Below are 72089 nucleotides of genomic sequence, written 5' to 3' on the forward strand. Positions count from 1 at the left end.
AAGTGAAAATCTCAACTCCAACAAATCGTGAGGCAACATATCTGCAGAAAGTGAGGAGGAGGAGGGTAACAAAGGAAGAGAAGAAAGGCGCAAAATACGCAAGAGAAACTTGCGGTTCTATTTTTGCAGGATTCACCGATGTAGATGTCAGTATGTGTATCGGTACAAGCGTCGGTATACGCACCGGTATAGACATCGAATTGCACATCGGTGTGCACTGTTTACACGTCAAAAATCTGAATTTTTTTTGTAAAAAAAGACTTGATTTTCCTCCAGATTTATCTACACATATATCCGACGCCCGCCATTGTCGACGTCAATAATCTGACGTCAAAATTTAAGTGATCTCTTGTAGTGTGCTCAATCATTTATATCAATTAGTGCTAGATCACATTGTTCCCTTTCAAAGGCCCTTGGTGCTTTCACACGGTCATGCTCAATAAGTGAAAATTGTACAATTGCATGTCCATTGTATTTGTACAAAGTATGGCCACTAGCTACAAATTGCTTTCTCTAAGGATGTATAGCTTTAGTGTATAGATTGATGCCTCTCAAGTCATGTTCAACAATTAATAGTTTTGACAAGATTTAATGTTATCACGGTCTAAAATGTCGAAGAATGATAGGCACACCATGCTTAGGTTGCAAGGTGAGGATACAAATAGGAGCATGTCTATACGAAGGAGAGAGATGAAATGTGAATTGTGAAAGGAGCATGCAAAGAACAATCTTAGCCTCCATCATTGCAAATTTTTGTCCAACACAATTTCGAGGTCCAAAAGAGAAGGGCATAAAGGCCATTGGATTTTTGCAAGCTTTCGCTACTCCCTCTGAAAAACGCTCCGGCTTGAACTCATCAGCATCTTCTCCCCATATGGTCTTGTCATGGTGGATTGCAAGCACAGGTACCCACACCGATAACCCCTTTGGAATTTCAAGATCTCCAACCTTTATACTTGAGAAAGCCTCTCTTGCAAGAAGTGTGGCAGGCGTGTAAAGTCGTAGGGACTCCAATAGAATCATACCTAACTGCACATAAAAATACACTATGTTAGAAACTTTCTTGACCTCTATTAAAAACTTTGAGAAGCTTTGAGATACTCTTTCTTGAACCTGATAACACTCACCTGCTTCAAACAAAGTAGATATGTCCTCCCACTTACATCCCAAGTTATGTTTATACTCAATTTAGCTCGATGAAACACAAAACTATTTTAGAAACACATTAGGTCATAACTTATAGGACCACAGCCATGTACTAGTACATGAGAAGAACTCTTTATGTATTTACTGTTATATATACAATATCAAATATCTATGACATCCACTACTTTTTGTTTTCGAGCTTTCAAAAATAGTTCCAAAGAACAATAGAGTCAGGCAGGCATCGTTGTCTTGATGCTTTTGCCCCAAGTCTTAAGTAGTTTTCTAATATAGCTGATGATCTCCTTAAAAGACCCACAATTCATCAAGTTTCTCTTTTCATTTTGCAATATATAGTAAAATAGAACCCTTGGCCATATTTACAACCTTATGGTCAGAAGGCCAAGGGTTCACCTTAAAATATATAAGTGTAGCACGTGAGTTTGGTTGGAGGGGTTTTTATATTTCAAAGTGTTAAAAAATTGTATATACAAGAGGGAACGTGTAAAAGTGATTTTTTTATTTATTTTAAGTACAGGTTTATGGAATAAAAGGGTCCTTTAATTCATAGTGTGTAGAGGGGTTTTATGAATATCTTTTGTCAAAGAAAACTTTCAATCCCTAGAGAATTCCCAGTGTACCTAATTATGTCATTCTATACCAACTTAGAGCAGACAAGTTTCCAGGATTTAACGTCAAGCATGTTAGATGTTTCATACCTTGCTTTAATGGGTACATCTCTCTCTCTCTCTCTCTCTCTCTCTCTCTCTCTCTCTCTCTCTCTCTCTCTCTCTCTCTCTCTCTCTCTCTCTCTCTCTCTGGGGTCTAGGCTGTCTTCAAACAACTTATCCCTGATGAGCTTCCTAGGCAAAGCGAGACTGCAAAAGTTGTGCCCATCAAACAAAGCAGAGTTTCTGGAAATCCACAAAAAAGAAAGCATCCATACTCTGAGAAAACCAATACATATACAAGTCCAAGCCAGGGATGAAGTTTGGATTGCACCAAATAAAAGCATGAACTTTGTAACTTTAATCTTCCAATAAAAGATATATATATCATATAAACATCCCCACCAGGCAAGGCATGCAGTACAGGGCAATTCCGAAACACATGTTTAGTTGTTTCTAGCTGCAAACATCCTCTTCCTTGCTAAGTGCTCTCCAAGAGGGAGGCCCCCTGTCCAAATCCTCCAAAGGAAAACTTTATGCTTGAAAGCTAAGTAGACTTTCTCTCTCTCTCTCTCTCTCTCTCTCTCTCTCTCTCTCTCTCTCTCTCTCTCTCTCTCTCTCTCTCTCTCTCTCTCTCTCTCTCTCTCTCTCTCTCTCTCTGTGTGTGTGTCTGTGTGTGTGTGTGTGTGTGTGTGTGTGTGTGTGTGTGTGTGTGTGTGTGTGTGTGTGTGTGTGTGTGTGTGTGTGTGTGTGTGTGTGTGTGTGTGTGTGTGTGTGTGTGTGACAGTGCTTACCACTTTAAGCCTGCTAAGCATGTCGAAGTCGGGCATGTCGCCATGCTCGTGTAGGAAGAGCAGAGCCTCCTGGCGGGCACGATGCTGCCAAGTGGGGTTGGAGGCCAGGAGCATGAACGTCCATGTCAACAACAGCCACATCGTCTCGTGGCCGTGAAGAAGAAAGTCTTGCATTCGTCCATTAGCTGCCGAGAGGTATACATCCGGCCCAGCTGCTGACGCCGACGACGCTGGCCGCACAGTGGAGGCGCAGCTTCTAGCTTGGCCGCTTCCATCTCTGCCAGCATCAGCCCTAACAGGTCCTGCCCATAATAATCATTCTTCTGCTGCCCATCCTCATCATCAATATGTCCTGCCATGGCTTGCAGTGCTGCTGCCCGGCGACCCTCGATGATTTCCATGAACAGCGACTCCACCTCCTCCTTCAACTTCCGTATCCTACACATATAAAATATAGCATAGCATTCTCTATTCATCCAACCCACACACACACACACACAAAAACTTGTTTGAAAAAACGGTTCATGCGAAAGATCAAAATAGGACAATTAAAGAATTCAAACCCCGACGTATATATTACAAGAAGTTTTGGACAATTTCCCACATTGTGATTTATCTCAACATCATGAGCTTCTCTGAGGCTGAAGGTGTGAGGGAGGCGCCAGATACTTAGCTAGGTATGATTGGGGCAAGGGACCACCGGTCCAGTGTAGGGCCGGTGGTCCCCTACCCCCACTCGTACCTAACTAGGTATGCGGTCCTCGTCACTATATGGCACGGTTCTAGGGCAGAGGGGATCTAGGGCTCAAATTTGAAGGCGCGAGGAAGCTTTAATCTCCGCTATCGGATCATAAAGTGAACTAGGGGTGAACTGGGGATGGGTGAACTAGGGGTGGAACTAGGGGCGGATAAGCTAGGGGTGGGTGAACTAGGGGTGCTTAAACTAGGGTGTGATCATGTGTCATGCCAACATGGACATCGACGCGCGCTAGCGTGGTGATAGAGCATTCGTGTGACAACCAAGACGTTCGAGGTTCGACCCACACCCCGCGAGGCAGGTGAACTAGGGGTGAACTAGGTGGGTGAACTACACACAATACCCCGAATTTGAAAAAAATACATTTTCGGACCTCAAGGGTTGCTAAATATGGCAGGTATTCGGATAGATACACCTTAGTTAGAACTTAGTATAGCAATTTACGACATTAAAATCCGACTCGTATGGCCCGTTTTAGCCTAAAACCAAAATTTCCTAAGGTTGTGCGTGGAGGCACCGGGGTCGAGGCTGTGTGGGAACAGGTCTCAGGCCACTCAGAGCTTGCTTTAGTAGCTAGGGGGCGCCCTCTCTTCTTTTGGGAGTTGTGGGAGAGTTTCCATGCTTGAGAGTGATTGTGAGAGTCAGTTACACTAACTAACTGGAAACTTGGTAGGCATGTAACTGGACTTGCCATGCATAAGTGGAGTAGCTCTCAGATGCAAATAGCAAGCCAGGTCGATTTTCAGCATGGAGAGGCCTATTAAGAGTGTGCTCACACACACACACACACACTTGTACACACATCTTAGGGAGATGTTGCCGGCACACATAGTTTTTGGAGAAGAAGCAAAGGAGGGAAGTGCTACCCAATTTTCATCTTGAGAACTCCATTGGATAAGAAATTCGAGTAGATTTTTCAACCCCTAATCACGATAATATCGATTTAATTTATGTTTTGCTGCAAATCTCTCCATCATTCTCTTGATTCCTCAACTATGATGCTTAATCATAGCTATATTTCTTAATAGCTGCTCTCTAATTCTCCATATCATTATTCTATTACATAATCATCATCCAATAGTTAATTATGCAAGCCATCAATCTCTCCTAATCATAGATAAATGCATGATTAGTAAGAAGAAATCTCCCGCTAGTCAGCATAGTAATTAATTGTCAAGCCAGTAATGATGTGGATTTGGTCAATTTCATTCTATTACCACACAATATTGGAGTAACTAAGTTGGATTCAATTTATTCATAGATTAGGATGTAATTAAGGAATATTGATCCGTCATTAATCCACTAGGAAGGGAATATTCTCTCACCTATGCATATGATGATTTTACATTTCTCTACTTACTTTAGCAAGGTGATTAAGCATGTCTAATTCACCTCTCTAGTAATATAATTAGTAAAAATCTGAAATTCTTAATAACCTAAGCTAAGTATTTAAATTTTAGAGCCAGTTCCCATAGAACAAGTAAGGTGTTATCCCTAAAATTGCTATGTCTTAAAGAAAATCTAACCCCTCGTACAAGAGTGATTGTTCAGTGATTCTAATCTGTCATCTTGATTGTTATAGTACTCTCGGACATTAGTTCTTTTCTCCAAGTTGTCAATTAATTAGTGAGTATAAAATGACCCCGGTTAAGAGAACTCGCTTCGGTGGTACCCACGACCGCGAGGCGGGAAGAAGCAACGTGAATGGTAAAGGAAAAGCTCCCATGGACGACCAAGTACCGGCCATCTCACGGGCCATTGACGAGGAAGTGGGAGGTAGGTCACATTTTCATTCAAGTTGTTTAATTTAACATTAGTGCATATGATAAGTTAGGAAAGAGCATATCCCAACATGTAGGACAAATTCGACGAAAAACCTCGGCATTTTAATTCAATTGTATATTATAGGTCTAGGTACGAAAGAACGGGTTTGATGGATATACTGTTTGTGAATTAGGAAAAGAATGTCTAATAGGAAAAATTTAGCTCGGCATGTTCTATTTCCAATGTTGAACTAGTCCTGATCGCGTTGATAGTAGGCTCGAACTCAACTCACTTTGTGATGAGAGATTGTCCGCTAGATGAACCCTGAACACTTTGTTTGCTCCACTATAGATCTAGTGGCCACCAGGTTTACCATCAGATCCGCCGTTTGAGACGGCGGGGTGGGGACCTCACAATTATACTGCATATTCTAGTGGTATGGGACACTAGAATAGGTACTATATAGATGACGACATGCATAAATAACGTTGTTTGGTTTAATAATTTATTTTATTTTTATTATGAGATGTTTCTAACACAAAATACTAAATCACTATCTTTGACCAATTAGTTTGCAAATTCTTATCTTTGCAACTGGAGGATAGTGCTTCCAACAAAGAGGTATGTAATGGAATTGATATTTTTACTACTTATTGTAGCTGACATGTGGAAAAGACTTTACCAATCTAGGCCTATGTAAACGGATATATATTTCATATACATTCTATTATTCAAGTGCTCTTTTATAAGCTTTGGCATTTATGACCGGTCGGCCAGTTTGTACTCACTTTGACCATTCAAGAAGTCTTAAGTAAATACATGCAAGAGAGAAATGGTCACTCTTGCACCGGTTTGACATAAGTTTGTTATTGAAATCTAATTTGCGTTTTATCAAATCTTATGTGCGCTATTTGATGTCCAATTGCGTTATTTTCTTCGTTTGTTGAAGCTTTTGCTGCTAACACTAGCGGTTAGCCCTAAGGTATAACCTTCAACGATCTAAATACGAAGAAGTCGTCCTGTGCGGTTAAGCGATTAAAGACCATAAGCGGTTTTTCTTTAGGGCGAGCCCTAGTAAACTGTTTGAATATACAATTAAACTTACACGACTAGCCCTAAATCGCTAAGTGACCAAATAACAAAACTAGACGAGCCGTGTGTAGGATAAGCGGTCCGGCTAAACAATTTAGTACTTAAGCAACTAAGCGCTCTAATTATGCTACGTCTAACCTTTTCGATCTAATGCGAAACCAATCCTAAGCGATGAAACCACTTATACTTAAAAAGTTAGTGTTAAAGGACTAAACCTAATTAATCGAATAGCCTACGATTAAGTCTCAATTACAAAAATAGTAATTATAATTTTTTTAATTTCTAAATTTATTTATAAAAAAATAATAAAAATCATTATAAAAATAACATAAATCAAAATATATCTTTCTTTTAATGATAAAATATCGTTATCTTTTTTAGTTGATGATGATTTTTAATTAATATTATTTACAAAATAAACAAAAAATTTGAATTAAAAAATGTGTATGCGTCATATTATAGTGTGTTTATACTGCATAATGTGCATTTTTATTTACTTGCGTGTTTTTTTATGTCAATGTGTGTGTGTGTGTATTTGTGTATGCAACAAAAAAAGAATGTTTAAAGCACTCACATGCGGCTCTATAATTTGAGCAAGAAACAATTGGCAAAATGTTCTCAAACCTGCAAACACCACACACACACACACACACACTATGTTACACAAAACACAAAGTAAACAAATCCACAAGGAAACTTGAAAAGAACCTTACCTGTTGAATGGGGAGCAGCATACAAGTGAAAATCTCAACTCCACAAATCGTGAGGTAGCAGATCTACAGAAAGTGAGGAGGAGGAGGGTAAGAGAGGAAGAGAAGAAAGGCGCAAAATACGCAAGAGAAACTTGCGGTTCTATTTTTGCAGGATTCACCGATGTAGATGTCAGTATGTGTATCGATACAAGCGTCGGTATACGCACCGGTATAGACATCGACTTGCACATCGGTGTGCACTGTTTACACGTCAAAAATCTGAAATTAATTTAAGTGATCTCTTGTAGTGTGCTCAATCATTTATATCAATTAGTGCTAGATCAGATTGTTCCCTTTCAAAGGCCCTTGGTGCTTTCACACGGTCATGCTCAATAAGTGAAAATTGTATAATTGCATGTCCATTGTATTTGTACAAAGTATGGCCACTAGCTACAAATTGCTTTCTCTAAGAAGCTTTGAGATACTCTTTCTTGACCTGATAACACTCACCTGCTTCAAACAAAGTAGATATGTCCTCCAACTTACATCCCAATTATGTTTATACTCATTAGCTCGATGAAACACAAGACTATTTTAGAAACACATTAGGTCATAACTTATAGGACCACAGCCATGTACTAGTACATGAGAAGAACTCTTTATGTATTTACTGTTATATATACAATATCAAATATCTATGACATCCACTACTTTTTGTTTTCGAGCTTTCAAAAATAGTTCCAAAGAACAATAGAGTCAGGCAGCATCGTTGTCTTGATGCTTTTGCCCCAAGTCTTAAGTAGTTTTCTAATATAGCTGATGATCTCCTTAAAAAGACCCCAATTCATCAAGTTTCTCTTTTCATTTTACAATATATAGTAAAATAGAACCCTTGGCCATATTTACAACCTTATGGTCAGAAGGCCAAGGGTTCACCTTAAAATATATAAGTGTACCACGTGAGTTTGGTTGGAGGGGTTTTTATATTTCAAAGTGTTAAAAAATTGTATATACAAGAGGGAACGTGTAAAAGTGATTTTTTTATTTAATTTAAGTACAGGTTTATGGAATAAAAGCGGTCCTTTAATTCATAGTGTGTAGAGGGGTTTTATGAATATCTTTTGTCAAAGAAAACTTTCAATCCCTAGAGATTCCCAGTGTTACCTAATTATGTCATTCTATACCAACTTAGAGCAGACAAGTTTCCAGGATTTAACGTCAAGCATGTTAGATGTTTCATACCTTGCTTTAATGGGTACATCTCTCTCTCTCTCTCTCTCTCTCTCTCTCTCTCTCTCTCTCTCTCTCTCTCTCTCTCTCTCTCTCGGGGTCTAGGCTGTCTTCAAACAACTTATCCCTGATGAGCTTCCTAGGCAAAGCGAGACTGCAAAAGTTGTGCCATCAAACAAAGCAGAGTTTCTGGAAATCCACAAAAAAGAAAGCATCCATACTCTGAGAAAACCAATACATATACAAGTCCAAGCCAGGGATGAAGTTTGGATTGCACCAAATAAAAGCATGAACTTTGTAACTTTAATCTTCCAATAAAAGATATATATATCATATAAACATCCCACCAGGCAGGCATGCAGTACAGGGCAATTCCGAAACACGTGTTTAGTTGTTTCTAGCTGCAAACATCCTCTTCCTTGCTAAGTGCTCTCCAAGAGGGAGGCCCCCTGTCCAAATCCTCCAAAGGAAAACTTTATTCTTGAAAGCTAAGTAAACTCTCTCTTCTCTCTCTCTCTCTCTCTCTCTCTCTCTCTCTCTCTCTCTCTCTCTCTTCTCTCTCTCTCTCTCTCTCTCTCTCTGTGTGTGTGTGTGTGTGTGTGTGTGTGTGTTGTGTGTGTGTGTGTGTGTGGGTGTGTGTGTGTGTGTGTGTGTGTTTGTGTGTGTGTGTGTGTGACAGTGCTTACCACTTTAAGCCTGCTAAGCATGTCGAAGTCGGGCATGTCGCCATGCTCGTGTAGGAAGAGCAGAGCCTCCTAGCGGGCACGATGCTGCCAAGTGGGGTTGGAGGCCAGGAGCATGAACGTCCATGTCAGCAACAGCCACGTCGTCTCGTGGTCGGTGAAGAAGAAAGTCTTGCATTCGTCCATTAGCTGCCGAGAGGTATACATCCGGCCAGCTGCTGACGCCGACGACGCTGGCCGCACAGTGGAGGCGCAGCGCTTCTAGCTTGGCCGCTTCCATCTCTGCCAGCATCAGCCCTAACAGGTCCTGCCCATAATAATCATTCTTCTGCTGCCCATTCTCATCATCAAAGCGAGACTGCAAAAGTTGTGCCCATCAAACAAAGCAGAGTTTCTGGAAATCCACAAAAAAGAAAGCATCCATACTCTGAGAAAACCAATACATATACAAGTCCAAGCCAGGGATGAAGTTTGGATTGTACCAAATAAAAGCATGAACTTTGTAACTTTAATCTTCCAATAAAAGATATATATATCATATAAACATCCCCACCAGGCAAAGCATGCAGTACAGGGCAATTCCGAAACAGGTGTTTAGTTGTTTCTAGTTGCAGACATCCTCTTTCCTACTAAGTGCTCTCCAAGAGGGAGGCCCCCTGTCCAAATCCTCCAAAGGAAAAATTTATGCTTGAAAGCTAAAGCTCTCTAGACTCTCTCTCTCTCTCTCTCTCTCTCTCTCTCTCTCTCTCTCTCTCTCTCTCTCTCTCTCTCTCTCTCTCTCTCTCTCTCTCTTCTCTCCTCTCTCTCTCTGTGTGTGTGTGTGTGTGTGTGTGTGTGTGTGTGTGTGTGTGTGTGTGTGTGTGTGTGTGTGTGTGTGTGTGTGTGTGTGTGTGTGTGTGTGTGTGTGTGTGTGTGTGACAGTGCTTACCACTTTAAGCCTGCTAAGCATGTCGAAGTCGGGCATGTCGCCATGCTGGTGCAGGAAGAGCAGAGCCTCCTGGCGGGCACGATGCTGCCAAGTGGGGTTGGAGGCCAAGAGCATGAACGTCCATGTCAGCAACAGCCACGTCGTCTCGTGGCCGGTGAAGAAGAAAGTCTTGCATTCGTCCATTAGCTGCCGAGAGGTATACATCCGGCCCAGCTGCTGACGCCGACGACGCTGGCCGCGCAGTGGAGGCGCAGCTTCTAGCTTGGCCGCTTCCATCTCTGCCAGCATCAGCCCTAACAGGTCCTGCCCATAATAATCATTCTTCTGCTGCCCATCCTCATCATCAATATGTCCTGCCATGGCTTGCAGTGCTGCTGCCCGGCGACCCTCGATGATTTCCATGAACAGCGACTCCACCTCCTCCTTCAGCTTCCGTATCCTGCACATATAAAATATAGCATAGCATTCTCTATTCATCCAGCCCCACACACACACACACACACACACACACACACACACACAGAACTTGTTTGGAAAAACGGTTCATGCGAAAGATCAAAATAGGACAATTAAAGCATTCAAACCCCGACGTATATATTACAAGAAGTTTTGGACAATTTCCCACATTGTGATTTATCTTAACATCATGAGCTTCTCTGAGGCTGAAGGTGTGAGGGAGACGCCGGATACTTAGCTAGGTATGATTGGGGCAAGGGACCACTGGTCCAGTGTGGGGCGGTGGTCCCCTACCCCCACTCGTACCTAACTAGGTATGCGGTCCTCGTCACTATATGGCACGGTTCTAGGCCAGAGGGGATCTAGGGCTCAAATTTGAAGGCGCGAGGCAGCTTTAATCTCCGCCGTCTAATCATAAAGTGAACTAGGGGTGAACTGGGGATGGGTGAACTAGGGGTGAACTGAGGGTGAACTAGGGGCGGATAAGCTAGGGGTGGGTGAACTAGGGGTGCTTAAACTAGGGTGTGATCATGTGTCATGCCAACATGGACATCGACGCGCGCTAGCGTGGTGATAGAGCATTTGTGTGACAACCGAGACGTTCGAGGTTCGAACCACGCCCCGCGAGGCAAGTGAACTAGGGGTGAACTAGGCGGGAGTGAACTAGGAGTGAACTTGGGGCGCCATTTTTGCCCCGAGTTCACCCCTAGTTCACCCCCAGTTCACTGCGTGATCCGACGGCCGAGATTAAAGCCACCTCACGTCCTCAAACTTGGGCCCTAGATCCCCTCTGGCCTAGAACCGTGCCATATAGTGACGAGGGTATGTATGCGGTGCCTCTTGAGCAAAAGCTCATGATGTTATGCATTGTATGAAAAACAGTGAGAAAGACCGTTTTCCTACATGAGAAAATATTTAAATCTTCTTGTGATATAATTACGGAAGAACAACTCTCCTACTTCAGTTGTTTCCTAGCTCAGGGTATGACCAATTAGGGTATTAGGGGACAATGATTAGTTAAATGATGTATGACAACCTTCCCAAACCAAGGCACAAGAAGATTCATAAATTTTCATATGTAGGAGAACGGAGTCTTTTACAATGTTTTTCATACAATGCACAACGTCATGAGCTTCTACTCGAGAGGCACTGCATACCTAGCTAGGTACGATTGGGGGTAGGGAGGTCGGGGACCACGCCCCCCCCCCCCCACCCCCAAATAGGGCCAACGGTCCCCTGTCCCCAATCGTATTAAGCTAGGTATGCAATGCCTCGATCCCTCACCGAAGCTCATGATGTTGAGGTAAGTCACATTGTAGGAATTATTGCGAGAATTTGTCCAAAACTTCTCGTGAGGGTCACACGCCCCAAATCTCTAGTGCCATCGCCTAGACATTTACTGGCCATCATGGATGTAATTGAAGCTCACTAATTTATCTAGTTGTAGTTGAAACTTATTAATTGATCGCTCACAAAATACTACTAGGACGTTCTCAAATTTATTAGGAAGCAAAGACATAACATTTTTTTAGCTTCTAGTCCACAAACAGAAAAGGCTTATGTGAAGCTAAACTGAGTTTAATTGGAGTCAAGGCATCATGTACAACGTGTACAATGAGGGTGCCAAGTTGCAGAGTTCAATCTACATTAGAGACAAGACTACAATGTTTTACTAGATGCCTTTGCCTCTTTGTACAGAGGCATTTTCATGTTTGATTGTAGTCAGAAGCATCATGTGCAATGTTGAATGTGTAAGTTGCAGCATTCAATCCATATTGAAGCAGTGTTCGGGAAAAATGATTTCGGGAAAAATCATTTTTCCAAACATACAAATTTCCTTTCCTTGAGTTTGCCAAGATGAAGTTTTAGAAAATTAGTGGTATTTTTTGGGGTTTTACACTATTTTTCTCTATTTTGGGCCAGAATTTTTCCTTTTCCCCTTGCCATCAACCGGCATTATTGAAATTGAAAATGGCACGATATTAAGCTGAGACACATTTTTCCCGAACACTGCATCGAGGCATTATACAATGAGGATGTCAAGATCAATGCTTTTTTATGCTAGTTGGTGGACAATTAGTTTTTCAACCATGCACAAGCATAAAGCATGCAAAAAAATTTAACGGCATTAAATAGGTTAATACTCTGAGTTTGACAACTCTAAATTTAACGGCATTAAATAGGTTAATACTCTGAGTTTAATTGCCCGAGCACATGAGGCACCCTACCAACTAAATCTATCAAATCACATACATTAGACCTTGGCCATGAGAAAATCTTTGCTTGGGAATTTTATTCTAATGTATTTATTATTTTTACTATATTCATTCACATGTATTTACTATTTTTAGTGTGTTTACAACATTTCAAATCTGTGAAAACTTAAATCCACAAATTAATTATATATTAGTGCAAGTTTTTTATTTTGGTATAGAACATAACACAAATTAATAATTATGTGAGGATATCTTTACAAGTTTTAGGAAACAACCTAACCCCTAAGTGGGTTTGTGGTTATATTCAAACACTCTCCAAATTACATTACATTAAATGCAGTTATGAAAGCTATTGTGCATAAATGATTAATTTGCACAAAAATCAAAGACTTACATTCAAGCTAGCATGTTTATTGTCATGCCGTCAGCACTAAGTAACACCCACATTTATTAAGAGCGGTAAAGGGATCCACAATGGGGAAGTTCACGCACGAAAGCCAAGGTGATTGCAACCACACAAACTATTTAAATCTAAACTCGGACACGAATTAAACCTCAAAAACCTGGGTAGCCTGCGTTAACTCACAATATAACCTCATAAAAACGTGAGGGGTTACACAACGTGCACGCGGGTGAGTTGGTCAGCCTTGTGACACAAAACCCGATGCGGAGGTCATGGTTCAAATTTGGGTCGTGAAAGGGTAGTGGAGTTTCCATGCCGCCTTGATTTTTGCGCTCGCCAGGTTTAGTGTGCCTCGAGGTCGTCCTTCACTTTCCGCTTGTCGATCCCTTAACCCCTCCTAATAAATGCACGGTCCCACTTAGTGTCAAGGTTGTCCACTTGAGTCTTGAGCCAATTCAGTATACTAGGTGAGGAAACTACAATGATGTATCATGTATTGCAAGAACATACTAGGTCTACCCGAGCGTTCATTAATTAATTATACGCTCAATCCCTACTCCCACTCTTCTCAAACTAAAGCCACAGTTTCCGCCTCCGAATTTGCGTCGGTTCCCATGCACGACCTCTCCTGCTTCGCTAGTGCCATTCTTGTTCCCGTCCCAGATAGAATCCTAATTATCAACCTACTCTTAAGACTTTCTCACCCTAGTATCTGCAAAATTTAGTTAGGTTTTTCAAATTCTATAAAAACTTGGTAAGGTCCATGCACTCTAGCAATAGGTCCAAAAAGGGGCTTCTTTTACATCCCAATAGAGGGAAGCTGATCCCATGGCTTCCCTCTCGCATGCACACCCATACACGTGAACTTGGAAAGGGTGTCCATGGTGCTCGCTTCCTTATTTACTTGAAGGCAAATTGCATAGACATGACATTTGCTTCAAGTTAAAGAAGAAGATGATGCCCTGCTGTCACCATGCTTGCACTCAACTCAACAATCATCAATGTGGAGTCATGACGTTACAAGAGAGAGTGAGCAACCTCCTTCGCACCAATAGTATCGCCAATCCCTAAGGACTAAAGCATATGTGGACATTATCATATAAAAAAATTTAGTATCGAATGATACGAATACTCTTGTGCATCAAAGACATTCAAGACCAAAATTTTCTCTTGGATATGATCATACGGGACTAAAGCATATGTGGGCATTATCATACAAAAATTTAGTATCCAATGATACGAATACTCTTGTGCATCAAAGACATTCAAGACCATGAAAGACCAAAATTTTCTCTTAGATATGGTCATACTCCTATAGTATTAGAGAAGATAATTTGGTGATGTTCCATACAAACTATTTTAATAATAATAACTTTGGACATTAACCCGAATAGTCATGTGAATGAATTGTATATGGGAGTAGAATATCATAATGTTGGCTTGAAAGTTTTTGGTAGAATTCACAAACGCACTCTCTTTTTTACATGTGTCAAAGTATATGTTGTGTTACCAAGATTAGCATATATACATAATGTCTATAGAGAACCTATTGTTAAGTGAAACCGCAAGACCATACAAAGCTTCTATCCAAGTTCATCCCAAGAAAGTACTTGATAGCTATCCATAAATATTTTCTTCAACAAAGAAAATAACGTCCTGGAGGGGAGGTTTTATGTAATCATGTTAATGTATAATGTGAGTTTGAAAGGAGGGGCTTTGAAATGTAAAAAATTCAGGTAATTTAACAGAGATACATTAAAATAATGGGTTTTTATTCAATTTTGAAAAAAAAATCTAAAATAAAAAATCATTTTATTCATTCAAACATATTAAAGAGAGATTATTTTAATACCCCATGAACGCACATTATATAGGGGGTATTGAATGATGAACCTCCGGAGATGACGTCATAGCCACATTAGAGCTAGGTGTAGACATACCAAATGTAAGTATGCTTTTAAGGTGACTTTGATTCACCAAGGGATCTAGGAAAGGGTTGAGACAAAGGAGACAATGGAGATGGCTAGTTTAATTAAGCATTAGGTATGAAGGCTACCTTGTAAATTATCTCAACATAAAAATCACTCCTTAAATTAGCCTATATCACATATGTTCAAGAGATTATTAATACCTTTGAATCATGCTTAATTTACACGATGGGTGCACTCTTTCAAGAAACCTTACCCAATTTGATACATACACAAATAAAATAGATACAATCCTTTCCCATTAACCCACTTGATTTAGTACAAATTTGTGGAAATGATACCCTGATATTAAAGCTCTACATGATGAAAAACAACTATATCTTATAGAGTCTTCCTCTTTCAGAAAGATTACAATGAAGTCATAGCTTGATAATTTAAGGCTTACCCAAAGATAACTTTTAAGGTATATTCTATCTTCAAAATTTAATTAATAAATATATCTATTCACCCATTTTAAATAATTACAAGTCCTAAAAAGTATCGTATAAAAATACCAATTTTCAATTTTGATTCTTATCTGATATAAAGGGGAGATCAGATTGAATCTTTCATGGATGCTTTGATTCTAGAATAGTAACTTATAAATTGCATGGTGTACAATGAACAATTAGAAGCACAAGATGACTAAAAAAGCCACAATTCATAGTATCGAAGATAACTACAATTTACATTCATAGTCATAGGAATCATGTGGTTGAATTAGCTTGGAATGGTAGTTTATCAAACCAAAAAAAGAAACATATCTCAAAAAATGCAAAATAACGTAGCATGGAAACTTAGAAAAAAATAAACTCTTACTAAAATAAAATTTTCTTATCATTAACTTGAAAATAGAAAAGGTAACAAATTTTGAAATGTACAGTGCTTAAAATCCAAGAAATTAATTACTTTAAAATACTACAAGCAAGTCAACTTGACGATCTCAATTGTGGGAGAAAAAGAGAATCAAATGTCAAGTTTATTTATGCTTTAACTTTGTTTAAGAGCAACAGTGAAACCATTTTGAAAGAGCCACATGTCATTCAAAAATTTAATTTTCCTAGATTCAATTTTTGTTTCTAGCGTGTTTACTTCATTCACATTTTCTTTAGTATTCAATAACTTATCATTTATTTATTTGATGGTTCATGAGTCAAAAATTTGTGTGTGTGTGTGTGTGTGTGTGTGTGTGTGTGTGAGAGAGAGAGAGAGAGAGAGAGAGGACCTAACACCAATTGAGGGCTACCCTTCCAAAAGAAACTATATTTATGACTCTTCTATATAAGACTAGAATTGAGTTCTCCAAGCTTGAAAGAGCATCAAATTCCTCTAGCATCTCATACTAATTATATTTAGAGTTTGATGACTCAATTGGGAAGCATCTCTCTCAAGGTGGATGAGGACATTACCACACTAATGCGGGAACTTTGCATGCTGGGTTCTCGTTTTCCATGTTTTTGAAGCTTCTTTAGACCGAAGGCTAGCCATTGATGATACAACTTTTGGAGGCACGCAGAGACACATTGAAGCTTTATGGTCTCTCAAAAGTCTTCATCTTCAAAAGCATAATTAAAGTGGCATAAAATTGAGGACCTTGCCAATGTCACCAAAGGTCCTATCATGGGAGAAAAAGGGTATTTGCCTTCCTCCATCCTTGAAATTCTTTAGATGACGAGCTCTCTTCCAAGCAATGTAAGAATGACGATGCCCTCTACACTTTCTTTGAAAGACAATTTACATATGTATGAATCACCGTCTGAGCTTTACCTTGGATGTCATGGAACTATCCTTGTCATCTACAAGAGAGAGTGCCAATCTTGCTCAAAAGAGTTTCCTTGTTTAGTAATTGGAGGATAATTTAATGATTCAAGGAGTCTCTTCCTACCACTGGATCACTAGAATTGACCGTGAGTCTCTTCCTACCACTGGATCACTAGAATTGACCGTGATTCTTGTAGATGTGGACTTATTTGCATCCCAAAGCACACAAAATCTATTGGAATTAGTGCCCAAGTTGGGGGGACATATCACTTATCCTAAATGAACAACCAAAGAGGTAGGAAGTGTTTCCATGTGCGTGAAGATCCCATTATTTGCATCCAAACTGGACACCTATGGCGAATCAAACTATGGTAATCTTTAGTAAGTGCTCATGGCAATACATGTGTCAGTCTCTCTCTCTCTCTCTCTCTCTCTCTCTCTCTCTCTCTCTCACACACACACACACACACACACACACTTTTTTGTAAATCAATTTGATTTAACTTTCTGTGGGAAACCACAAAGAGAGGAAAACCCACCAAAAAGATGTACAAGGAAAGTCTCTCTCTCTCTCTACACACCACACACACACACACACAAGCCAGTTTTTCACCATCCGCACTCCTTTAGGTACAATTTCTTTAAGGGCCAAGAGAGAAATGTACACACACACACACACACACACAAATTTATCAGAGCGCTTGAGCCTTGCATTCACCACTCGAAGCAAGCACGCTCCCTTAGCTGATTGCTCTCACAAAAGTAAGCATAGTTGTGACACAAAGCTGTAATTCTTTGAAACGAATTGGCACTGCAAGCTACATTTTCCATAGCTGAGCTGAATGGTTTATTGGCATGTGCCAGTAGCGCTATTAGGCCGAGACATTAACGTATTTTGTCCTTCAATGTAGCAGATATGAAACTTAGAAGCCATCTATTGTAAACCAATAAGATGCAGGGCTTGCACAAGTACTGTAGGCGATGGGGGAGAGAGAGAGAGAGAGAGAGAGAGAGAGATTGATTGATTGCACAAACAACAAGGTGCATTGTTGAGATAAGAGAAATTCTCATCGGTTTCTCTACAATCAGCTCTTTTCCCGCATACTCTCACTTTGATTACTTACAAGAGTAGACTGATATTAAGTGCTCATAGGACTGCTGAGAGAAAGGGCTGCTTTTTTGATGAAAATGCGGCAGGTGCATGATAATGGGGCGTCGTCATGGTATCACAGCCTTAAATCTGGATCGATACGACACTATACATGTGAAGAAACCTGCATCAACATGACAATGTTAGAAACTATATCAAAAAGCAAAGAAAAAGTCGACCAAAACCAGTGAAGCCACCTTGTAAAGTGAAACTCGGCTTGGTGAGGGCCCCTGAAGTCAGGCTAGTTTGGATAACCAGCCGATCATCAAACTCATTCTACAGCATTGTATCGAAGCTCACAGCTTCCTTAATTCACATCTGGAAGCAGAATCTGCGCACCTCTCCAAGACTCTCCCTTATCTAATGTTATTGGAGAAAGAACTGTGCTGTAAGCGACTGATATGAAGGGCTTGTCTCCATCCGTGACTGGACTGGACACCACCAGGTTCTCAAACCCACGATTTTCAAAGAGTAAGGACCTTCGCAAACCCTGCAAAATTGTAAACAGCTGGGACATGGGCCTTATTCATTCATAACAGGCATTTCTTTAGAAACGCAGAACCAAACAAAGGAAAGAAACCTTAAAGCAAAGCAGCTCAGAGACAGCTCTCCATATTGATATCTTTCAATTCTCCAGAGACACTACTTGCTGGCCTGCCTGAGGCTTTTGTTAAGAGAGAAAATTTTTGCTACCCCTTCACAAGCTGCAGCAACCAATGATTGCCTTGCTTTGCATTGCAAGCTGTTGTCTCTTTCCTTATCAGCTAGACACAACTTTAGAACCACAGCATAAAAGGGGTTTTTATATGCCATCATCATGACACAGACTTTTACTAAGGTTTCTGCCATGTAAGCCTCAGATGTATATATTATATAAAGGAGCATGCAAACGCCCACAAACACATACATTATTATCACTGATGAAATGAAGTTAGCCTCTGTCCCGTTTCTGATGAAGCCTTGGCCCTGTTGTCAAAGAAAATCAGAGCCTCTTGATCTCGTACTTTGCCCTACGCTTGGAAGAGCTCAGTACTCTCGTCCTCTTTATCCTGTGGTATCCCCTTAAAATCTGAGATCAATCCTCCTTTAGTCTAACCCTTCTCTTCTTGTCTCTCCTCTACTGCCTTCGCTGTCTCCACCTTGTCCACTGGACTTTCTTCCTTTATCAAGCACTTCGCTGCAATATGATTGGTCTCTCTACAAGTGTAGCACTTTCACCACTTACTGATCCCACTCTGCCTTCTCTTCTGATGTCAAACAAGGAACTTCTTCACCTTCTTCCTACACTTCCTCAACTCTATCCAACGGCTTCTCCTTACTCCTCATCTACAAAAGCCAATGATCCCATGAGCAAAGCATAGCCGTCCTGTGCATGGGCCATCATCCCTTGTATGCTCGCGACCTTCTACTTCAAGCAATACCTTTCCGACTCCAGAAGCAGACCGCAACAGTATAGCTCCATCTCGAGAGAGACCATCTAAAATGAAGCGAGGGGAAGAAAAGAACTCCAAAAACCTCTGGTTGTACAATAAAAGAGCGTCGGTCTTCTCATCCCTGGGCGCTTCCAAACTGTGAGAGTATGTGCCTCATAAGCAGGTGCCAACCATAGGACAGGCGTCAAACAACTGTTTGAATCCCACCCAAGTACCTGGTGCATGTCCATGAAGCAATAAAGTCAGCCACCACTGCCTCTCATTCCCTTCGGAAAGAGGTAGCGTTCTGATTTTGGAAGCTTCCCTGAAGTTGCCTCCTGAGAAAGCTGTGCCAAAGCTTTCGTTTCATCTCAAAAGTCCTAAAAAAGTATCCAACTTTACGTTCTGGCCTCCTTCCTTGAAATCTTTCTATGTCCACCTCTCTCCGCCGGCTTCATAAGTAGCCAATGGGTATGATACGCTCATCTTTTGCACTTCCATTATCTACTTCCGCAATTTATTTTGCTATTTGGCCGTTATTTTCAGCTTCAACCTCCACTACGGTCATCTTCACTTGGTGTTGGACGGTCGGTCGTTTTTGAGCACCGGGTCCTTTCTAGCTTGGCGCTCATTTTGGTTCTCTAGATTTGTTAGGACTTTTTTGTTTTGTTTTCGGAGTCGGGTAGGGCATGCCCGACCGCTCCCCTCATACACCAAAAAAATATAGAAGAAGAACGACCAGGACTATGCACCCGGAAACCAAAGGTAGACACTTTTGTCACTAGTTTCCTCTGGACTACGAGAGGCCAGAATTATCTACACTCTTAGGGCCATGACTAATCCCTTGAGAGACCCATTTCGCCAACTTGATTTGGGCGTGACAACAACCAAGTACCTCTGTTCAGAGGCCCAGGTACTGCGAGACTTGCTTTGGTCTTCCCTTTGGAGTTGCCTCCTCCAGGTAACTTATCGCTCACCTCACTAAACTACTTTTGAAACCCGACGGTTTTCCCCTAGGAAATGCCATACCCGTTGTTAGGTGCAGCGGAATGATTGTTTGCGCTTTGCTCAAGATGAGTGCTCCGAATTGTGCTCAAGGTTCCTTTTGTTCTTATGGAAGGTAGAGCCTTCCGTTCTTAGTGAGAGAATGCTATGATCACAACAAAGTGAATGGACACTGTGCATACAAATGTATGAGACTGAGATAGAGAGAGAAGAGAGATATGACACCAAAGACGTAAAACCCTCCTCCAAAGGCCCCACTCTCGTCGGCGAGAGTGGTCTACTTATTGATTGCACAATCTGGTACAAATGGTATGCATGTGACTGATGCAAGTCTAGGCTATGTCGACGATGACGACGGTGATGACAAAATCGACCTAAGGGCTGAAATCTGCAATCTTTCTACTACTGTCCAAAAACGCTATGGGCTGAAATCTGCAAATCTTCTATTTGCTGAATTTCTGACTCTATGTCGGTGACAATGTTGATGGCGACGATGCGACGACGACGCGCTGAAAAATGAAAACGCTGATCCTAGGGCTGATTCTGTCGCGATAGATCTGCAAAACGCTGAGGTTGCTGGCAGATGCAAAAACGCTAGGGCTTAAAATGAAGTCAGCTTTTCATGAAAAATCCGCATACATTCGTGCTCATTCATGAGCGAAACGTGCTAAACATACAATATGTCATGCCTAGGAAAAGGGATCACATAAGGACGTTGACTAAAATACAGGAAACGATCATGAATGAAACATTCGAACAATGCGTGCGTATCAATCATGCGAACACAAAATACTTCCTGTGATGGTTCTTTGGACCTAGGCTCGGGAGCCAAGATCAGTTCTTCCTGAATGATCGAATCCTCCTGTGGGGGTTCTTTGGACCTCGACTCGAAAGCCAAGATCGGTTCTTCGTGATTGATCAAATCTACAACGAGGTTAGCTTCGCTAGAAAAAGCATCCACAAACACATCATCCTTGTGAACAATCACATCATCTTCATGCAACTCATCATGCTTGTGAGAAATCACATCTTTATCATTCAAATCATCATGCAAATCATGTCTATCATGCTTTGGAGAAGAAGAGACTGAGAGAGTCTCCTTTTCCTGATTCTCTTGCATCTGTGCAAAGATCAGAGCAGCTAGAGAGGAGGGATACAAGGCATATCACTAGGAAAGGTATTCTAAGTGATCAAGCAGGTTGTCCTAACTTATGGCTAAGTGACGAGGGGACCCCTAAGGACACAAGGAACTTAAAGCAAATGGCTGGCGTACAGAATCCCACATATAGCGCTGACTGTATGGACAATCTCCGCAATTCGAGTGACTGTTCGTACGGCCTGCCGAAAATTGCACTGACAGCTTTTTGCAGACTTTGACGCCAAGTTGCTTTTGAACACTAACTGCTTTTGAGTTAGTGCTTTTGGGGCTTTGCTTTTGGGCATCCCTTACCTTCAAATAAGTGGGCAAGGCCTCACTTCTCAGAGCATTTGGACGCAGAGTCTGAGAGTGAGCACCTACCCACTCTCTTGTACTTTGAACACAGATTAATACAAAAAGAAATATGGAAAGGGGGTCTTTGGGACCAATACTCTTGGCACGGAACTACGCCGGGCCGTGTCGACCTAATTGTGGATTGTAAATTGTCTCGAAGTGATCTCTGTTATGTCGAGGTAGAATCTTGACTTGATGTGTCCAAGTTTGTTACAGTGGTATCAAGAGCGCGGCAATTTCTCTTCTACCGGAAAATCCGATCCTTTACTTGCGGCACTTGTGGATTCCAACAGAAATCAATCGACTTCTTCTGCATCTGCGAATGCGGGAGGAGATCACGGAGAAGATTCTATGAGCAATCAGAGGAAGAGTACGGCCCACCTCGGCCTACTCAGTTCGAGATTGAAGAGATGGGACATCGACAATTGGTTGACGAGGCAACAAAGCAGATGATTAAATTGCGAAGGATCCAAAATTTGCAAAATTTTGCCCAAGCAATCCCTCGCAGAAGTACACACCAGTGGTGGCAGAAGGCCACAAAGCCACCCATCAAACCGGCACTCAAGAAACCTCCTTCTCCAAGGATGTTTACAAAGCAAGAATTAGAAGAGGTGGTTCACACACAGATTAGCCGACTTTTGGACGCAAACAAAAAATCCAAAAAGCACGATAAAAAGCATAAGAAAGGAATGGACTTCCGGGTTGTTTGGGTCATCAATCTTCTTTTGCATCGGCGAGAAAGTAGAAGAAGCATGTACGATTTGAAGGACTACCCAGGTTCTTCTTCTTCTGACAGTCCTAGCTCTCTGACTTGAGCGAAGAAGACAGAAAAGGCAAAAAGCGAAGCAAAAAGCAAAGCTTTGAAAAGGGCAAGAAAAAGGCGAAAGTAAATTTCGCCCAGTTTCTGACAGTCCTATAGGGGACTCGTCCTCAGACAGTTTGGACTCCGACGATCACATGTTTTATGCAAAGAAGAAGCATTTCCATAAAGCCAACCAATATGACTTCCTCGAAGATAAAAGCAAGAAAGTAAGAGAATTCAAAGAAGGTGGACAATCAATTAAGTTTGACTCTTTTTCTGGATTTCGAGATGCTCCCAAGGGCTTTGGCCTTCATACAGCAGTTTGACATAGCTTTCTCTAGAGGGCATTACTCAGAGAACTCCAAGATTCGGAGGGCTACATCTTTCTTCAAGGGAAATGCTCGAACATGGTGGTCCACCCTTCTATTGAGAAAGGAAGCTCCAGTTAAATGGTTGAAGTTTAAGAGGCTTTTAATTTCTTCTTGGCTGACTCGGGAGTATGAACGAGATATACGAACTGCTTGAAATCATCTTCGAATGACCAAGGGAGATTCTTTGGACACTTATTGCGATAGATTTCGGAGCTCTTTTCTACCAGCCTCTTCATTTAAGAAGGTCTCGTTCAAAGAACAGATTGAGCGGTTTTGCTGCGAACTTCCTACACAGATCCGAGACTACTGCTTGGAACAAAAGTCAAATTCTATTCAAGAATTGATGGGTCATGCGAAACGGGGTTTTGCCACACATTCGAGCAATCTGACTTACCCCACTGATGAGATCGGAGAACCCAACAGACTTCTAATAATGTAAGTAGAAAGAGGAAGAGTTCCCAAGAAAAGAAAGACAAGGATTCACGACCCCGACTCACTCTTCGAGAGAGGGCCAACTACATCAAAGAGGGGAAGTGTTTTGGATGCGGGGAACATGGGCACGTCTCCACGAAGTGCCCTAAAAAGGCACAGCAAGAACAGAATGAAGACAGGTCAGAGAGTTCAAGAGCAACTGAGGAACATGGCAGAAAAGGCAAGATGAAAGCAGGACTGGTTCCAAATTGCATGGATACTCACCCAAGCACGATTGATGAAAGTAAAGAACTTTGCCGAGCTTGGGGCAAAGTGAAAGATCAAGAAGCTGTCACGAACTGCTGACGTGTCAAAGCCCTGAAGAATGGAGCCAACTTGCAAATGCCGGCCAAGGGGCCTATACCCTAAGAAGAACAAGTAACAGAAGAAGAAGTCCTACCAACTTATGGGGACCCCGTCCGAGGGGGCCCCAAGTGACATAACGGATTAAAATAAAGCAGGACCTACACACAAAGGCTTGCGCATGAGCTGATGACGTGGCAGTTGTACGAACACTGCAGATTTTTTGATGGCTGATGACGTGGCAGACTGTACGGATCTCCGCGTTTTGCGCTGACTGTTGACGTGGCAATTGTACAGATTTCCGTGATTTACGATGGCAGCTTTTTGGCATTGCTTTTGAACCAGAAGAGTTTGAAGGCTTTTCATGTAAACTGCTTTTCATAGGCCAAAGGCCTTTAAATATGTGCTAAGGGCTCATTCTTTGGCATGCCTCCTAGAGAAGGTGCAGAGTCTGGAGTACCGGCTTGTGCTGAGTTGATGCGATATAAAGAAATACTGAAAGGGGCACCAAGGTTTGGGGCCAATACTCTCTGGGGTGGAATTCCGCCACTCCATGTCGCGTGTCGTCTCTCTTTTTTTGTTCAGTTGTTATTTGTAGTGCTTAAAGTTGTTCAATCTGTTCTTTTCTATTGGCACACGCTGGCCGTCTTGTGACAACGGTATTAGAGCATCAGTCGTGTGCTTCTCTGAAAGCATCCCGCTTCCTACCAAAGAAGGAGACAAGAAAACCAAAGACTGATGGAATTTTATTTTAAGTATCTTCGGCCCCCGACCCCGGGCTTATTTATTTGAAGTATCTTCGGCCCTCGACCCCGCACTTATTCGCCACTCCACCCTTCATAAATCGCACATCAGGCGCGCTTCCGTCTTCACCGCTCATGTCTTACAGGGATAAGCCAAAAACATCACTTGCAAGAGGACTTAAGATTTGTTTCGAGTCACTATTTTTCTCAAAAGCAGTGCCAAGCAGATGTTGATGTCTATGGCTACCAAGCTGCACACTTCCAAGGACTTGGCAAGCTTTCAAGAAAAACTTTGCCCAAAGTTATATGGTTTCTGACATCTTCCTTTGGAGTGCAACTTCTGGCAGAGTGGGATATCCTGAAATGCTTGCCATGGAAACCCTAGCAGATTTAACTTAAAATTCCTCCACATCTCTTTGTAGATGTCTCTTCACGAGCAGATGACCTTGGAGGTCCAGTGTGATTGCTATCTTGGGACTACCATCGCCGCCAAAGAAAACACTGTCTGTCCAAGAGCTGATGGACCATGCTGTGCTCGGCTACGACCTTATGGAATGAACCTAACCCTAATTTTTGGTGCAGGTTTTAGGATGGAAAGTCATTCGACTTTTTGAGCTCGACTGATGTTGAGAATGCTTTTTAAGTTTGAAAAATGTTTGAGAACTTGTTTGGTGATCTTGTTGGAATTTGTTTGAAATGGATGGTATCGGTTTTGAACCTGTTTTGGTGCCAATTTGAAATGTTCGACTTTGGTTTTACTACCATTGATTCATGATTTTACTCCCGGGTGGAGAAGTGAAAAATACTGTTTTGGTATTGTTTGAACCTCGGAACGACGTAGGCCGATGCCTGGGGAGCGTTTCGTTCTATGTTTGAAAACCTCGGAACAACGTAGGCCGTTGTCTGGGGCAGCGTTCCGTTGTATGCTAGAAAACCTTCGAACCACGCACGCTGGTGCCTGGGGAACGTGATGGGAACCATGAAACCGGCCTGTAACCTTACTAAAGGGCGGTAAAATTAGGCTTTCACCCAATCTATACGTGTTTAACTTTACCTGTACTTTATGACACAAAGTAATTTCACGAATAGCGTGACTGGAATCCACAACTTGGTAGCTATAGTGCTCCTAAGTAGACAATGACACCTTGTTGGCCCCAAAGCTTGGCGCCCCTTTTGGTATTTCTTTATTCCAATTGAACTTGGAGAAAAACCTGTAATCTTCTACAAGCTGTCCCACTTTTATTGGGCTGCAGATTTCCTACTCTAGTCAAATTTCGGCAACATAACGACAATAGAAGGCTTCAGAGACAAAATCGCCATGTAGCAGGTGCCTTTCTACGCACATTAGAGCGCTTTTACAAACCTGGCGAGAAAATACAGCACGCTGAATTCTCTGTTTTAGCCTTTGAAATGCACTAGAACACCTATTTAGCAGTTCCCTAGCTTCCCCGAAGCTCCTTGGACTTTTAGGCATAAAAAAGGGTCAAAACCCTAAGCCTGCAAAAATTACAGCAACCCTATAATTCTCTGTTTTGAGCTACGTTTTGCGTGCCGAACGCTACCCATGAAGTTAGCCATTGAGATCCTGCAGGTGTAGGCTACTTGCTCTTTGATTTAAATGAGATTTCTTGCGAGAAATCTCTCTAAATCAACTGTACTTGCTCTAGATTAGCAGTTAGCTAATCCGATACCTGTGCAAGAGGCTCTTGCCTCGGTAATCAAGCATAAATTTCGCCAGATGAATAGCCCTTGAGCTCGGCATCACGATTCTGTATTCAAAACGGGAGAGAGGTGCACGAGAGCGGAATCGTTGTGCTACATAAGACAGAGGAGAAGCCAACCTTTCCATTAAAGTTGTGATCACCTGCACACTCTACTCACACATACACAATAGCTCACAATGAACTTAAATCAACCTCTTCTCTTGTTGAAATCGATTTTGGGCGCTCCCCTTGCTGAGTGTCCGTGCAAATGGCTCACAGACTGCCAAGTGTCCATTTTGTCCATTTGGTTTAAATTCCTAGTACCCACCAACTTACGAAGTCTCGCCAAGGCCCAAATGACTAACTGAGCCTAGCCTCCCTTTTACTAGTCAGATTTCAGTGTTGATCGGCCCAGTCGTCTTGTGGCTGCCTAGCCTTGACTCTTGCGGGTGAAACTCTCGGCCATCAATCGTTTCACACTGGCCATGCAATGTTCGGGTATAGTGATTTCAAAAAGAGTCCCAAAAATTAAATAAAAATCAAAGGAAGGAAACCAACATATAAGTTAGTGTTTGTCACAATCTCGTGAAATCCCGTGCTGGGACTTTGCTTTTCTTCATCTCCCTGTAGACTAAGAGTTAGAGTGTTGTCTCTATCGGATTCATTGCAAGAACCCATGTGCTGCAGAAAAGGATCGGATCCTTCGGAGAAGAAGAATCGTCTGAGCTTTGATATCACTGTTACAGGCTTGGACACTCCAAGCGAGAAATCAGTCGCAACACACAAATAAAAATTGCAAATAACAGAACTTGGATAGAGAGAGACAGAAGAGGAGAGTCCACATGGAACATCGGAGTTCCATCCCTAGAGCCTTACTTGTGCCCCACAATTCAGCAAAAGGCAGACTAAGCATCTTTAAAATACTATTTTGCCTATAAAGCCGAGCCAAGATGTCAAAGAGCAATGAAGTCCAAGAGAAAAATGCCCAATAGGGGTGATGGAAACACAGATAAGGTGGCTAGCAATGAATTACACTACTATTCTAACTCCATTTCTAGGGGATGGGCGATACACCCACAAGAAACAGGACCCTAGAACACTAGCACACCACATTGCCATGAGTAAAATCACTTATACAACAATTCTGTCTCTTCAAGGTGTTCTTACATCCAATGGTATGCCCCAAATGGCATAACTGATACACTAAACAGATTTCGGTATAATAGCTGCCTGATCTGCATTGTGTACCTTGCACAAACTCACACTGGTCTAAAAAGCCTAAACTTTGTACATATCATAGCTTATGAAAGCTTGAGCTCTATTTCTGACCATCATAAACAGAAACACACAAGCTTTGATAATTAAACATACACTTCAAGCAAATGGAGATCACTGATATTGACGAGAGTTATCTACGTTGAGTGAAAACAAATTTTTCAATGCTTTGATTCAATAAAACAATGCAATAATATATCTGTTCAGGATTTTCATATGTAACATGGATACACTATCTAATAAGCAACTCTTTTGCTTTGCCCAATCTAAAGACAAAGCATAAGAATTTGCAATACATCCAACAAAAGGTACATGAGTCAATCCGTACTGAAGCCTTGACAGTACCACAAACATCAAACTCTTACCTCATCTGTTATTCGCATCTTATTTGGAGGATTGGAGTAGACTTTATGTACTCCATTGGTGACAGAAATAATTTCCCCAGGTTTCTCCGTAAACCAGTGCATCTGATCTTCATTTGAGTTGCCTTCACTGTGTTTTTGCACCTCACTTATGCCGTTCGGTGTCTCGGACTGTTTAGATTTATCCTGCTGAAATGGGACCACAAACCTTTTCAGCTTCTCAAAGAAAGACCCATTTTGATTGCCTTGAGCAGCCTTTAGAGCAGCTTCACTTGGACTAAAATACTCGCAACCATCCAATCCCACACAACAAACTGCTTGCGAAGACCTGATTGCGAATGCTGTTGAGACAGAAGCAGTAAACCTCAAAGGTCTTCTCCTTATTAGTGAGCGTAAGAGCAGATGCAAGTCCTTGATTAGTAAGGGTAATAATGTTATGTAGCTTGAAGTGACAGTCATCTCGATTTCATTGGCACACCTTAGAGTCACCTGCATGGCTTCAACCATGTACCTTTTGTAAATCACTAACCCAGAGAGGAAGAGAACACAGTAGAAACCCTCAGACTGCAAGAATAATGGCAACACACACGCAATGAAACAATTTTAAGTTGAGACATAGAACAACTCTAGTATTTGCATCCTATGAGCAGCTTTGAGATTCACATGATAGTCTTTGCCACTTAATAACAATATAAAGTCAGCAGCAATAATTCATATTATTTTATTTTATTTTTTTGTGTTGAAAAGATCCTTCTATGAGTTTTGAAATTGTCTAATGTGCTACATCTCCCCTAGCAAGAAGGTACACAGTACAAAAGAAAAAAAGGGGAGAATCTTGTTAAAGCGAGCCTCAATGTATTTGACATAATTTATTTGAGTTGCATAGGGCAACTTTCTGTGGGAAATATATAAGGGCCTTGGGCCTCTTACTTTGTATCTAACTGATCAGAGTTGATTGGAGCTCTCTCTCTCTCTCTCTCTCTCTCTCTCTCTCTCTCTCTCTCCTCTCTCTCTCTCTCTCTTCTCTCTCTCTCTCTCTCTCTCTCTCGTGCATGTCCCGGTGCCGAATGTGTGTCACATCTATGCTTCCGCACGCTATTCTGACATGGTATCAGAAGTCTTCGGCTTGTGATCCTCAACGATGGAGGAGGTCATTTGTGAAGCAGACGATGATAACACAGGCTTGGATCAGCTCTATCAGACAAGACCACAGGTCACCCCGAAGAGGAATTTGGAATTGCAGCCGACTAGCTCTATTGATGCCCCTCTAATAGCGTTTTGATAATGCTGACCCTCTAGCAACCTTGCGCTTTTATTAACGCTGCTCCTCTCATATTCAGCCTATCGATTTTTAATTAAAAGGATGCCTCCCTATCTCATAGCTTTTAAACACTAGTCCTGTAATTGGACAATCAACTTGATTGTCCTCTAATTGGACAATCTAGTGTCTTGTAAACACAAGCTTTTGCCTAACTTTGTGGTGTATGAAAAAAAAAAAGCCTAAAGCGAGGAAACCAGCATGAAAGTCTACCTTAATCCTCGAATTATGTTGCCAAGTTATGTTCCGGCCAATTTTGCGATGGTAGATAGGCAAATTAAAGCACTCAACCTGCACCAACTTTCACTAGTAATGGAAAGTTGGGCTAGCAAGAGAAAAATGCTCCATCATTGGGTGGGCTAGCCCATCAAGGGCTCAAAAAACGCTTCGTTTAAGAACTATAGCGGCCATTGAGCCCCCCAACTCCTAAAACTGCATGCGGGTTTGAATTGCACTAGCAGTCAAAGACTGAAGATTTTCGAAGATTCAATGCTTTTCCAGAGTTCTATCACATCAGAAGTCATTCCTTTAACCGAGGCTCTCATTTTAAATGAGAGGGAATGTCATGATTGTGACTATGTTACAGTATTACATCTACTCCTAGTTGCAGATACACAAAGTGCTATGCCAAGGAGAACCCCTACGCTTGGATGGTCACGACCCTTCGCTCAAGAGACATGCCTCTTCGCCAAAAGCCACAATCCTTCGACGACTTGTCACAACCCTTTGCTCTACTGTTGCGACTCTTCGTCCAATGATTGCAGCTCTTTGCCGAAAGGATGTGTCTTTACGTCTAAAGTCATGTCTCTTCACCATGAGACCTGTCTTTTCATTTGTGTCTCTTCGTCTCCTATATAAGGAGCCTATTGTGCTCAGTTTTTATTCATTCATTCAAGCATTCAATCAATCAATCAATACACATTCAGTCTCTTGAGTCTCAGTTCGATCTTAAGTATGAAGTTTTAGTCTTAAATATAGGATTAGCACCACTAATCCTCACACTCTGGCAACAGAGCAAGGGGGCCCTTGAGGATGGTTGGGACCTGACATCCGGTGCTGTCCCTCTCTCTCTCTCTCTCTCTCTCTCTCTCTCTCTCTCTCTCTCTCTCTCTCTCTCTCTCTCTCTCTCTCTCTCTCTTCATTGTGTTCGGTTCAGTTTCTCTTTCCAAGTGAAGTAAAGTAACCTTGTGTTTGTGTGGAGTACTAGATCCGAGCTATATCCTTAACATTTCCACTGCACATTACAAGTGTTTCTTTATATTTCTTCAACATGGTACAACTCCCATGGCTCTGCTCTGCATCTCCCGCGGGTAGACTGCTAGAGTGAGAACCCATGGGTCTTATTTAAAGGCCCTAGGCCCAAAAGCAGTTTACATGAAAAGCATTCAAATTCTAAAAGCATCTGGTCTCAAAAGGGTGGAGTCCAAAAAACTGTCAGCACGTTTCACATAAATCCATACCGCCACGTCAGTAGCCTGTCAGCGAGAATTGTGGCAGTCCATACAGTGCTGCGTCACCATGTTAGCACGAATTGCAGCAATCCGTACAGTGTTAGTTAGCATGTCAGCGCAAATTGCGGGCTATCCGTACAAGTCTGCCACATCATTGGCTTCATACGCAATTGACTTTGTGTGTGTGTGGGTGGGTCTGGCTTAATTTTAACTGTCTTTGGGTCGATTGGGCCCCATCAGACGGGGTTCCCATAAGTTGGTAGACTTTTATTTATTTGCCCCGTTGTTAGGTGCAGCGGAATGAATGTTTGCGCTTTGCTCAAGATGAGTGCTCCGAACTGTGCTCAAGGTTCCTTTTGTTCTTATGGAAGGGAGAGCCTTCCATTCTTAATGAGAGAATGCTATGATCATAAACAAAGTGAATGGACACTGTGCGTGCAAGTGTATGAGACTGAGAGATAGAGAGAGAAGAGAGATACACACCAGAGACCTTGTAAAACCCTCCTCCGAAGGCCCCACTCTCGTCGGCGAGAGTGGTCTACTTATGATTCCACAATCTGGTACAAATGGAATGCATGGGACTGATGCAAGTTTAGGCTATGTCGACGATGACGATGGGGATGACGAAGTCAACCTAATGGCTGAATTCTGTAATCTTCCTACTGTCTGCTGTCCAAAAACGCTATGGGCTGAAATCTGCGACTGAGGCAAAAACGCTGTTTTTGGGGCTGTTTTTTGTGGGTCTTTGACGCTGAAAATCTGCAGGTTTAGGGTTGAAAACTGATGATCTTCAAGGCTGAAAATTGAGGTCTTTCTTGGGCTGAATCTGCTACTTCTTCATGGGCTGAATCTGCTACCTTTCGGGGCTGATCTTGATGGTCTTTTAGGGCTGCAATCACTGCATGTGCCGGATCTGCAAGGCTGAGGCTGAAACCAAAAACGTTGGGCTGTTGTAAACCAAAAACACTAGTGATGCTGGTTTTTCCAAAAACACTAGCTTCTCTGTGACCTCCGGCGATGAAAGACGATGCTGATGCAAGCGCTAGTGACTGAGGATGGCGATGTTCCTTGTTGAAAAACGCTAGGACAATGGGGCCCGGGGGATCTTGCTTGAGGGAGTCGCCCCCAACGGTTCTTGCTTGAGAAGTTGCCTGTTGAGCGGTGGAGCTCCTGCTACCTCTTCTACCATTTAGTGTCAACTTTGGTTTGCTTATATATTTTCTTGCCCAATTTGCCCTACCTACTTTTGTTGGAAAGTCACTTAAATTAATAAGTGAAAAATGCAAAAAATAGATAAAATAGGGTAAATGCACTGGAAAATTTCCCTGATGGAATCTGATGGATTCTAATGGGAATACTGATGATCATGCTGTGTGCAACCAACGGATATGCATCTATACTAAGTGACGGGGCATGCACGGTCTACGAATAGACTCACAAAAGTACCAGATCACTTCTAATCTAGACTGATTGAACCCTGATCATGCTCTAGCTTGTCCACGGACACATAGGGCTGGATGTGTCACATGACATCCCCTCCTTTTCAAAGTGAGGTACTGGTACCGAACTGTATGGCGTCGAGGAGATCGCCAACAACATCCGGAATCCTGGAAGGGACTCTTCACCGGCCCACTCTGATGTGTGGGTCGTGCGGTACTTGAACTTCATAAAGGTCTGCAACGCTTGCTTCTTTGGGCCGCGCCGAAAGCGACACAAAGTTTTTTGAGTTTCCTTCGATGCTTCAACTTCGTCGAGAGTCATGCTTCTTTCTTCTTCAAGAATCTCCGTGGCTGAAAATCCCTGAAACCATTTCCAACACACAACCATGAACATATCTATTCCATGTAAAGTGAGTGGAAAAAATCGTGTCTTCCTCAAAGACTGTGCATGCAATGTAGATAAACAAATAGATGGAGTGACAAACCGTTCATCAAACACATGCAAACAATGAGATCGAATCTTTCTCTTTTGATCTAGAGCAATCAACGGTGCCAATTCACAACGGAAATGCCCATGCTTCGTGCTCATACTTTCATGTGCTCGTTCTACGAATGTGTCATGCCAAGGAAGAGACATGGAATGTGACTTCCTTGAATGCATACTTTTCAGCTTTTCATGAACAATCCGCATACATTCGTGCTCATTCATGAGTCAACGTGCTCAACGTACAATATGTCATGCCTAGGAAAAGGGATCACATAAAGACGCTGACTAAAATATAGGAAACGATCACGAATGAAACACTCGAACAATGCGTGCGTATCAATCATGCGAATACATAATACTTCCTGTGAGGGTTCTTTGGACCTAGGCTCGAGAGCCAAGATCGGTTCTTCCTGAATGATCGAATAGTCCTGTGGGGGTTCTTTGGACCTCGACTCGAAAGCCAAGATCGGTTCTTCGTGATTGATCGAATCTACAACGAGGTTAGCTTCGCTAGAAAAAGCATCCACTAACACATCATCCTTGTGAACAATCACATCAGCTTCATGCAACTCATCATGCTTGTGAGAAATCACATCTTGATCATGCAAATCATCATGCTTGTGAGAAATCACAACTTGATCATGCAAATCATCATGCTTATCATTGTCAATCAAATCATCATCATGCAAATCATTGTCATTCAAATCATCATGCTTCTCACAATCATGCAAATCCTGTGTGTCATGCTTTGGAGAAGAAGAGACTGAGAGAGTCTCCTTTTCTTGAATCTCTTGCATCTGTGCCTGAGCTTGAGAAACGAGTCGCAAGAACTCTTCCCTGTATTGGTTGCTCTTTCCTTTGACGGCGGCTGCAATTCTTTCTTGGTGTCTGCGCTCTATTTCTGCTCTTCTTTCTGCATGTCTGCGTTCCATTTCTGCCATTCTTTCTGCATTTCTTGCTTCACGTTCTAACTTCCTTTCCATAAACATCTTGTGGAAAGCCTCCATAGGAGTTAGTGCAATCCTTGACATAGATGGGGAAGGTCAGAAAAACCTCCTGGTGGGGAAAATTCTTCTTCGCCTCTCTCATGCTCATCACCTCCAAGCAAAGTATCTATTCCGCTTCGAGTGATGACCATTCTGAAGTCGTCGGTTCTTGTGGGTTCTTGTGGTCTTGGGTTCTTAAGTTCACGAGGAACTTGGGTTCTTGGGGATCTTGGGTTCTTAAGTTCACGAGGAACTTGGGTTCTTGGGTTCTTGAGGGTCTTGGGTTCTTGAGGTTTTCTTTCGCTTGCAAACCGCGTTTGAGAAGGATCTTCTCTTCACCCGAGTTCTACTCCTTTCCGTGGGCGCACCCCTTTGCGGCCTTGCGCTCACACCAAGGTTGCTTTTTCCCACCTCACATCGATTGGCCGGCCGCTAAGTGCACGGTCCGCTCTCAATGAGTGAAAAGAGGCACAAGGGGAGGCTGGACAAGCCCTTCTTTCCTGGATTCCTGTCACCCTTAAAAAACACGATTAGGAATCGACACGTCCAAGAGAACTTGGGTTCGTGCGATCGCAACAAGCAAAAAAAATTCTTGTGATTCTTGTGGTTCTTTCCTTGAGTTATTCAGAACACTACCAAAGCTCTGATACCAATGTTAGGTGCAACGAATGAAATGTTTGCGCTTTGCTCAAGATGAGTACTCCGAACTGTGCTCAAGGTTCCTTTTGTTCTTATGGAAGAGAGAGCCTTCCGTTCTTAATGAGAGAATGCTATGATCACAAACAAAGTCAATGGACACTGTGCGTGCAAGTGTATGAGATTGAGAGATAGAGAAAGAAGAGAGATACGACACCAGAGACGTAAAACCCTCCTCCGAAGGCCCCACTCTCGTCGGCGAGAGTGGTCTACTTATGATTGCACAACCTGGAACAAATGGAATGCATGGAACTGATGCAAGTTTAGGCTATGTCGACGATGACAACGGGGATGACGAAGTCGACCTAATGGCTGAAATCTGCAATCTTCTTACTACTATCCAAAAACGCTATGGGCTGAAATCTGCGACTGAGCCAAAAACGTTGTTTTTGGGGCTGTTTTCTGTGGGTCTTTGACGCTGAAAATCTGCAGGTTTAGGGTTGAAAACTGAGGTCTTTCTGGGGCTGAATCTGCTACTTCTTCATGGGCTGAATCTGCTACCTTTCGGGGCTGATCTTGATGGTCTTTTAGGGCTGCAATCACTGCATGTGCCGGATCTGCAAGGCTGAGGCTGAAACCAAAAACGCTAGGCTGTTGTAAACCAAAAACGCTAGTGATGCTGGTCTTTTAAAAAACGCTAGCTTCTCTGTGACCTCCGGCGATGAAAGACGATGCTGATACAAGCGCTAGTGACTGAGGATGGCTGGCGATGTTCCTTGTTGAAAAATGCTAGGACAATGGGGGATCTTGCTTGAGGGAGTCGCCCCCAAGGGTTCTTGCTTGAGAAGTTGCTTGTTGAGCGGTGGAGCTCCTGCTGCCTCTTCTGCCATTTAGTGCTAACTTTGGTTTGCTTATATATTTTCTTACCCAATTTGCCCTACCTACTTTTGTTGGAAAGTCACTTAAATTAATAAGTGAAAAATGCCAAAAATAGGTAAAATAGGCTAAATTCCCCTGATGGAATCTGATGGATTCTGGTGGGAATACTGATGATCATGTTGTGTGCAACCAGAGGATATGCATCTATACTAAGTGACTGGGCATGCACGGTCTACGAATAGACTCACAAAAGTGCTAGATCACTTCTAATCTAGACTGATTGGACTAATTGAACCCTGATCATGTTGTAGCTTGTCACGTGACACCCGTACTCGGCAGGACCTGTAAGTTGGTGTCACGAGGACGTGGCAATTGCTAACTTGAGTTGTTGATTTCTTTCCGATGATTTTTGTTTAATTTTTGGGACCCTCTTTTTGAAGTTGCAAATGGCCGGAATTGTATGGCCAGTGTGAAACGGCTGATGGTCGAGAGTTTCACCCGCAATCAGGAAGGGCCACCACGAGTTGGTCGGGCCGATCGGCACTAGAATCCAAGCAATAAAAGGGTGTCCAGGCTCAGTTCAAAGTTATTTAGGCCCCCGCTACACTTGTCAATGGGTACTAGGAAACTAACTCAAAAGAAGCATAAGGGACACATGGGGCTCCAGATACATCTGCCAAAAGCATCAACAAGAGGGGGCGCCCATTTCAAGACAGGGGGCTTATTTGACTTGATTTTTGTGCTACAGTGTGCATGAGTAGTGGGTGCAGGTGCTCACAGCTTTAATGAAAAGCTTGTCTTCTCCCTTTCTCTATGTAGCGCGACGATTTGCTCTTGCGCATCTCTCTCTCTCCACTTTGCACATATGGTAATGCCCCTCTAGTTGGGCTTCTCAGATGAACATGTACAATTATGGGGGTTTTGTGCGTGTTTGCCAAGGCAAGAGCCTTCTGTACAAGAACCGGATTAGCTAATTGCTAATCCCCTTCAGGTACGCACAGTTCCATTGCCAAGGAATGCGAAAACAAAGAATTTTCTCGCGTGAAAACTTGTCCGATTTACAGGGGAACTGTCCCATTGCGTGCGCGAGCAACTGAGACACGTGTAAGCGTGCTCACTCTCCGCTCGAAACGGTCCAAAACAGATAATTACAGCCTGCTGTGTTTTTCTACAGGTGTAGGGTTTCACACCTAAACTGCAGGGAATCGCCTGGGGAGCCTCGGAAAGGCCTTGGGATGCGTGTATAAGGTAGTAGGCACCTAACAGTGGCAAAACAGAAAATCACAAGATGCTGAAATTGACCTGCAGCTCACTAGAAAGCTTCCCATAGGGGAAAGTGTCCTTGACGTGTACTTTTGACCTACAGGGAGTTTTGCGCCGTTATGCTGGCGAAATCGGATCAAAAACCTGCAATTACAACCATGGACAGGTTTGGACAGCTTGGTGAGGGTTAGATAAAAGCGTTTGGATCGTTTATTTGCCAAGAGAGCCTCTGGAAAGCATTGGGTGCCTGTACAAGAAAATTTAGAGAGATTTCGCGCGAGGAATTCGTCTAATTCAAGGGACAAGTGACCCTACAAGTGCGAGAGCTCGAGGGCTATCCACAGAAGTGATCGGCATGCAGATCGGAGCGCAAAACAGAGAATTCAGAGAGCTGTAATTTCTCGACAGGTTTTGTAAAGTGCTCTAAAGTGTGTGGAAAGTCACAGTGGACTTGGGATTTTGTCCGTGGAGACTTCTATTGTGGTTATGCTGCCGAAATCGGGTTAGAGTAGAGCAATTTCAGCCCGATAAAAGTGGGACAGCTTGTAGAAGTTTACAGGTTTTTCTCAAGTATAATAAGAATAAAGAAATACCGAAAGGGGCACCAATATTTGGGGCAAACAGGGTGTCGTTGTCTACTTGGTAGAGCTCTAGCTACCAAGCCGTGGTTTGTCTTGAAGTGTTGAATTCCAGTGAGAAGCTTATTCGTGAAGTTCCTTTGTGTCGTAAAGTCTAAAGTAAAGTTACGGGTGAAAGCCAAAGTCTACCGCCCTACGGGCCGGTTTCAGTTGGTGAAAACTTCTTCTGCTTCTTCTTAGGGTTTAGGCCCCTCCACTTAGATCTGCAAGTTGGCTCCGTTCTTCAGTGGCTTGACACATCAACAGTTTGTAACATCCCCCCTTCTTGAAAGAAGAGTAATCGTTCGCGGTTACAATATATCTGCAAAACAACTCAAGTTAGCTCAAAAATTTCCGAGAGACAATCAATTTTCTCATTCCAGAACAGAGCACTTGATATCCTGGGTCATTGGCTTCCCTGAAAAATCTCATCCAATAAGGAGTATGTTCTCATTCCAGATTGGAGCTCTTGATATTCTCGCATAGCAAAATTAGCCATCACACCCAATCTCAAACAGGTGTGTCGATGCACTAAAATTACATAGCTAGGCAATCTCACCCAATTAGGAATATTCAATGGTTGGTAAATCACAATGCAACACAAATGCTCACATATGCATGTTACAAGATTTTGAATAACACCCCCGAGACAAACGGTCTACGATATGAAGCTACTCAATGACTACCTCATCAGTCCCCCCCGCAAATAACATAAAAAGGTCCGGGCCATGAGCTCAAAGGATTGATACAACCAAACGCTCCCCAGAACGTAGCTTGTATAATCGACCTGTACAACGTAGAGGACGGTACTATTTCAAATACCTGTTAACACAGAACACAATTGCGTCCAGCAACTAGAATGTCACTGTGCACACGAGACCGACACCTTTTAGGCCCCAAAATTGGCGCCCCTTCTTTATTAATCAACAGTTGACGATCCGTACACTTAGGCCAAACTCTCACAAAGCTGTCCAAACCTGGCAAGGGCTGAAAACGTAGGTTTTTGACTTGATTGTCGCAACACAACGGCCCAAAAACCCTTGTAGGTCAAAAAACACCTGTCTAGGACGGATTCCCTCGCAATTTAGGAGCTTTTTTGTGAGCTCACAGAAATTCAGTGTGCTGTAATTCTCTCCTTTTCTGCTGTCGGGTGCCCAAAACCCTGTATACGCATCCCAAGGCTCTCACAAAGCTCCCCTGGTGTTCCCTTGCAATGTAGGTGCGAAACCCTAAACCTGCAGAAAAACAAGCAGGCTGTAATTCTCTATTTTGGATCATTTTTAGCGGAGCGGCCTACACGTATCCCAAGGGCTCCCGCACACAATGGGACAATTCCCCTGTGAATTGGACGAGTTTTCACGCGAGAGAACTCTCCAAACTCGCAATCTTCGCGATGGAACTGTGCATACCTGTGGGGGTTACTAGTTAGCTAATCCGGTTCCTGTTCAAAAGGCTCTTGCCTTGGCAAACGCGCATAAACCCCCAGAACTATACATATTCATCTGAGTAGCCCAACTAGTGAGGCATTACCATATGTGCCAAAGGGGGAGAGAGAGATGCACGAGAGCAAATCATCGCGCTACATGAGACAGAGGAGAAGGCAAGCTTTCCATTAAAGCTGTCAACCTGCACCCACTACTCACACACACACTTTAGGTCACTGAATGAACAAAAATCAGCCCCCTCTCTCTCTTGGGCGCCCCCTCCAGCTGAGGTGCCCTGCAGGTTGCTCTACAACTGCCAAGTGTCCAATTTGCCCCTTTGAGTTAATTCCTTAGTTCCCACTCACTTATAAAGTTGTAGGTGACTTTCCGAGTGGCCCAGATTTCATTTGGGGCACACAGAGTTCCATACTCATCAGAATTCAGTGCTAACAGATCCGACCAGTCCCAGACTAACCGACCTAGACTCCCGATGTGAGAAACCTGTTCGGCCGCAATCGTTTCACACTGGCCATGCAATGTCCACTTGCACCTTTTCAAGGGTTTCGGGGAAAACAGGTAAAAATATAAATAAATAAAAAATAAGTAGCACATATTTAGAGAAGGAAACAGGAAAAATACACCTCCTGTTGACAGCCTGTGTCGCTTGGAGATTTCAGCATACAACCAAAAGCTCCCCAGACATCCCGTCTTCGTCATTTCGAGGTTATCAAGCATACAACGAAACGCTCCCCAAACATCCCCTTTGCGTCGTTCCAAGGTTTAGACAATACCAAAACAACATTTTTCACTACTCCAATTGGGAGTAAATCACCAAGCATTGAACAATTGAAATCATCACCAAGACACGTTTAAAATAGATACCATTTATTTCAAACAAAATCACCAAATAAGTTCTCAAACAAAATTCAAAAAACTGCTAAATCAAAATGAAAACGCATTCTCAATGCCAATCGAACTCGAAAAGACGACTGGCTTTCCATTTTGAGACTTGCACCAAAAATTAGAGCTAGGTTTGTTAGGTGCTCCGAACTGTGCTCAAGGATTCCTTTTACTTACGGAAGGGAGAGCCTTCCGTTCCTTTAGTGAGAGAGTGCAATGATCACAAACAAAGTGAATGGACACTGTGCGTGAAAGTGTATGAGACTGAGAGATAGAGAGAGAAGAGAAATACGACACCAAGGACGTTGTAAAACCCTCCTCCAAAGGCCCCACTCTCTATGGCGAGAGCGGTCTACCTATGATTGCACAAATCTCTACAATGCTTTGACTTGCTGACGATGTCGACGACGATGACGACGACGACGAGACAGGCTGAAATCTGAAAACGCTAAGGGCTGAAATCTGCAAATCTTCTATCTGCTGAATTCTGACTCTGTGTTGGTGACGATGTCGATGGGCGACGATGCAACGACCAAGCGCTGAAAACGCAGATGCTAAAATCTGCGTTTCCGGGCTGAAACTGACCGTGCAGCGAGTGTCACGTGACACATCCCAACCCTATGTGTCCGTGGACAAGCTACACCATAACAGGGTTTCCGTCAAAGTCCAGTCAAGTTAGATTAGAAGTGATCTGGCACTTTTGTGAGTCTATTCGTAGACTGTGCATGCCGAGTCACTTAGAGTAGATGCATATCCTCTGATTGCATAAGCATAAGCATAAGCATTTCCATCAGATTCCATCAAAGTCAGTTTGGGGATTTTTCAGATGACTTTAGCCTATTTTTTCCCTATATTTAACATTTTTCACTTATTTATTAAGTGACTTTTGTTGGGTACTCAGTAGGGCAAATTGGGTAAGTTAATTTATAAGCAAACCCAAGTTAGCACAAATTGACAGATGAGCCAAGGAGCACAGCATGCTACCAAGCAACACGTGTTCCCTCCCTCTCTCAGCAAGACCCTCTCCAAGCATCTTGGTGAGACCCATTTCCCCCGCATCATCCTCAACTTGGGATCGCCCATTTCTCTGGTTGCCTTAGCGTTTTTCCTCCCATGCAGAGATCGCCAGCAAGCAGTGAGAGCTAGCGTTTTCGCCTTGGTCAGATCAGCGTTTTTAGCAACTACTAACGCCAGACAAACCTCAGCCAATTCAGCGTTTTCATCAAGCAATTTGCAGCAGATCACCATAGCCGGGTAAGGAGTTATTAAGCACTTGAAAACCTGCAAATTTCAGCAAGAAAAACTCTGCTGTCCCAGCGTTTTTCAGCAAGGAACTTTCCCCCAAAAACGCAGCTAAAGAGCAGATGACAGCAGCGTTTTTCATCATCTTTTCAACCCCGACAAAACAGTCATTTTTTCAGCCATTAAAACAGCGAGAAACAGTCATTTTCAGCCACCAAGAAAGTCACAGATTTCAGCCTAAGTCGCCGTCGTCGTCATCGACATAGTCCCATTGCATCAATCCATTGCATTCGCATTGTACGTTTTTGTGCAATCAAGTAGACCACTCTCGCCGACGAGAGTGGGGCCTTCGGAGGAGGGTTTTACAACCTCTCCGTGTCGTATCTCTTCTCTCTCCTTCTCTCAGTCTCATTCACTTGCACGCACAATATCCACTCACTTTGTTCGTGATCATAGCACTCTCCATAAGACAGAAAGCTCTCTCTTTCCCTAAGAACTAAAAGGAACCTCGAGCAATAAAGATCACTAATCTTGAGAAAATACAACATTCATTCCGCTGCACCTTACATTGGTATGAGAGCTTTGGAAGTGTTCTGCATTACTCAAGGAAAAGAACCACAATAATTTTTTTGCTTGTTGCGATCGCACGAACCCAAGTTTACTTGGGCATGGCGATTCCTAATCGTGTTTTGTTGAAGAGTGACAGGAATCCCAAGAAAGAAGGGCTTGTCCAGCCTCCCCTTGTGTCTCTTTTCACTCATTGAGAGCGGACCGTGCACTTAGCGGCCGGCCAATCGACGTGAGGTGGGAAAAATCAACCTTGGCGTGAGCGCAAGGCCGCCAAGGGGTGCGCCCGCAGAAAAGGGTAGAACTTGGGTGAAGAGAAGATCCTTCTCAACACGATTTGCAAGCTCAAGAACCCCTCAAGAACCTCAAGATCCTCAAGAACCCAAGATTCTCCCGAATCAAGGACCTCAAGAACCTCAAGACCCTCAAGAACCAAGTTCCTCGAGAGCTTAAGACCCCAAGATCATAGTGCATGGTCGTCACCCGAAGCGGCATGGATACTTCTCATTCAGGTGATGAGTACGAGAGAGGCGACGAAGGATTCTCCCCACCAGGAGATTTTTCCAACCCTCCCCCTTCGCCATCTACACCAGACCCCCCTATGGGGCAATGGTCAAGCAGATTGATGGCCATGATGGATAGAAGGAAGACATGCGCCTTGCCTTTAGACGCGGAGGCCAGAGCCTTGCTCAGGACCGTGAGCGCGATGACAAAATTGCAAGAATGACCACAGATCAAGCAGCAAGGACCGCGAGCGCGACGAAAGAAACGCAAGATTTGCCGCACAACAAGAAGAAAATCGGCTTGCTCTCAAACGAGAACGCGCTGAACGAAATGAACGAAAGCATGAAAAGGAGCCGAGCGTAAGCTCAAAGGAGCTTCGCAATCAAGAATTTATTGCCCAACTCCTCGCCTCGAAGACCGAACCACCCAAAGATCGTGGGAGTTCGTCAAGTGGCACAAGCCACGATGCGGATTCACACAATCCAGTCACAAGAGAAGTTGACTTTCAGTAAGTATGACGGTAAGATGGATGCTATGTTATTCATTCTTGGTTGCATCAATTTAATGCTTATTTTGCGACAACTAAGAAAACAGGCAATAGCAAGTTTTGACGGCAGCTATGTACCTTGTCGCTGATGCCATAAATTGGTACCAGGCATGGCAAGAGGCACAGCTAGCCGCGCACCTAGAGGCAGCCGACGTTCTCACGCCCCTCTCTTTTAGTTGGTTGATTTCCAAGACAAGCTCAAGGCGCGGTTTATGCCACCTCAGTATCTTGCACGATTGAAGGACGATTGGCGAGCTCTCAAGCAAAATGGTATGCCGGTTATGTCTTTCTCTAATCGTGTTTTGCAGCTTGGCACTCAATTACGCAAATCGGATGCGAAACGCAAGGAGGCATTTCTTTACGGATTGGACGAGTATCAAGTATGATGTCGAGGTACTCGATCCCATCGATCTCAACAAAGCGGTAGCAATTGCTCTCGCCCACGAGATGAAGCACAACAAAGGAAAGCCTAAGGAAAACAAGACTTCTCAAGGAACCCCGCAGAAGTCTCAAAACACACAGAATGGTAAGAAGGTAGAAGAAAGACGGTAAGAATGGTAATTCTTCTAGCCCTTCTTCCTCTAATTCTCGGAAAAGAACTTTAACAATGAATCTAAGGGTAAAGCTAAAGCACCTGCAAAACCTAAGCTAACCCATGATGAAAAAGCTTCACAAGGAATTATAGGAGGATACATCACAGCTGAAGAACAAGTGATTTATGCTAAAGAAGGTAGATGTTTTCAATGTCACATTAAGGGTCACATTAAGAAAAACTGTCCTAAGACAGTCCCACCTAAAGAACCAAAGGCACCCGCAACTACCACAAACTCTATCACAACACAACCTGCATCTTCTCATGACTCTGACACACACATTGATGAATCTCTCATGAAGTGTTATGGTCATGTAAAAGGACAGCGTTTTTACCATATTGTTTGATCCAGGCAGTATGCATGATGTCCCCCTCTTGTTGAGAGAGCCCGCCTAGAGGTTAGTCAGAAATCTCCTATCGAGGTTTCTGGCTTCGCTCCTGGTATGGACTCTCTCATCACGAAGGAGTGCCTTGATGTGATGTTACCGTTCAACAAGCTTCTTTTCGTAGGAAAATTTCTTGTGTCTCCTCTCTCAGGATGTGATATGATTTTAGGCATGAAATGGTTTCGTGAACTGAACCCTCTCGTTGATTGGGAGGCTCTAACTCTCACTTTGCATGCCAAAACAGATTCCCCCCTCATCATTCGTGCTAAGGAGGGCTTGCATTCTTTGCCTCTCATCTCGCATGTGCAGGTAAAGCGTGAATTACGACGAGGAGCACAAGCGCATTCATATATGCCGCCCCAGATTCCCAGAGCATTCAGGCTCCAGGTAAGTATTCGGAGTTGTTTACGAAATTTAAACATCTCTTTTTGCAAGATGATCTTCCACCTCGTCTCCCACCGAAGCGGCCGGAGGACCACCGCATCGAGCTTATGGAGGGAGCGTAGCGGTCAGTAAGACTCCCTACCGTTTGAACAAGTCACAGGAGGAAGAGTTAGAGCGACAACTCACGGAGTTGGTGGCTAGAGGATTCATACGTCCTAGTGTAAGTCCTTTTGCTGCCCCTATTTTGTTCGTTCGCAAGAAGGAAGGTTCGTCTCGTTTGTGTGTTGATTACAGCGCATTAAACAAGATGACCGTCAAGAACAAGTTTCCGATGCCTCGCATTGAGTATATCTTGGATAGGCTCAATGGGGCAAAGGTTTTCAGCAAGGTCGATCTCAAAAGTGGGTACCATCAGGTACGGGTATTCAAAGGCGACATTTTCAAGACCGCCTTTCGCACCGAGCGAGGGCAATGGGAGTATATGTTATGCCTTTTTGATTGACAGGAGCCGTGGGTACATTCAATCGTCTCATGGTAGGTCGTTTCGGCGACATGGTAGGTGTATGTGTGTTCATCTTTTTAGATGATATTCTCATTTTTTCTGCATCGTGGGAACAACATGAAATGGATGTTGAAAGGGTATTAACTCGTTTGGATGAGTGTCAGTTGTACATTGTAGCTAAGAAGTCTGAATTTTTTCTTACTGAAGTCACTTATCTGGGTTATATCATTTCTACAGAAGCGTCAAGCTAGACCCCGCGAAGGTGGAACAGGTTCGTAATTGGGATTTGCCCAAAACTGCATATGATGTGCGTTCTTTTCTTGGTTTATGTCAAGCATATAGTTCGCACATAGAGAATTTTGCACGCATTGCTGCACCTACTGACTGATGTTTTGAAAGGGGTAAAGACTCGTCGTCAGCGCGTCGACTTGCCCGAGGCAGCCATTGAGGCTTTCGCAACTCTCAAGGTTGCGGTGACAGAAGCACCGTGTCTTATCTTAGCCTCTTGGGATGATCCCTTTGAGGTATGGACGGATGCGAGCAATGTCGCCATAGGCGCTGTGCTCCAGCAGCATGGTCGTCCTGTAGCTTTCCTTAGCGGGAAGCTCAATAGTGCGGAAAAGAATTATTCAGTTTATGATAAAGAACTTTTGTCTGTCATTCACTCTCTTAAGCATTGGAAGCATTTTTTGTATGGTAGAGAGTTTACAGTGCGCACAGATCATCAAGCCCTCAAGTGGCTACAGTCTATGCCTAGTGCACATTGGAGTGATCGCCAAGCGCGGTGGTCACACAATTTTTTGAGCAATTTGGCGGTTTGATTGAGTATGTGCCTGGAAAAGCTAACCCTGTTGCAAATGCGTTGAGTCGCAAAGGACAGATTTTGGCTCTTGAGTCAAGAACCATATTTTGTATACAGGTGAGTCTTTTGACAGCATGAAGAATCAGTATGCAGATTCGGAGTTTGATAAGTATTGGTTGCAGGCTCTTGCTTCCCAAGGGCCCAGCAACAATCTCATTCGTGATGGATTGTTATTTTTTCGTCAGCATCTATGTGTGTTGCCCTCTCTCAGGCCAGTCATATTGCATGATGCACATGACTCTCTCACGGGTGGGCACAGGGGTATGAACACATTGGAAAAGATTGAACGATTTTTCTATTGGCCTAAAATGCGAAAAGATGTGTTTAGTTATGTCACACATTGCACTATATGTCAAAAAGTAAAAGCTCCTCGGGGTAAGCAGCAAGGCCTCTTGCTTCCGCTGCCTATTCCCAAGTGACCTTTTCAAGATATCTCTATGGATTTTGTGACTAACTTACCACCAAGTCAGCATTCAAGGAACACTCAATGTTTAACTATTGTTGATCGTTTCAGCAAATTCTGCATGTTGATTCCTTGTAAGGCCACAGTTACTGCACAAGATGTTGCACGATTGTTCATAAAGCATTGGTACCCCCTCTGTGGTTTGCCAAAGTCCATTGTTTCAGATAGGGATGTTAAGTTTACGTCCAACTTTTGGCGTGCACTCTTTGAAAATTTTGGCACAAAGTTAAATTTTTCATCCGCTTTTCATCCACAGTCAGATGGTCAAACGAAAATTTATAATCAATTGGCTTTTGATGTGTTGAAGTCTTATGTTCATGATCAGCAGTCTCAATGGGAGCTCTATCTCCCATTGGTACAGGCTATTCTCAATGATTCATTCTCTTCTGCTATTGGTCGAACTCCGTATGAGGCAGCTTTTGGCCGCCGATTCCAGTCATTGTTGACTCGATCGGTCAGTCAAATGCCTGATGCCAATGCTGAGAGTCAGTCATTGGATGAGATTTCTGAGAGTGTGAAGCTTCGGCTAAGCAAGGCTCAAGAATCTTATTCTCGATAGGCTAACAAGCATCGTCAGGAGGTCTCGATCAAGGAAGGAGATTGGGTGTATCTACGAATTATGAAACAACGTCTCAAGCAAGTTGGAAAGAAATGTCCTAAGTTATCTTTTCGTATGTATAGTCCATTTCCAGTCATCAAAAAGATTAATGAGGTTCAATGAAATTGAAGTTGCCTAACTCATGGTCAATGCACAACGTTTTCCATGTTTCTTGGTTGAAAGTGTTTCACGGAACACCTCCAAAGGACGTTTCGGAAGAAGAAGAACCGGAGATCATCGATGAAGTAGAAGTCATGGAGCCGGAGCAAGTCTTGTTGCATCGGTTTCGTCATGGTTCGAAGAAACAAGTACGACAATATTTTTTGAAGTTCAAAGATCGAGGAACCCATGAAGCGGTGTGGGTAGACGAAGAGTTCTTCAAGGATTATCCAGAGTTGTTGGCAGACTACAAGGAAGCCATGCAGCTCGGTACCAGTACCTCACTTTAAAAAGGAGGGGATTTCACGTGACACATCCCAACCCTATGTGTCCGTGGACAAGCTACACCATAACAGGGTTTCCGTCAAAGTCCAGTCAAGTTAGATTAGAAGTGATCTGGCACTTTTGTGAGTCTATTCGTATAGACCGTGCATGCCCAGTCACTTAGAGTAGATGCATATCCTCTGGTTGCATAAGCATAAGCATTTCCATCAGAGTCGGTTTGGGGATTTTTCAGATGACTTTAGCCTATTTTTTCCCTATATTTAACATTTTTCACTTATTTATTAAGTGACTTTTGTTGGGTACTCAGTAGGGCAAATTGGGTAAGTTAATTTATAAGCAAACCCAAGTTAGCACAAATTGGCAGATGAGCCAAGGAGCACAGCAGGCTACCAAGCAACATGTGTTCCCTCCCTCTCTCAGCAAGACCCTCTCCAAGCATCTTGGTGAGGCCCATTTCCCCCGCATCATCCTCAACTTGGGATCGCCCATTTCTCTGGTTGCCTTAGCGTTTTTCCTCCCATGCAGAGATCGCCAGCAAGCAGTGAGAGCTAGCGTTTTCGCCTTGGTCAGATCAACGTTTTTAGCAACTACTAACGCCATACAAACCTCAGCCAATTCAACGTTTTCATCAAGCAATTTGCAGCAGATCACCATAGCCGGGTAAGGAGTTATTAAGCACTTGAAAACCTGCAAATTTCAGCAAGAAAAACTCTGTTGTCCCAGCGTTTTTCAGCAAGGAATTTTCCCCCAAAAACGCAGCCAAAGAGCAGATGACAGCAGCGTTTTTCATCATCTTTTCGACCCCGACAAAACAGTCATTTTTTCAGCCATTAAAACAGCGAGAAACAGTCATTTTTAGCCACCAAGAAAGTCACAGATTTCAGCCTAAGTCGTCGTCGTCATCACCGTCGTCGTCATCGGCATAGTCCCATTGCATTCGCATTGTACATTTTTGTGCAATCAAGTAGACCACTCTCGCCGACGAGAGTGGGGCCTTCGGAGGAGGGTTTTACAACCTCTCCGTGTCGTATCTCTTCTCTCTCCTTCTCTCAGTCTCATTCACTTGCACGCACAATATCCACTCACTTTGTTCGTGATCATAGCACTCTCCATAAGCTAGAAAGCTCTCTCTTTCCCTAAGAACTAAAAGGAACCTTGAGCAATAAAGATCACTAATCTTGAGAAAATACAACATTCATTCCGCTGCACCTTACAGCGAGGAACTACTGCGGGAAGGTGAGGTCTACGAGGTTCGGGACTTGATCTGCGGTGTCTAAGGGCTAAAAACTGAAAATGCTTATGGTTCTTGATGTTCCGTCGTGGTAAATCTGCAAAACGCTGGGACTGATCTGCAAATAAAAAACGCTAGGGCTGAAAATGGCTCTGTTGTCGCCGGATGGCCTGCAACTGCAAAACGCTAGGTCTCTTGTTGAGTCTTCTGTCGCCAGGGATCTGCAAGTGCAAAAACGCTGGCTGATCTGGTCCAAAACGCTAGGTGGTTGCTGTGGAGCAAAAACGCTAGGCTTGGGGTTCTGCTGGGAAGCTGCCTATTGAGCGTGTGCTCATGCTGCCTCTTCTTCCAAAAAGTGCTAGTCTAGGTTTGCTTATATACAAACTTACTCGATTTTCCCTACCTACTTTCCAACAAAAGTCACTTAAAAATAATAAGTGAAAAATGTCAAAAATAGGTAAAATAGGCTAAAATCACTTCCCCCGATGGATTCTGATGGGAATGCTTGTGATCATGCTGTGTGCAACCAGAGGATATGCATCTACACTAAGTGACTGGACATGCACAGTCCGCGAACAAACTCACAAAAGTGCCAGATCACTTGCTAATCTCGACTGACTGGACTGAACTGAACTCTTGCTATGTTGTAGCTTGTCCACGGACACATAGGGTTGGATGTGTCACGTGACATCCCCTCCTTTTCAAAGTGAGGTACTGGTACCGAACTGTATGGCGTCGAGGGAGATTGCCAATAGTATCCGGAATCCTGGAAGAGACTCTTCGCAGGCCCACTCTGATGTGTGGGTCATGCGGTACTTGAACTTCATAAAGGTCTGCAACGCTTGCTTCTTTGGGCCGCGCCGAAAGCGACAAAGTCTTTTGTGGCTCCTTCGATGCTTCAACTTCGTCGAGTGTCATGCTTCTTTCTTCTTCAAGCAATGGCTGAAAATTCTTGAACCCATTTCCAACACAAAACCATGAACATACCTATTCCATGTAAAGTGAGTGGAAAAAATCTTGTCTTCCTCAAAGACTGTGCATGCAATGTAGATAAACAAATAGACGGAGTGCCAAACCGTTCACCACACACACGCAAACAATGAGATCGAATCTGTCTCTTTTGATCTAAAGCAATCAACTGTGGCAATTCACAACGGAAATGCCCATGCTTGGTGCTCATACTTTTATGTGCTCTTTCTATGAATGTGTCATGCCAAGGAAGAGACATGGAATGTGACTTCCTTACATACATACGTTTCAGCTTTTCATGAAAAATCTGCATACATCCTTGCTCATCCATGAGTGAAACGTGCTCAACATACAATATGTCATGCCTAGGAAAAGGGATCACATAAAGATGCTAACGAAAATACAGGAAACGATCGCGAATGAAACACTCGAACAATGCATGTTGACCAATCATGCGAACACATAGTACTTCCTGTGAGGGTTCTTTGGACCTAGGCTCGAGAGCCAAGATCGGTTCTTCTTGAAGAGGTTCTTGGGACCTAGGCTCGAGAGCCAAGATCGGTTCTTCGTGACTGATCGAATTTGCAACGAGGTTAGCTTGGCTAGAAAAAGTATCAACTAACACATCATCCTTGTGAACAATCACATCATCTTCATGCAAATCATCATGCTTGTCATTGTCATCCAAATCATCATGCTTATCATTGTCATTCAAATCATCATCATGCAAATCATGTGTGTCATGGTTTGGAGAAGAAGAGACTGAGAGTCTCCTTCTCCTGATTCTGTGCAAAGTGCGCCTGCACTTGAGAAAATAGTCGCAACATCTCTTCCATGTGTCGGTCGTTCATTGCCTTTCTTGCTTTCTTCTCGCGATCAAATTCGGCTTGTCTTTCTTTGTTTTCTGCTTGTCTTCCGTCGCACTCACGATCCAATTTGGTTTGCTTACTTTGGCTTCCAAGCGTGCTTGCTCGCGCTCACGCGCTATGGCTGCCATTCTTTCTTCGTGTTCGCGCTTCATTTCTGCTTTTCTTTCTGCTCTTCTTGCTTCGCGTTCTAACTTCCTGTCCATAAACATCTGCTCCAACTCCTCCATAGGAGTTAGTGCAATCCTTGGTGTAGATGGGGAAGAGGGAGGGTCGGAAAACCCTCCTAGAGGGAAAAAATTCTTCTTCGCCTCTCTCATGCTCATCACCTCCCAGCGAAGTATCCATTCCGCTTCGAGTGATGACCATCCACTGAAGTCTTGGGTTCTTGTGGGTTCTTGTGGTCTTGGGTTCTTAAGTTCACGGGGAACTTGGGTTCTTGGGAGTCTTGGGTGCTTGGGTGCTTGAGTGTCTTGAGGTTCTTGCGGTTCTTGAGGTTCTTGGGTGCTTCTTTCGCATGCAATCTGTGTTAGAGAAGGATCTTCTCTTCACCCGAGTTCTGCTCTTTTCCGCGGGCGCACCCCTTGGCGGCCTTGCGCTCACACCAAGGTTGCTTTTTCCAACCTTATATCGATTGGCCGGCCGCTAAGTGCACGGTCCGCTCTCGATGAGTGAAAAGAGGCACAAGGGGAGGCTGGACAAGCCCTTCTTTCTTGGGATTCTTGTCACTCTTCAAAAACACGATTAGGAATCGACACGCCCAAGCGAACTTGGGTTCGTGCGACCGCAACAAGCAAAAAAAAAATTCTTGTGATTCTTGTGGTTCTTTCCTTGAGTGATACATAACACTGTCAAAGCTCTGATACCAATGTTAGGTATAGCGGAATGAATGTTTGAACTTTGCTCAATATGAGTGCTCCGAACTGTGCTTATAGATTCCTTTTACTTACGGAAGGGAGAGCCTTCCGTTCCTTTAGTGAGAGAGTGCAATGATCACAAACAAAGTGAATGGACACTGTGCGTGAAAGTGTATGAGACTGAGAGATAGAGAGCGAAGAGAAATACGACACTAGGGACGTTGTAAAACCCTCCTCCGAAGGCCCCACTCTCTATGGCGAGAGCGGTCTACTTATGATTGCACAAATCTCTAATGCTTGGACTTGCCGACGATGAGGACGACGACGAGACGGCTGAAATCTGAAAACGCTAAGGGCTGAAATCTGCAAATCTTCTATCTGTTGAATTCTGACTCTATGTTGGTGATGATGTCGATGGCGACGATGCAACAACGACGTTGTGAAAACGCAGATGCTGAAATCTGCATTTTCCGGGCTGACACTGTAAACCTTGCGGAAACTGACCGTGCGGCAAGGAACTGATGCGGGAAGGTGAGATCTGCGAGGTTCGGGACTTGATCTGCGGTGTCTAAGGGCTAAAAACTGAAAACGCTTATGGTTCTTGATGTTCCGTCGCAGTAAATCTGCAAAACGCTGGGGCTGATCTACAAATAAAAAACGCTAGGGCTGAAAATGGCTCTGCTGTCACCGGATGGCCTGCAACTGCAAAACGCTAGGTCTCTTGTTGAGTCTTCTATCGCCAGGGATCTGGAAGTGCAAAAACGCTGGCTGATCCGGTCCAAAACACTAGGTGGTTGCTGTGGAGCAAAAACGCTAGGCTTGGGGTTCTGCTGAGAAGTTGCCTGTTGAGCGTGTGCTCCTGCTGCCTCTTTTGCCAGAAAGTGCTAGTCTAGGTTTGCTTATATACAAACTTACTCGATTTGCCCTACCTACTTTCCAACAAAAGTCACTTAAAAATAATAAGTGAAAAATGTCAAAAATAGGTAAAATAGGCTAAAATCACTAGAAAATTCCCCTGAAGGATTCTAACGGATTCTGATGGGAATGCTTATGATCATGCTGTGTGCAACCAGAGGATATGCATCTACACTAAGTGACTGGACATGCACGGTCTGCGAACAAACTCACAAAAGTGCCAGATCACTCGCTAATCTAGACTGACTGGACTGAACTGAACCTTGCTATGCTGTAGCTTGTCCACGGACACATAGGGTTGGATGTGTCACGTGACAAGGTTTCTTCCTAAATTTATAGCCAATTGTAACAAACTGCTGAGGTGTCGACCTACTGAAGAACGGAGCTACCGGCCGAGGGGCCTAAACCCTAAGAAGAACAAGTAACAGAAGAAGTCCTACCGACTTATGGGGACGCCATTCGATGGAGCCCCAAGTGACAGGATTAAAATAAAGCAGGACCTGCACACACATACACGCAAAAATTGATGACGTGGCATATTTTTGAAGATTGCGCTGGCATGATGACGTGGCAAGCTGTACGGATTTCCGCGTTTTGCGCTAGCTGATGACGTGCCAGGCTGTACGGATTTCCGTGATTTACGCTCTTTTTGGCTTTGCTTTTGGACCAGATGCTTTTGAGTTTGAAGGCTTTTTACTATAAACTGCTTTTGGGCCTCTAGGGCCTTTTAATATGAGGTTAGGGCTCATTCTCTTGCATGCTTCCTGGAGAAGGTGCAGAGTTTTGGTGTACCGGCTTGTACTTTGATGATGCAATTATAAGAAATACCGAAAGGGGGCGCCAAGGTTTGGGGCCAATTCTCTCTGGGGTGGAATTTCGCCACTCCGTGTCGCAGTGTCGTCTCTCTTTTCAGTTCAGTTGTTATTGAAGTGCTAAAAGTCTGTTCAGTCTGCTCTTTTCTATTGGCACGTGGTGCCCGTCTTGTGACACCAACCGCAAGCATGGTCCAAAAGCTCTTGAATGATCGAAACTAGCTTGATCAGACAATGTTCTTGTAGCGGTGATGATAGTCCCAGATATAGCAATCACACTAGGCCTCCAAGGTTATCGGCTTGAGAAGAGCAGCCTGCTGAGGATGTCAAGAAATTTCAAGTTGTAATCTGCTAGGGTTTTCGTGGCAAGCATTTCAGGCTACCCACTCTGTAGAAGCTGCACTCCGAAGGAAAATGTTTTGAAGGCATGTAACTTCGGCCCAAAAGTTTTCTTGTAGCTTGCCAAGTCCTTGAAGTGTGAGGTTGGTAGCATAGATATCCACCACTTCATGGCACTTGCCTCTAAGAAAAGCAGTGGCTCAAAACAAAAATCTTTGATCCTTCTCTTGCAAGTGATCTTGGGTTCTTCATGGCTTATGCCCCAATAAGCAGAGCCATGAAGACGGAACTGCGCCTGATGCACGATGGACTACCGGAACCGGCTCGGATTCTCATTCGCTAGCCTCTCCATTGCAGTCCGGTACTTCGGCAGCCCATCGAGCCTCTCCTCGGCCATTTCCTCGCCGGCATCGAGTGCTTCCATTGCTGTCCACATCGGCATCGTCAAGATCTGCGTTTTCAGCCCTTCATTTCTGTCACATCGGGAGCACAAATCAGCCCCAGATCTACCCCTTGGTGGCATCAGCAATTCTACATCGAGACGGATCGAAAGGTGCACCAAATCAACCCGGAGGTGCTTCATCTTGAAGAGTTACTGAGGCGACATTCTCCATTCGAGTCAGTAGAGTCTGCACTTGAGATATGCATGTGTGTACATTCCATTTACGCAATCTAAAGCAAATACCACATTGACAGCCGTGTGGGGGGCCCTTAAGAGGGTTGGTTGGGACCCAAGTGGGTCTCTCTCTCTCTCTCTCTCTCTCTCTCTCTCTCTCTCTCTCTCTCTCTCTCTTCAAGGAAAGAGGAAGGGAAAAATCATTCTAGCTAAAAGCAATCACTAAACGCAAGCAAAAGAAGTAAAAGATAGGTGGAGGTGTAAAACCTAGATCTTCATCATTTCAATTCCGCTGCACCTGACATTTAAGTTGCAAGAGGTTTTTCTCTTTTAAAACTCTAACCCCTTAGGCTCCATCGGCCATCTTCTAGGTTCAATTTCTCTTGTCCCTTGGCCATTCCTTTCCAGTTGGATATGCCACATCATCACTTTGTGACAGGAACAATAAAAAGTGTTTAATATGTATTTTCGGGGACAGGCAAATAGTTCAAGTATAATACAGAATGTATTTATCGGTTATTTACTATACACGGTTTGTACCATTCAAATGATGGTAGTAAGTTTTGGTGTCATTGGCCTTTTGGTATATCAATAGAATATTCATTCTCTCTCTCTCTCTCTCTCTCTCTCTCTCTCTCTCTCTCTCTCTCTCTCTCTCTCTCTCTCTCTCTCTCTCTCTCGTCCAGCTGCTACGAGAGACAAGCCCAGATGATGGCTGACATCTACCACATTTTATATCCCCTATTAGCACAGGATGGAGCTAGCCAGCTTGATGCATCTACATTAATGCACTACCCTCAGCATATAGACATGCACATATCCCTAGTACTAGAGCTCCATCCCCCTCCACATAGATCCCATCATACACCAGGGACCAGTTTGGACTGTTTTGTCTTTCCCGATAGATGGAGGACACACACATATATACTTGATTTGACTAATAGGCCGACTTTGGCCTCATATAGACGATAAATATCTCTCTCTCTCTCTCTCTCTCTCTCTCTCTCTCTCTCTCTCTCTCTCTCTCATACACAATGTACACCTGAACGTGCTCCTTTGGATCGACTGCCACCGACTGTACTGACCAATTGTTATTGCAAAGGCTAATGTGAGGATCAAGAGAGTGAGCTAAAGAGGGAGCCATGCCACCAGTTACAAAAAACTGCTGAGGAGTAGCCCCATGTACACTTCTATCAATGCCGTTGACGGAGCTTTCTGACACATCAGTATACAACATTTCTTCGCAGCTACCATGCCAAAGGCGGCAGCTGTAAGATGTGATCCGTGCCTCTGCCAATAGTAGGCGTACTGAGGTACCTGATGCCAGTTTGAGCTCTGCCACAGTCCTACCAGCAACATCCGAAAATTGCAGATTCTCTGAGCCAAATTTGTCCTGCAACTTTGGAGCTTGAAGTGGCTTCACCTCTTCGAGGCCCCTTGCGGAGCAATCGACCTGTAAACATATCCTGCTTGGCCTTGACTGAAGACCAAAAGGCTGATGCCATAATGATTTTGCATAGAGCTTGCTCTGTCTGCTTTCTAATCTTCGAGTAACCTTCACAACGAGCAGGCAGGCGGCTTTAACGAGGACGCCATTGCCTCCATGCAAGCTTCAAAAGTATCTGGATCACCAAAACGTTGTACAAGGAAGGCAAGCAGAGTGTAATTGGTTCATATTCTTTAGCAAGAAAACTTTGCAGAGTGGATCTTATGTCAGTATGGTGGACAAAAAATTGAGCTCCGTGCTCGGAGTGCTCAGTGAAAAATTAAGCTAAAAATATTAAAGTTTAGCTTTGAAATTACCCAACATTGAGTCTGAGTCTTTTCAAAAGCCCCAGTAGTCTAGTAGAGCTTGAGTGTCAAAGGCATCTTCTAGAATAGCCTCTAATCATAAGCTTTGATTGGCACTCTCGTCTGTGGACAATCTTGGTTGATGATGATTCGCCAGAACAAGAAAAATATACTTTTTTGACTTTGGTCCCTAGGCCAAGCTAACGTCTCATCGACTTTGGAGCACCGCAAAACAATTTATAGCGGAGAAGAATTCAACATGCACATAATAATGCTCACCAAGCTTTTGGAAAAGTGAATCTAATTTTTAGAATAGACAACCAAAGTGATGGTGTGTAAATGAGCAATTTAATTTCAAAATCAAGGTATTGATGTGTTTCTTGAAAATCATAGTTATGAAAATTGAGTAAACTTATTGCAAAGACAAGTTATAAAAAATTGAGTAAACTTATGGTAATAACAAGTTATTATTGATAGATTTAGGATGGATTAGTGAGAGCACCACAATGATTAGAAATGCATCACCGCGGAACACTTGAGACCCAAAGTTTTTTGAGTTGGACTATTCTAAAAACCATGTATAGCCAAGTAAGAATGACTCTTTTTATACCAAGCATGTGGAGCTTGCTTTGAGCCATACAAAATCTTCTTAAGCATGCACACCTTGTTTTGTTTCTTTTTGAACAAAACCTCGAGGCTATGCTACTTGCACTTCCTCATGCAAATCATCATTCAAAAATGTAGTCTTTATGTCTATTTGATGTACATTTCAACCATTATGAGCCGCCAATGCTCAAATGCTACTAATGGTTGTCATACGACAAGTGGGAGCAAAAGTCTCATCAAAATCAATGCTCCCTTGAGCACACCCTTTTGTCATGATTTAGCCTTATAGTGATCAACACTACCATCGTGCTTACTTTTTTACTTAAAGATCCACTTATAGCAATGGCTTTTTTGCTAGGGGTAAGTCACACAAAGACCATGTGCCATTCTTCACAATAGCATCATACTCAAATTGCATTGCATCCAACCAATTTTCCATTTTTTGTGCTTCGTCAAATGACAGGTTCTTCCTCCCTCTAGCTACTCATTTTTATCCCTATCATCATCAATTACATCTTGTAAATATGCATTGAAAACTGGCTGATTTGTAACATCATTTACAACCTACATAGGCTCCACATGTGCTTCATTAGGACTTATATTCATACTCCCACCATTGAATAGATGCAACAACGTATGGTATGCATTTTGTGAGCTCATATATGTCTCCTTGGTACATGCTAAAAACGATTGAACTGCATTGTCCAAAAAAATAGATTTCAACTAATCACGTTATGCTTTGTTTGTGAATGATATAACCTGTAACTTTTGCTTTCTGGACTATAACCAACAAAAATACATTTCCAAGCCTTATCATCCAATTTTTAGCATTGTTCCTGAGTCACCAAAGCATAAGCCAAGTAAACAAAGACACGCAAGTGTCCAATAGATGATTTCTTGCCATGCCAGGCATGGAGTGATCGATGGCAATGCTTTAGTGGGGACTCCTGTGTAGTACATAAATAGTGCACATGATAGCCTCAAGCCAAAATAGATGTGGCAAAGCTTGGCTCTTGATTATGCATCATGTCATCTCCATAAATGAAATGTTTTTCCCTCTTATCAACACCATTTTGTTGAGGAGCATAATGCTTTGTACATAGGGTTTATCCCATGACTTGCAAGAAATGCATTGAATTATTTAGCATATATTCTCCCCTCGATCAAGACGAAGGATGCCCACACTACAATAAAATACATTTACAGCCATAAACAAAAATTTATTTAAGCATGCAAACACTTTTGCCTTTTCCTTAAGCAAATACATCCATGCATGTATGGAGTAATCATCAATAAAACTCATGAAATAAAAATGATTTGTAAAAGACGAACTATGCATCGGGCCAAAAATGTCATTATGGACAAGCTAAAATTTGTGAGTAGCCCGCACAAAACTATCCTTAGGAAGGATTGCTCATACATGTTTCAATGGTGGCTCCAGAGGGGGGCAGCAAAGCAACCATCTCAGATTTTTGCAAACGCGGTAAACTTCCAACTTTCATATGTAAGCATTGAGCTTGTAGAACATAGAAAATAAAGTACTAGATACACAATAGTATCACCAAAATTGGGATCATGCACATTACATTGGTCATTCACAAAATTGACAACAAGACCAAGTTTTCCAAGTGTAGATTCAGACAAAAGGGTCTTTTTTATCCCAGATGCATACAAAGCATCCAAGAGCTACCACCTGCATTAGTAAGCACAATATTCCCAACTCCCTTGATGGGATAAGAGGCATTATTGCACACATGACAATATTTTTCACCGAAAACTGTCGCAAGAGAAGTGAACAAATCACGATGAGGTTTAATGTGCTTACTTACACCATTGCCAGAGTAGAGTATATAATCCATAATTTTGCGATACATGCATCATAAACACATAGGTCATATTAACATTGCACACAAAAAAGCCCGTTTTACATCTTGCAAAAGATTTTCTAAATCTACATTGGAAGAAGCGCTTGCCTTTTTCTTTCAAACCTTTGTAGCCTTATGCTTTAAAACATTGCTTGATGAAATGATCATTTATCCTACGGTAATGTTTCAACTTCTTCTTGCCTCTATTGCCAAACTTCTCATACCTATTTCTGTTTGAAGAAACAACATATGTGGGGGCAGGCTATTACCAGTAGAAGCTTTGGAAGTGGAAACAACAACATTTTCTTATGGTGTGCAGACACAAATGACTATTAAATAATACGTTGCTTAGTCATATTTTAATTGAATTGGGCCCCTTGCATCAACATAGAGACAAGGACATCGAAATTCACATCATCAAGTTTCCTCTCTATCACAAGCCTAAAGGTGAAGGCAAAAGTCTGATAAGAATCTGACAAAGCATCAAGAATTGTATGCACAAGAGAACTATCAGGAACACGTCACCAATGGAAATTAAGTTTCATTGGGAGCTTTAGTCTCTACAAGAAATACATCCATGTCATCCTCCTCATACATAACCTTGGACTACATGTCTTTATGTAGGTAAGCCATTTTGGTCAAATTTGACCCTGCATATAGAAAAGCTAGTCTATCCCATGCTTGCTTTTTTGTTTATGATGAAAAAATGTATAGAGTAATGGAATGTTGAAGAGAACATGCAATAAATGCACAAGAATTTGCACATCCTTATCATCTCAATGTTCCTTTTTAGCATTAAACAACACAACTAAGTAGAAGAACTTCTAGAACCCGCACGATCATTTGTAGAATGTGTATCCATAGAACCTGGTCTTACATCATAACCTTGCACAATGTTCAAACACCCTTTGCAATAAGAACACGTTTCATCATGCATGCCAAAAAGTGGGTAGTTGTCTCCATTTGATTTTTCCTCAGCAAAAAGCATGCGAAAAAAACATCATTGTTGTTAGCCCCCTTGTTATAACATGGCTTGTGTGTTGAGTGTAGAGGAAGGAAAAAAAATAAAAAAACTACACAAATAACTATGTGCTATATAACTTTGAAAATGACATGCCTTCTACCACATCTTGATAGTCAAATTCATTGGAGAATTTCTTCTTTCAATGGTTGTGAGCTTGATAGGTATGAAAAAACCCACTAGCCTTCTATTTTAGGCTGTGGTTTTGCAACTAGAGCTCTCGCTCCACCATTTGCTATGAAATGGATTGGACTTAACCACTTAGCCTTACATAGCAAGGTTGAGACCTCCTTAGTAATGGTGCTAGTATGTTCCATCCTTCCTCCATAGGCATTGAAGAGCTACCCATCATTGTAGGGAGTAATTGGAACTATTTCTTGCTCCTCTCCTTGCTCTTTGGGTTGCGTCAACTTTTTAGGATAAAATTTCCACTTCAAAAGAAGGAGGTTGGTTTGTCCTAAAATAGCTTGGAGGTCTCTTTATCCCTTGCAATAGGCTTTGGCATTTGTTAAATTAGTAGGTTAGTATGCCACTCCTCCGCCGATACCTAATATGCTAATTGTCCTCTTGTGGGTTCTCATGGGAAAATTATTGCACATTCCTATGCATATTTTTTTTAGTGGTTATTGCCGGTCCCTCATATTAGCTCTCATATGCCATATCATGACTAGTCCATTTTCCCCTTATTGTCTCTAAAGACTTGCTATCATCTGATTTCTCTTCTTGATCATCTCCTTGTAGTTAGCCATGGGAGGGGTTATTGTCGGCCCCTTTTGGGTAGGTATGGAAATTACCACGTCAAGCATACATGCTTCTAATGCAGTGTGTTTCATGATACAAAAACTTGTGTAAAGCTTCTTGTTTAGACGGCATTTTTTTGTGTGTGCATAAAAGTCATACACTCTTTTTGCTATTAATACTTGGTTAAAACCATTTAGATGATCGTAAAGATCCCAAGTCCCATTGTATTTCTTTAACCCTCAGGGGATTCACTCTATATACAAAAATGGGTGCCACCTGCGAGCGGACAACTTTGATAAAACCCCTATATATGACTCATATTAGGGAATATGACCCCCCTTTTTATGCTTATACGACAATCAATGAATACATTATCATACCTCTATCTTACATATAAAATTTAGGTCTCGCATGATCTAACTAAGTAAAATTAGTCAAAGAGTGTGTAGCATAGTGACTGGCAACGTACTAAGAAACCACTTCTGTTGATAACTAGATGTACCCTCAACATGTCTTAGTTTGACTTTCAATCTATGTGCCCGATCAGCATGCATTCTGGCTACTCCTCCAATTATGACCCATCCAAAGCTGGTGAAGATCAACCCTTGACCTGCTACAAATTAGCCCTTATCTAGACCCAAAATTTAGCCTTATCTAGAAGGCTTGATGCAAAAAATTGATTGTGACTTGAATAAAAAAAAAACTTCCCTTAAATTCATATGAGTTTCTAGTGACACGGTGACAATCGTTACCAGTACATTAACCCGGGTCAGGTCCCCCCCCCCCCCCCCAAATGAATATTGATACCCCCCTCCCTTATTTTTAAGCTTGGGAGATAAAGTATTGGGACCTGCCCCTAACTTATACGCTTATGTAACTTGTATTAAAAAAAAAACCTCCCTGCACTTACGTGGTGTGGTAAGTTTTCCATGGTGAATCCCCTAGGCTTTCACCATTTTAAATATTTGCAAGTTTAACTCTTCTTGCATGGTCTAGTTTGATTCTCTTATGGTTTAAGTTCACATCCCCATATCTTTGAATAAGGTGGTATTGAGTGTGAGATTTGTGTGACCTTGGTTGGTTTGATTGTCACCTTGTTTTTTCTCTATTGAAGTTATTTTTTCCTCCATCAATCTAGTATTTTGGGATAAAATCCCACTTTATCTATTTTCATAAAATTTTGGGTGATCCCCTTTCATTGTTCATGCTCCCAAACGATGAGTTTTGTTTTGAATCCACTTCCTTTTTCTTGTTTGACATCTAGTGCTTAATAGAGTAGACCTTATATTTAGTATGTTTAACCTCATCCTCTACCATCTGATGAAGTTGTTGTAAAACTTATCAGGAACTACAATAACATATGTATCTCCTTTTGTTTAAAGACATAAACACTTGATATCTTGAAGTGACCCTAATTTGGGATGTGTGGTCCATAAATATCAATTGTTTTAGCCTGCTCCCAATCCCAATAGTAAAACTAAATGTTTTGGTTATTAGTCTTAAGCTCCCTTACCATGATTCTAGATTTGGTTAAGACAAACTCTCAACTTTCAAGCTCCAACTAAGATGTCTTCTCTAGTATTTTCTCCAAGGAAACTGCCTTATTATCATGACCACCAACAAACACTATGTCATGATCATCGATTCTAGCACAATATTCTCCAATTAGATATAGATAGATTTGAGCTCCATGCTCATTTTTCATATAGTGGGCGAGTATAAAAGCTCATACTAATGCTCCCGTGGTGCTGGGATTGAGAAGATGTAGAGGCCATCTCCAAAATAGAGTCGAGATACCTCTTTAGGAATAGAGTAAAGTCTGACTTCTCGGGTGATATACTCTTCCTGGATGCGGTACTTTCAAATCCTTATTTGAAGCTCAATGACCAATACTTACTAAATCTAAGGTTCATCAATGTAACACAATAGAATGGATTTATCCTAACTTGATGTTTGTGTTTAACTTGGTTTGCAATTAGTTTAGGCCTTGATGTTCTCTTGGACAGAAATGAAATCCAATTCTTGTTTGAATGTGTTCCTAGCTATTCCTCTCCTAGCTTTCAAATTTTCTCCTTCCTAATGGTGGGAAAAATCTACAAACCAAACAATTTTCTCATAGTCTCTAACCTCTATTCAATGTTGCCCATGTTCACGTGCAGCTATACTTGCAATGAATTTTTGTTGAAAACTTAATAGCATCAAATTTTAACTTCTAGCTACATCCAACCAAAACTTGTAGATGATAGGATTTTTGAGGTGTGATTTAAGCAATACTTCTCCAGAGATGAATGACATTTTTTGGAGTATTGCTTTGAGGCGAGCTTAAAAAAAAAAAACTAACATACTGCTTAACATTTATTTGTCAGAGAGAGAGACAGAGAGGAGAGGGAGAGAGTCGAGAGAGAGAAAGAGAGAGGGAGACAGTGAGAGAGTACAATCAAAAAGACTATATGCTTGTGCATGCAAAACATGATTACAATCCAATGGTCTTGTGATGGTCCCCAAAAAACCTATTCACCACCATAAGCCAACCATACCATGGGGAATACGAACTCCAATGGTGCCAACGATAGAGATTACAAAAAAATGGTAAGTATGTTAAACTTAAGTTTTAACTCTTTTAGGATTACTTTACCATGCCAATTGGGGGAAATTTTTAAGCACAAAATGTTTCAAAGACAGCAACAACTAGGCTACTTACAAGATGAACATCCATTTATAATAGAAACCATTACATTCCATATTACTTGCACTACATAAAGCATCACTTTATATGGTGCGCTGCTACATTTCATTCCATAGTACTTGCAGTACATAAGGCATTACTTTATATGGTGAAGCTACAACATTGCATAGGCTATTACTTGAAGTACATAAGGCAGCACTTTATATGGTGCAGCCGCATTCATCTTTTGGAAGGCCCGGTGTTTGTAGTATACTGCCCTCTATAGGCAAGAGAGAGTTCACCAGGCATCCTAGCTACTCCTTGAGTCTCCCCTCATCTTCTTCTATGATAATTCCAACTTTCTTCCAACAGTTGATAGCAAATTGCCCCCTCTTGTTCAAGTTTAGCAACAAGCGCATGTTGATTTTATTGTGGCATCGATAAAGGCGATATAGATATGTCGTTGCCTTGAGAGTCGCTAGAAACCATTCTTTTCCATATGTGGCCCCTCCATGGGAATGGACTCCTTTGCATCCCAAGATGACTTGATGTTGTTCTCAAGATCGTCAGACATTGTGGGACTAGTAGACAAGCTCTATGATAGCTTTTGGGAGATTGCACAAAAAACCTGAAGCGAATACCAATTTTATAGCATTTGGGAGACCATTAATTTAATATTCAATAAATTATTATTGAAGTGACACCTAAACAGCAAGTTACCCTTTGTCACATCAACAAAACAATTGCAAAAGTGTGCACCATGATGTGTTAATTGAATGGGCATATCTAAAACTAGTAGTAGGGTCGCCTTCCTAATCTTGCTTGCCAAAAATTAGAAACGAAAAATGCTACATATCTATGGCTGGATAGGTTTCTGCCCGGCTAAGTGCATTAAATATATTAGCATCAGATAGAAAAAGCTGATGGATAAACATGTTCTCATTTTGACTAAGCCCTAGTACAAAAAAAAGACGTGTTTGCATGCAAGATATGATTTGTGGTTTCTCACCCGATCCATGAGTCCGGGCATGTGCACGATGGCTCCTTGCAAACACTGTACAATCCAACATGACCATCTTCGTCGTGGGACTCTACTTTGAAGACCTCATGAAAACCATCTACCCCACACATCTCCTCTACCACCTTTGCCTTCATCGCTAGCGCACGACTGATCTTGCAAGCATCATCTCTAGAAATGTTTGACCAATACCATACGTGCACACCATCCCACATTGTGTCTCATGCACTACCTTGAGGAGTGGCTGTAACATGTGACCTGATAGGTGTGTTCCTCTGGTTTTGAGCAGCAGCAACTGGCGTATGGGTATAGTTTCCTTCATTGCTAAACTCCACTTGACACCCCCCTTCAAACAATAGTTGAACCTCTCTTGAACCTCTGCATTGATTAGGTTGGTTCCAACATGCACGTGCCAAATTTGTGGTGGCCATTGAGATTGTGGATCTGTGTTTTGATCCACTATGTAGCAATGTAACACATGATCTGGACAAAACCAAAACCACTGGTGCACCACACCTTGGGGATGCTTTTGGTATCCCTCAAAAGATGGGGCCGGTATAGCAAGATTTGAACCTGCAATATTCTGCCCACACCTACGTCCTCCTCTTGGTGTGCCATTACATGTGACTGCTACCTTGTGGCGTTTGACGTATAGGGCACATTCATTAGGGAAAGTTTGAGGGCTTGAATTTGCCTTGTAAGAAATGGTAGAGAGAGAATACTTTTCATTTTTGAAAAATTGAGCAAGGAATTTTAAATCTCAAAATTTGGGGGAAACTTTTATAATTTTAGTGGATGCACGTGATGTACTTTTGGGGCCCCAATGTAGTGTCATTTTCAAATCTCTTGGGAATGTGTGCCTTCCCCAAAATTCTCCCTCCCAATGCATCATTTTTCTCTTTTGGTCCAAATTTCAAATTTCCCTCTATTCATTCAGTCCTTTCTCTACACTTTTCTTTGCATCTTTCCTTGCACCATATCCAAATCATCATCTTGCCCACATTTCCATGAATCCTGCTAAAGAGGTATCTATCATCTCCATGTCGAGTTGGAAGATGAATATTGCTCTCTGCAAAAAAGAAATAGGCTTTGTGAAACTCCTTCTTCTTCCACAGAAGCATTGAGTTTAGAATAAAAGAAGCACATTGATCTATGGACATATGGTAGTTTGTATCCCATAGAAAGAAGATTTAGGGTTTCTAGGAAGAAATGCATCAATGGTTTTTTTGCAAAGCTCTACTTTTGGACAAAGATGAAGTTCAAGTTTAGAACAAAACAAGCACATTGATCTATGGACAGATGGTAGATTGTATCCCACATAAAGAAGATTTAGGGTTTCTAGGAAGAAATGCATCAATGGTTTTTTGCAAAGCTCTACGTTGGACAAAGTCGGAATCAGTAGGGTAGGTTATCCAAATCTATTCAAACTCATCAATAAAAACCTGAAGCAATCAAGAGTAAGGGGGTCCTTGCTTCCAAAGCCATCAATTATTCAAGAGGCCATGCTGAGAGTTAATTCCAAGGTCATGGAGATGCTTGGGGATCCATTCCACATCAATGACATATATCCTGGTAAGAGGAAAGACCTCAAGTTTAACTTTTTCAACAATCTTTTCTTTGACTTGAGAACTTTGCAAAGGGCTATGATAAAATTCTATGATCTTCAACATACTGGGGTGAATGGGTAAGCCATTTTTATCTCTTCATACCACATAGGTGAAAAAATACCTAAAAATTTTAGTGTGTAGTCAGAGAAGAACATTTGGTGGTTGGGGGCTTTTGAGGTTGATAGTGAAGATTTCAATGTGTTGAATTGGGTATTCTAGCACACTAGTATCCCTGCTATAAACAAAGCTCAACAGGGTGGGGAAGAGCTGGATGTTGAGGGCTTTGGTAGGTAGAAGGTGTAATGGCACATTTGGGGGGGGGGGGGGGGGGGGGACCTAAAGACACACTAAAGTGTATGTACATTTTTCCGGCAAAAACCATGTTTTTCAAAACACTAGACATGGTGGAAGAGGCTAATAACTTGCTTGAAGTATTCGATTGTTTTTCCAGAGATGTGTGGCATGGAATAAGATTACAAGATACCAAAAAGTTATTAGACAAATTTTGATATTGTTGCAGCTATACATAGGAGTATACAAAAAAAGATAGGATGCATACAGTAGATCATCTACAAGTGAAGGTTTTTACAATGGCTTTTCTACTAGAGAGAGGCAAGGAAGCACAATGGGGAATAATACAAGGATTTCAGTTTTTGTTGTTTGATCCAACATCAAGATTTTCATTTTTCCCCTCCACTTCAAGTACTCCTCCTTCTTTTAACCCTACAACTGCTTCAAGTCACCAGAAGAGGCAAGGATATAACTAGCCATTGTGCCAAAGTATGCACTTCTTGAGCCATAAATCCTGGAGCAAGTCCAAAAACTCTAATGGCTTATTGATTCTCAAGAAGTATGATCTTTTCCACTCCAACTCTTATTGGATGTGAACCTACCACCCTTGATAGAGCCACTAGTGCAAGTATGGGGAGAGTGGGAAATTGGGAAAGCTTCTTGTGGTAGATAGGTATTGTCTCCTTGTTGAGCTTCCCAATGTAATGGCCCAAACTCTGATCCCTCTTTAGATCCAACAGCCTGGAGCTCTTCCCTCTCCCCATAAACTTGTCACGATCTACAATATCAATTTGTGCAAAAAAAACATATCAAATCAGTTAGTAGAAATGAAGTTTCAATGAAGTATCAATATCCTAACTAATGTACCATTTTACCTTAGGGTTTTCATCATCTTCAAAAATGTTCTCTTTCCAAAGGTCAATGGAAAAGCTTGGTTTATTTTTTGTGTTCTCCCTTGCAACTTCTTTGCCCATGTGTTCAATCCTCAATCTTTTCTGAATTTGTTGGAACTCCTCATGTGTGGGAAGCCCTTGCTCTTCACAGCTTTGAACATTACCTAGTGCATGCTCCCTAGCATGGGACTGATCAATAAAATTCTCAGATTCTGTATCAAGTAATGATAATGGGCATGGTGTACTATGGTCACAAAGCCTTTATCATGCTATGCCCACTCTGCCAAAATAGCAAGGCAATAGTCCTCTCTTAGATCAAAGAGGTTTTGTATATCCTATAATATCAAATACTCCTTATTGTTTATCTTGTAGGTGGGCATGGTTGCTGTGCAGAGCAAGGGATCAAGCTCTTCCTCTGGAATGTGGATGGGTTCCTCCACCTTGGAGAGGTTCCCCCGGGGTGTCCACTAGAAATTATGTAAGATAGTACGTGCGAACAAAATAAGGGATATATATTTAGGTACATTTTCAAAAAAATATACTTACATAAAGGGTTTTTTAATTGAGAAAGTGAAAAATTTCATACTTAAGGGCTAGTTTTTTTAACAAAGAACATACACAAGGGGTACATATAATACTTGAAAATATACAGGTAAGAGATTATTTAAATACCTCTTGTTCGCACGGATTCATGCAACTTGATGATATGAAGCACGTCTGTGCTATATTCAATTTTTACATAGTGGACTCCCCAGGGAGGTTCCTTGCCTTGAACCTGAAAACATCCATCTCTTTGCTTTCAAGCCTCTCCATTTCCTCTCTAAAATCTTTAGGTGTCTCCTCTACATCTTGAACATTCACAGTTGTTGTATTGTGCAGAGATTTAGACTCTCCTTCCTATGATGGAATAAGAGTAAAAAGAGCAAAAAGGAACTATGTTCAACCACAAGCTTGCATCCATAATTCCATGCCATTGACAGGGGTTTAGGACCTTCTTCCAATCACCTTGAAGTAATGCCAGATTTTTTGAGCATGTGCTTGGTGTTAAGTTGCCTGCTTTAAAAATATCATTTGAAGTGCACAAAATTGTCAATCTTGTGCTCACTGGTAAGGTCAACAAAAATCTATTGATAGTCAATAATGTCATTGTTGAAGCCTTGCAAAAAACCTTCCAGATCAAAAGGCACATTGAACATTTCTTTCACATAGGAAAACTTGGACAATTGCTTCACCTAGTATAGAAAGTCCATCAACCTATCGTCATATGTTTCTTCAACTTCTTCAATATCAAGACCCTCCAAACTTTTCCTTGAAGCCTTTTTTGCAATAGGGCAAAAAAATAAAATAAAATAAAACATAGCATACTTGGAAAACAGGTTGATAATATTGAGTCGCTTTATATTAATATGATGATATGTATCATCTATGAGAAAATAGAGTATTTGAAAATCTATCTGCTTGCACTGTTTTTGCATAGAGGCGACACAACATGCTTCATCGATATATTATTTATATACAACATATCTTGTCCTCTCTATGGAAAAATAGAGCACTCGGATGTATGCCCATGTGCTCTATTTTGCATAGAGGCGACACAACACCTGGACATTTCATATATAATGTCTTCAATTTAAACACATTTCTTATATCTTGTAGTGTCACTTCTATGAAAAAAAGCACTTGTAAAAACGTTTGAGTGCTCGAATTTTGCATAGGAACGACATGAAGACATTGATATATCTTGTCGTGTTGCCACTATGTGAAAACAGAGTACTCGGATAGTCGGCTACTCTATTTTTGCATAGGAATGACATGAAGATGAAAAAATATTTTTTTATAAAATTCTTATCTAAGATACATACCATTGTGCTTCCTTAGGAGCATATTGAGATCTTAAGCGTAAAAATCCAACTCTTTGGCTTTAATATGAAGTCAAAATAACTCTTAAAATGCCAAGGGTTGATCAAAAACATTTATATACGATCAAAGAGCTATAAATAGTATGCCAATCTCGAGACACGTGCCCAATGGTCACATACATGCCCAACTCTCAATACATGTGTCGTCCAGTCATATCTGAGCATCGAAAAACGTGTAATTGCATGCAAAACGATCATATCTAAGCACCAAAAAGCGTGTAAATTCAAATTAAACCTAGATATTTGTGCACCACTATACATAGAGGCACTTACACTCAAACTAGTTTTTTTGCAAATTTTTTTTCATTAGCTCCACCCATTCATTCACGAAGGCGATTCAAGGTATTCGGACTCTAAAGGAAGTGAATTTCAACCAAACCCCTTCTTTTTATCCAAAACTCTTAACTCTCCTAATACTGAGGTCACCTGCGTAATGTCATTGGTTTTTCCTTATTTTGTCAAATGGTTTTCTATGTGTTGTGTTGTCTACCTTGTGCTACTTATTGGTCTACCATGGGTGTTGTCCCTTTGCAGAAACAGTATACCTGGATAGAGGTCCGGCTACACAGTTTTCGCATAGAGACGACAGAACCGTAATATTTGAGTGTGTACCTTAATTATTTGAACCAACAAATTACTTTCGGTAAATTTTTCTTAAATGTGTCATCCTTGTGTGAAAACAGTGTAGTCGGACTCCTATCTGGCTACACTATTTTTGCACAGGAATGACACAACTAGTTTTAGTTTGCCTTTTTTGATGATGTCGTCCTTGTGCAAAAATAGTGTAGCCGGACATCTATTCGGCTACATTGTTTTTGCACAGGGATGACACAACTCTTAGAGTGACTCCTTTGAGCTTAATATAGAGTGACTCCTTTAAGCTTTATATAGCGAAGGATGTGATATAGTGGAATGAAACAAGGTTACTCTATTTAATTTAGTAGACCTACCTTAATTTATTGAACCAACAAAGAAGTTTTAGTTAGTGTCTTTTGATGGTGTCGTCGCTATGCAAAAACAATGTAGCCGGACAGATGTCTGGCTACACTGTTTTTGCACAGGGACAACACAGTCATTAATGTGTATGGAGAGTGTCTCCTTTTGAGTAATAAAGATAAGTGATATATTGTTGGATGAAATAGAGGTATTTCTTTGTATTTTTTGTTAGGAACACTTTGATAACTTTTTTTGAATGTGTTTTTATATTCTCCTTCAAGGTCTATAGATATGGCAAGGATGAAGAAACTACAAGGAAAGTTCCCAGAGAAAAGTCAAGCCAAGAGATGTGAATAGAACACTAGCTGATAGTAAACTAGCAGACACAGGTGAAAGCTCACAAGGAGATAAGGGAGCTGCATCTCCCAAGCAACATGCCATTGATATGAAACTCCCACCTGAAAAGACAAGGAGATTCTCTTAGAAAGTTAGATGCTTAAGAGAGATAAGGCAAGCACAGAAGGATCTTAAACTTGCAGTGCCAAGGCTTCCTTTTCAAAGGCTCTGTAGGCAAGTAACAGATAAATTTAAGATTGAAATGAGATGGACAAGGGATGCTTTGGCATGCATAGAGGAAGCTGTTGAAGACTTTTTAATTGAGCTCTTCCAAGATGCATACATATGTGCAACCCACTCTCACAAGGTAACACTTATGGACAAATATATGATTATCTTCAGGAGATTAAGATACAAATTCAACAAAATTCTTGAGCCAATACCTCTACAAGATGAAAAGACCTTCAATATTCTCAACATACCTCCATCAAGAAAAGAAAAAGAGCCTAAAATGGTGATTGAGGAGATCACAGAGGAGGATGTTCAGGATCCCAAAGTTGACAAAGAGGAGATAGAAACAAAGGACCTTAGGGAGATTGAAGCTCAACTTCCTTGAATGCTGAGAGCTATCAATCCCACAGGCTTCTTGGTGGCCGCTTTCTTAGAGGGCGACTTCTTCAAAGAACAAATTATATTACCCTAGATGCTGCGTCTGTTAATATCCTTAAAGACTGGTAGAGAGAGATCAATGATTGTATTATTATTGCATCCTTGAGGTTAGCCTAATCATCAACATTCTATATGGCTTTTTAAGATTGGTTATAACTAATAAGTGTTCTTTGAATTTCTTTGTAGAGTAATGATGCATGACTTCAAGCTAAATGCACCTTAAAAAAGTGGACAGTTTGACCACAACCATTCTCCCTATTTGAATTTGATTCTTGACATAAGGATATGGCTCACCAACATAGATTTTGAGACTTGTGAATTGCTTCTCTGCTCCTACCATGAGAGGTATTCTATTGTAATCCTATGTTATTGTCTCATTTTCTCCTTTGAGACCTTAACACAGTCATCACTGAGTTGTCTTGCCACAACTCTCACTGAAGTCTTAATAGCAACTGATATTAGTGATAAAACATGTTTCATATTGAGCTCTCATCTGGGCCATCATGGAATGGTTAGGCTGTAAGTGTAACTATCCAATACTTTAGCTGGCAGTGCTCCCATTTTTAGTTATTTTGTAACAATGATTTGGATATTTCTAATAGGGATGCCTCAAGGTTGGTAGAGGCAATTGAGCAATGTCCTCCTATTACAAAGCTATTGGATGACATGCAAATCTTAAATCTGAAGGTAGATTGATCTTCAAATTGTAAGTAGATTGAGCTTCAGATTGTGTATTTATTTTTCCTATTTTGTTTGTGTAGCCACTTTTGCAGGAGGAGTCTTTCTCATGTGGATGGAGAGTGATAGTGATTGACTACACCTATTGCAATCCACAACCGACTATTAGGGTAAGAATTTGACCATATAAATAGCTATTGCTATTAGGGTAAGATAACACACTAATTTTCTTTGCTAGATCAATAGGAATTGCTACATTGACAACCATGTTTGGTGGGTAAGGGAAAATCTAATTAAATATATAGTTAGTGTCCAGATACCACTAGTCAAAGAAGCACCCAAACCTCCAATGGGCCAGAGAAGCCAAAGGAAGAGGCCAAGCACCACACAAGGAAAGTAGGATACACAAAAAAGAGCAAAGGAAGATAAGCCAAAGGAGACGAGGCCCAAGTAGGAGAAGCAAAGGAAAAGAAGCCCACGACAAAGAATCCAAAGGAGGTTTTAAAGGAAGAGAAGACAAAGGAAGAGAGGCCCAACGCAGAGAAACCCAAGGAGGTTCCAAAGGAAGAGAGGCCAAAAGGAGGTTCCAAAGAAGCATGGTGCACCCAGAAAGACCACCATATTAAAACAAACACATGCCAAAGAGGAGCAAAAGAAGCAGACATTTGAAGAGGTAGAGCCCAAAACACCCCAAAATAGAGAAAAATAGAGGAAGCTAGCGCAAGAAAGAGTCCTAGAACCCCAAAAGTGTTCTACAAAGCAAATTTTGTAAATACATAGATTACATAATTGAGAACATCTACTTGAGAAAATTACATACTCTCTACTTGAGAGAACCTTTTTAAAGAGACATATTACATACTCACATTTTCTTGCAATGAGAAAAGTATACAAATTCTCTCCTTGAGAGTTTTCAATTTTCACTTGCTCCATTTCTCATGAAGCTCCCAATACAGTCTTTCCGTTTTTGTTGCAACTGTGGCAGCCCTTGCATTTGTCTGTGCATGTTTTTCATAGTCCAATTGTGCTGACAACAACATGTCAAGGCTCAATCCATAATCCATGCCATCCTCCAACCCTACCCCAGAGGGGCCTAAGAAATCTGCCAATTATGGTGGGATCCCTTTCAAGTATGTGAAGATAATGAAGAGTGGCTTAGGGTCTTCCATTTCTTCCACCTATTCCCTCTATTCCTTCTGTCCATGGACTTTTCTCTTCTTCTTGCCCACAGGAAATGAGGAGGCAGAATCCCTACCCATATCTCTTCACCTATTGCTCACAGAAAGAAAAGGTGATAAATCTAAACCGGGCTCTCCTCTTTATTGAAGAACTAAAAACAATACTGATTACATCAAACTAGACATCTGAACAATAAAAATAAATAAATTAAACAAGACATTAACATTAAACAAGGCTTTTGAACCAAAATGTCATTTGTCATTTTGATATGGAAATGTACAAAATGTCAGTCTGCTACAAGAAGTGACAACTAGCATCTGTGAAAAATGCAAGTTTGATACAATTTGCATAGGCTTAGCTTGGAAGAAGATGTACTATCCCTTCTAGCACATCCTGGCATAAAATATTCTTCTCAATTCTCCTCAAGACCTGCAATCACATAGAAAAAGTAAGAATAAGTCACACAAAAATTTCTCCATAAAAAAGGACACTATTATTTACATACCTTCCTTCCTGCTGTCTGAAAAGAAAAAGTTGAGGGTAAATCTATCTCCTCATTGTGTAAGTCCTACCTCACTTGGTGCAATGAGCACTTGGTCCTAATCTTCAATGTTGCCAAGTGTTCATTGTGCATCCACACATCAATGTCCTGAATGGGATTCTCATTGAAATCAATCATGTTTTGATCTAAAGGAACCAAGCCCCCCCCACATGATGCCATCAACTATAAAAGGGAGAAATAATAAAGTTTTGGGTATGGATCATGTATTTACAGGTAATGGATCCAGATTGCACTTTGAAAAGAACCCCATCCACTGTTTTTTGACTCCAACCCTCATCCACAAATTCTAACATATCTTCACTTTTTCTAAGCACTTGACTCATGTCATTGTTCTAGAGACTTTCACATCAAGCTTTGCAAAGACAATGATGGGCATAAACATTGAAACTCTGCTTAGCTTGCTTGCAATGTTGGCCTTCAGACATTTTTGGATCTCAGAGAAGATCTTGCACCTATAGCTTTCACTTGTTATAGAGCTTTGCAATGGCCATTCTCCACTTCTGAAACTAGGTAGTGAAACCTTGGTAACAGTGCCCCAATCCCCCTCATAGATTTTGAGGGGACATAAAAATG

At 42.0% G+C, this 72089-nt stretch overlaps 1 protein-coding gene and 2 pseudogenes across 2 annotated transcripts; all 3 read right to left on the reverse strand.

The window, feature by feature from the left end:
- Positions 1-496: 496 nt before the first annotated feature.
- LOC147464007 (cytokinin hydroxylase-like) lies at positions 497-10198 on the reverse strand. Its single transcript, XM_086529920.1, has 2 exons — positions 9752-10198; positions 497-1029 (listed from the first exon to the last, which is right to left on the reverse strand). Exons 1-2 carry the CDS (start codon positions 10196-10198, stop codon positions 598-600), a joined length of 879 nt encoding a protein of 292 aa, XP_086386046.1. The 3' UTR covers positions 497-597.
- LOC147464008 (cytokinin hydroxylase-like) lies at positions 2619-3051 on the reverse strand (annotated as a pseudogene).
- A 7381-nt stretch (positions 10199-17579) lies between the features above and the next one.
- On the reverse strand, positions 17580-54344 carry LOC147464009 (protein NDH-DEPENDENT CYCLIC ELECTRON FLOW 5-like; annotated as a pseudogene). The gene is made up of 5 exons (XR_015185555.1): positions 53782-54344; positions 27647-28132; positions 18044-18194; positions 17902-17934; positions 17580-17828 (listed from the first exon to the last, which is right to left on the reverse strand). The product of XR_015185555.1 is annotated as a protein NDH-DEPENDENT CYCLIC ELECTRON FLOW 5-like (transcript).
- Positions 54345-72089: the final 17745 nt, after the last annotated feature.

Source organism: Adiantum capillus-veneris, chromosome 2 (genome assembly GCF_014529385.1).
Source record: "Adiantum capillus-veneris isolate H3 chromosome 2, ASM1452938v2, whole genome shotgun sequence".
Lineage (NCBI taxonomy): Eukaryota > Viridiplantae > Streptophyta > Polypodiopsida > Polypodiales > Pteridaceae > Adiantum > Adiantum capillus-veneris.

Bases quoted from the DNA above. Each gene is read 5' to 3' on its own strand.
- LOC147464007 (XM_086529920.1), bottom strand. From the start codon at position 10,198: ATGTGCAGGATACGGAAGCTGAAGGAGGAGGTGGAGTCGCTGTTCATG. The intron at 1,030-9,751 runs GTAAGCACTGTC...TTTTATGTGCAG, and splicing joins TGCTTAGCAGGCTTAAAGTG to TTAGGTATGATTCTATTGGA.